This window comes from Nicotiana tabacum, chromosome 22, assembly GCF_000715075.1.
Source record: "Nicotiana tabacum cultivar K326 chromosome 22, ASM71507v2, whole genome shotgun sequence".
NCBI lineage: Eukaryota > Viridiplantae > Streptophyta > Magnoliopsida > Solanales > Solanaceae > Nicotiana > Nicotiana tabacum.
The window spans coordinates 164,002,168-164,074,256 of NC_134101.1; the positions used below are offsets into that span (position 1 = coordinate 164,002,168).

General features: G+C 36.8%; 3 protein-coding genes and 3 non-coding genes across 7 annotated transcripts; 2 read left to right on the top strand and 4 right to left on the bottom strand.

Moving 5' to 3' along the window:
* Nucleotides 1-9,036: 9,036 nt before the first annotated feature.
* On the top strand, nucleotides 9,037-21,684 carry LOC107774174 (homeobox protein LUMINIDEPENDENS). Its single transcript, XM_016593652.2, has 13 exons — nucleotides 9,037-9,570; nucleotides 10,214-10,241; nucleotides 10,719-10,849; nucleotides 11,479-11,834; nucleotides 11,925-12,018; nucleotides 12,102-12,195; nucleotides 13,153-13,282; nucleotides 13,352-13,403; nucleotides 13,492-13,535; nucleotides 13,606-13,694; nucleotides 13,987-14,409; nucleotides 19,434-19,963; nucleotides 20,432-21,684. The coding sequence occupies exons 1-13, from the start codon at nucleotides 9,406-9,408 to the stop codon at nucleotides 21,353-21,355; spliced, it is 3,060 nt and encodes a 1,019-aa protein (XP_016449138.2). The 5' UTR covers nucleotides 9,037-9,405; the 3' UTR covers nucleotides 21,356-21,684.
* A 418-nt stretch (nucleotides 21,685-22,102) lies between these two features.
* On the top strand, nucleotides 22,103-31,393 carry LOC107774175 (metal tolerance protein 2). 2 transcript variants are annotated; one of them, XM_016593654.2, is made up of 12 exons: nucleotides 22,103-22,591; nucleotides 23,253-23,322; nucleotides 23,874-23,971; nucleotides 24,054-24,208; nucleotides 24,949-25,064; nucleotides 28,192-28,231; nucleotides 29,076-29,160; nucleotides 29,672-29,734; nucleotides 29,874-29,979; nucleotides 30,419-30,561; nucleotides 30,876-30,967; nucleotides 31,071-31,393. In XM_016593654.2, exons 1-12 carry the CDS (start codon nucleotides 22,232-22,234, stop codon nucleotides 31,222-31,224), a joined length of 1,482 nt encoding a protein of 493 aa, XP_016449140.2. In that variant the 5' UTR covers nucleotides 22,103-22,231; the 3' UTR covers nucleotides 31,225-31,393. The 2 variants fall into 2 exon arrangements, with proteins under 2 accessions (XP_016449140.2, XP_016449139.2); XM_016593653.2 differs by having other exon boundaries at nucleotides 22,104-22,591; nucleotides 28,135-28,231.
* A 501-nt stretch (nucleotides 31,394-31,894) lies between these two features.
* On the bottom strand, nucleotides 31,895-31,975 carry LOC142176902 (small nucleolar RNA Z155). Its single transcript, XR_012705706.1, has one exon. It is a non-coding gene; the product is annotated as a small nucleolar RNA Z155 (small nucleolar RNA).
* A 351-nt stretch (nucleotides 31,976-32,326) lies between these two features.
* Nucleotides 32,327-32,407, bottom strand: LOC142176901 (small nucleolar RNA Z155). Its single transcript, XR_012705705.1, has one exon. It is a non-coding gene; the product is annotated as a small nucleolar RNA Z155 (small nucleolar RNA).
* Nucleotides 32,408-32,495: 88 nt separating this feature from the next.
* LOC142176895 (small nucleolar RNA R41) lies at nucleotides 32,496-32,591 on the bottom strand. Its single transcript, XR_012705699.1, has one exon. It is a non-coding gene; the product is annotated as a small nucleolar RNA R41 (small nucleolar RNA).
* A 21,717-nt stretch (nucleotides 32,592-54,308) lies between these two features.
* On the bottom strand, nucleotides 54,309-62,775 carry LOC107774176 (zinc finger protein GAI-ASSOCIATED FACTOR 1-like). The gene is made up of 4 exons (XM_075245041.1): nucleotides 62,294-62,775; nucleotides 61,182-61,578; nucleotides 55,351-55,628; nucleotides 54,309-55,062 (listed from the first exon to the last, which is right to left on the bottom strand). The coding sequence occupies exons 1-4, from the start codon at nucleotides 62,502-62,504 to the stop codon at nucleotides 54,431-54,433; spliced, it is 1,518 nt and encodes a 505-aa protein (XP_075101142.1). The 5' UTR covers nucleotides 62,505-62,775; the 3' UTR covers nucleotides 54,309-54,430.
* Nucleotides 62,776-72,089: the final 9,314 nt, after the last annotated feature.

The following is a 72,089-nucleotide window of genomic DNA, read 5'->3' on the forward strand; positions in this document are numbered from 1 at the left end:
TGACCAAATTGCGTACCTGCTCAAGCTCTCCCTGTAGCTCCAATATCTTTATGTTCTAACCTTAAGACTAGATCATTTGGTGTCAGAGTACTTCGACCATCTGAAGCTTCTGCGTTCTCAGCATTATCCTTTCGAATATCAGTTAAATCGTCCATTTTTGCTTTTTCTTTGCCTTTTGTGTTGCTTGGAGGAGGAGGTGGTGGAGAGCCTCTAGATCTGGTGTGATATGCTGACGATGCCAGTATGCACGAACCAACCTTAGGGGATGGTAATAAAGAATAAAGAAAAAACAAAAAGGTAGACAAGTCAGTGAGGATTCTGAAATATTTGCAGTATTTAAACACATATTGCGGGAATGTAAATTCGTGTCCTAATTTGGGAGCCTCGTTGTGCCCGAGGTAGGCCTAGCGACAAGTAGATTTGGAGAACTTTAGATGCCAAAATACTTCATTTCATAATGTAAAAATAGACGAATCCCAAAACGACACTAAGACAATAGAAAAGTAAATCACTACTGGCACTTGGCCTTATTACATTTAGGTAAGCAAATAAATCTAGCCTACTTGGTCCCAGAAGGAACTTCCCCAGATTCGATCTTCTTGACTCCATCATACAGGTTCCCCAGCTCGCGCAGACCCAGCAGCAGGTAGGCTCTGGCCAGATGTCCTCCTTCACTTCCTTCAGCATTCTGGCAATCCTCAATCCTCTTTATGACTTTACCCTCCAGCTCCACTAATCCTCGCTCCATATATTCCAACTTTCTATTGGAAATGATAGCCATCTCTTTCCACTTGTCGATTAATCTCATATTTTTCTTGTGTATCTCCCGGTGCTCATTCTCGGAGTCATGGACCCTCTTGCGCAGCCTGTTGTACTTGACTTGAGCTTCAGCTTCTTCGTCTATGATCTTATTCTCTCGACCAGCCCCTGACATCACCATCCCCTTTAGATTGTCCTCTAACCATGTTGGGAAGAGAGGTTCACACCCCGCATGATACCTGTCTGGCTCAATGATGTTCTTTTCCATAATGATCTTGTAGTGCCACATATGCTGAGCTTGGAACTTGTAAAGGACATCATCATCCTGAAAGCCTACTCTGAAATGGCTCATTTTGGCGATCCTGGGTACAACCTGTTTCTGTCCTGCTTGCCTCATGACTCGGATAGGGACATAAAGGTATATCCCTCTCAACCCAATCAGCATCAAGTGTGGAGCGTCCCTGGATCTGATGATGAATTCATTTGTTGGGAACCATTCAAACATCCATTGCACTTGTTCCTCGGTCAGATTGTCGAAGAACTCTACCCACCCTTTGGCACTTTCTAGCTGAGCAAACCTATCTGGAATGTAAGTCATCCGCTTGGGGTGATGGAAGTCAATATGGTCGTTCCAAGCCCTTCGCGGAAATTCTTGGCGATAGTGACCTTTTTGAAGATGTTCTAATAACCACAACTGCAGCAACATTACAACCCTCAAAATGTTTGAACCCTCTTTAACAGCGCTCTAGAGCTCTGTAGATGTCAGCTATGATCATGGGGACTATAGTGTATGTTTGTCTATTTATCCCTTCCATCAGAGTCTTGGCGACCATGGCCAACCTAGTGTGGATTCTTTCCTTTTCATCGAGGATACTATCAAGCCCAAGAAGCATACGATGAACACGAACACTCTGCGGTGGATGTGTCCCAGAGAAGTGATAGAGAGCTCATCGTGGAAGGTACGGTAGGACTTCCTATGGCCATATCTCTCATACAGGTATTCGAAGGGTATATAGGACTTCTCCAAGCATCCTAAGTCAGCATTTTTCTTCAACCCCTTCATCTTTAGAAACCCCTTACCAGTACGGTTCTCCGGTACTAACAGCCCAAGGCTATCCCGAGTCAATCCCGCGAGTCCCCCAATTTCCTCTAGGAACGGAGTCATTTTTATGTCGCCGAAATGGAACACAGACCTTTCACTGTCCCAGAACAAAGCGGCAGCCTCGATCAACCTGTTGTTTGGCTGAATGTCTAGCAGGAAAGGCAAGTTGCCCAAGTACTTTCTTACATATTTCTTGTCACTTGAGGAAAGGTCCTCCCACCAATCTAGCAGCAATAGTGGAATGTTGCTAACCATACCGAATTTGAGGACCTCGTGCCTCATTTTCTGCAAAACAAAAAGGTTAGGCTATTCTCCCCCACCAGACTCAACTATTTATACATTCATGATTAGCATATTGGCATTTAGTTCTCCAAATTAATGCACAGAATGTGGTTATGTCCGTTAGGATTATGGAAACCCCAGTGGACTTTGGGATAAGGCTCGTCTTAAAGGATCATTATGTGGACAACATATTAATCCGACTAGGTTTGACCATGATGCATGCACAATTTCAATCAAAGTAAGGTTACTATGGGGGTCTAGACTGGTACCCTCAAGCGGACAACTTGAGGGGGAAAGGCTCGGAACCGTCGACTGCACCGCTGATCGACTAGTTTTACCGCAAATAAGTCTTTCCGAATTTAAGGGTAATAAATAGGAAGAGCGCAACCACTCATCAAGCGTTGCTATAGGATTTAATATGCATGAGTGGAGTATGATGTGGAGCATGATATATGCGACAATAAATAGCATGTAGTTAAGTATTTGCAAGTAGGAAAAAAATACAATATTTAAATAATTGAAAGACAGTTACAGGAAAAAAAATAAGGAGACAAGTCAGTTTTAGGAGTAAGGAAATCACAAATGCTTGAAAATAGACAGTTAAATTCAAATAAGGGGAAAGGGTACGTGGGATAGAGCATGCTTGGACTAATTCACAAAAGATAAGTTCGTTATGGTAAGAGCCTAAAAAAATATCCCCAGCAGAGTCTCATGCTGTCGCGCTCCCTTTTTTCCCTTTTTGATGGGGAAGTTCGGGTTTCGACATTCATGGGGGGGATAACTCGTTTCCTTTTGAGAATTGAGTATTTGAAGAGTCGCCAACTAACGGATTATAGTGCGTTAGGGCACCTTAGAGTGATTAACTCATGGACTAGTTTGCATTACCAGAGACTTAGGGTAAGGGCTCGAAATAACCTTGAGGGGAAGGTGTTAGGCACCCCTTGCGGTCCACAATGGTGGGTCCCGATCGAACTTAAACTATGTAAATTAGTCATTTAGCAAATAAATAGTTTTAACACGTTCTTGCAAGTAAAGGCATGTTTTGACATTCTAAGCACATGTATGATTCAAGTAATGGAACAAGGAAAGGGTTTGAACAAGTTACATATATAAAGAAAAAGTAAATTTATTTAAACAATGGAAGTTGGGAAAGAGGGGTCCTAGGTTGATTAGCCTATAGGATCATACCCACACAATGTCCGGTAAACACTCCTCAACGAAGGGCTACACGTGACATTATCGCACAGTCATCATATTCCTTACTACCCAATTCCTCCCCTTGGTTATAGCCTAAAGCGTTCTAACAACCTCGAAATATACCCTATGTGTGCACTACCCGTCCCTTCCTTGTAGCCCTGGAGGTATTTAGGACCTCTAACTTTAGGTGGTTCTAGACCATCCTAAGGTTTTTAAAGGATAAAAGTCTAGGCGTCAGTCAAAAATAATTATGACTGCATTTAAAGTGGAACAATTAAATTCTCACATTTTACCTCCATAAGCAGAACAAATAAGTGCATATCTCAAACAACAGCTTCAAGTATTTAAGAGAAAATCCTAGAAAATGATATCTATGTGAGCAAAGATTACACGGTACTGAATTAGAACCAAAGTGTCCAAAGACATATTAAGCTTGCCTACTGGTTTTATACCTGTTGAATGTGAGCAATCTCAAATAACAAAGCGCAGTTTTATAGTTGCAGGATTTTTAATCGCCCTATAGACTTGCCTAGGCGTATAACAGTAATGTCCAATGAGCATGGTATCTATTACTGATTAAGAATGTAACTAAACAGTAAACAGTTTTAGACGGCAGTTTGGATCCTATAGGCATGCATTCTAGCAATATTATTTAAGGTAGCGTTGAAACTTATTAAGGAAGTGTACATATTAGTTAATTAAACCAATTCATAATAAATACACATGAATTAAACTGGTTTTAAGTCCTATAGGCATGATTTCTAATTGAGCATAAGGTGAAACAAACAGCATTCATTTGATCAAAGTAAAACCCCTATAAGCATGATTTCTATTAAAGTTGATTTTAACGACTATAGGCATGGTATCTAGTTATTAAAAGCTGATTTATATCCTACAGGCATGACTTCTAATTGTGTGAAAGTAAAACATGCAGATTTTATTTTAAACCAAAGCAGATCCTATAGGCATGTCATCTAACATATCATATTTGAATCAAAATAGACCCCATAGGCATGTTATCTATCCAATTTACACACAATATACAACTACCCACCCTTTTCCACCAATCACCCCGATGTTTATTTACAATAATTATTACAGACCAAGAATTAAATAAAAAATTACATGAATAGAGCAAAAATTAATCTATATGAGCCTAAAGCATGCCCAAAACAGTCATGGTGTACCAAGCCTTTACTGTCTCAAACACCCAAAGTTCTATAGCCCAATTCATGTCTAGGTATGTCAGAGTTCTCTAAGGACCTCAAGGGTCCCGGGCAGTGCTCACACCCAAACTTTCTTTAAACAAAGATTGATATGTAGTGTAGAAGTGTCAGCCCTAATATGCCAGAGTTCAAAGAGATCTCAAGGGTCTCAAAGCAGTACACATATTAGAGGGGCAGAACTTAGCAATCTAAGAGTAAGGTGAGAGTGCATAATGATTTGAAATAGTTTGGTAAATAATATAAAGAAGGTCTTAGGAATGAAAAGAGTTTTCTGAAAACCTGTACCGGTTTGAATGGAAAACAATTTGAGAAAACATGAAGAACATGTTGGGATTAGAGAACAAGTCACAGAACAACACAGTTTCATAACAGACTTCACACAAGGGAAAGGGTTAGGGGGACACCTAGAATGCACCTTAGTTATGGCAAACAAATACACAGATTCCTCAAGAAGGCAAATTAGTTACAAAGATATGTTGAGAATACACAGGTCTTAGACGCAAACAGGATCTCATTGGTGAAGTAGAGCAAGTTAGCCTCAGATGTACAAACTAGACAAACACTTCATGAAGCATTCAAGGTTCTAGAAATACTAATCATATACAAACAAGCAGAATCTAGACATGCTGGGTGAGATAGTAAACACACAATGCAGCTTAGACATACTAATGAACAAGTTATCTAAAGCAGTATTGACATGTTAAACAATATACTAGTTATATCTTTTAACAGAACAAATAAACTATAGAGCTTTTGAGAGCGTGAGAGTGTGGATAAACTATTGTTCGTATGTCAGAAGTAAGGAGTAAAGGAGAGCATATATAGTAGTTAAGAATAAGGAAAAATAAGGTAAAGGGAATCAACCCTTCTGCAATTAAGGAAACCACAAAATCAATTATACATCATTTACTATAATTTTCCCTTAATTAAGGGTAATCAACCAACGGGAAAAGCAGAACACATTTAAGGAAAGAAAATTAAACGAGCAATTAGGGGTAAATAGACAAAATTTTAATTAAGGAAATGATTGGTAAGGAATCAGTAAATCATAGTTAATTGAACAAGGTAGGAAAGCTACTCAGGATTATGAATAAAGGAAATAGTCAGGAATAGGACTTAACAAAACAAGCGGATAAATCAAGAATCCAAATCAATTACTGATTTAAGGAGAAAAGTATAGGTTTACCATGAATAGGCAAAAAATGAACATAGACATACAGAATCAGTAGAAGAGTCGAACCAAAAACATCAATAGAGGCACATTAGGATTAAAAGTCATCGAATTAGGCTAAGAAGAATCACAGAAACCAAGACATAGGACAAAGTCAGTACCCAAGTAACCTAGACAAACTTAGAATCCAAACAATAATGTCAAAAAATTAGGGCTTTTAGCATAAATAGGTTAGGGTTAAAGCAATCTTCATGAAATCGGTCAAAACACACAAGAAATAGAAGATTAAACACTCAAAATCATTAAACGTTTTTTAGAAAGAAAATTTTGGGAAACCCTAGGCATAGAAATCAAAACCTGGAGTATTCTAGTATTTAAAAATCAATCAGTAGTAGAGGGAATAAGAGAAACTTAAAGAAAAATCACAGAAACTCGCAAAACATTTCAAGTATGCAGAGATTCAAACAGCAGATAGCAAAGAAACCAAGATATAGTGCTAAAATCAGTTGACAGTAAAGAAACAAGAGGTCTTTAAAGAAAAGTCATTGACAAACTCATAACCCTTCCAGATCTACAAAGATGGGACGGATTCATGTCCAAAGATTAAGGTTTTGCAAAGAAAAGGGAGGGGTAAAGAGAACCTGGTTTTGAACCAGAGATTTGAACCATGGGATTTAAGTAGAAATCACTCGCAAACCATAGACGAACCCTTGAAGAGCTTTGAACGAGATCTGGACCAGATCTTAGAGTTACTTCCACAAGAACCACATAATCGAACAACCAAGGGGATAAGAGACAAGTAGAGGCTTCGTACAGCCATATGAGGGATTAATGGATTAGGGCTTGGTTTTGGTTGACGACGATTGGAGATTAGGGTTTAGGTTGAGAGCATTCGAGAGATGACAGGAACAAATAACGGCGGTGAAAGAAGGAAAATGATTAGGGTTTGGGGGGTATAGGTTAGTTTATTTTAGGTAAGGAGAGATCTGAACCGTTGATCAAAATGATCAACGACCAGGATCTAACAAGAGCCGGGTCTGGTAAATTTGTTAGGGTCAGACGAGTATTGGGCCTGGGGCTTTTAGGCTGGTTTAGGGGTTAAAATTAGGCTTAGTTGATAGGCTAAGTTTTAAATAAAAAAATGCTATTTGTTAAATACATAATTAATTGCTAAAATAATTTTAAAAAATGGTTAATAAATTATAAAAAATGATTTTAATGCATGAAAATATTTTAGAGTAATTACTTAATATTTAAAAAATATAAAAGGCTATTTTTCTAGTAAAATAATGTAATAATGCATGCATAGGCTATAATTGCAATTGTATCTTAAAAATACAGATATGGCTATTTGTGCAATAATTGAAACTTAATACGAAGCAAAGGATAAATTAAGCCACAAAATTATTAAAATCATTTTGTGATGCAGTTTAACGATTGTTTTATAAAATAAATGCTGGGAGAAATTAGTTAAAAATATTTAAAAATACAGAAATTGTATGAAATATACTAATTAATGCCCACACATAGTTTTGAAAATATTATAGGAAAAATTGGGTATCAACAACCCACTCAAAAATAATCAAATTACAACACAAATACCGAAATTTACCAAACCCGACCCCCGGGCCCACGTCTCGAAATCCAATAAAAATTAAATCAATAAACTCTTTATCCTCTCACGAGTTCATCCATTTCAAAAGTACCAAAATTCGACCACAAATGACCCCTCAAATCCTTAATCAAAGGTCTCCAATCTCAAGCCATAATTTCTTCAATATTTACCCACCAATTTCCACAAATATCAAACCTAATCAACGAAACAACACCATATGAACGAGTTTTATGTTCAAAAATCTTACCTCAATGAAGTTCCCTTGGATTCCCTCTTCAAAATCCCCCCAAAAGCTCCAAAATTGATTTAAAAATGGTGAAGAAAGGCTGAAATTCGCGAAGGATGAAATATATACTTTCTGACCCAGGCTTCTCGCACCTGCAGTCCCTACACCGTATCTGCGGCCAAAGCACCGCATCTGCGGTTTTCACTTAAAATCTCACTTTCGCATCTGCGACCAAACGCCCGAACCTACGTTATCGCAGGTGCGCTCCAGTAGCCGCTTCTGCGGTTCCAGCTGACCTCCCTCTTGGCCTTTTATGCGGCTTGCCTTCTGCTTCTGCGGGCATCGCACCTGCGGCCTCCCAACCGCAGGTGCGATTATGACAGCAACAATAGACTTCAGCTGCCAAACTCAACTCCAAAATCTCCCGTCAACCATCCGAACCCAAGGCCCCCGGGACCTCAACCAAAAGCATGGATAAGTCATATACCACTATCCAAACTTATACCAATCTTCAAAACACCTCAATCAACATCGAATCAACCAAATAACATCAGATTCAAACCTAAGGTTCTAAAAATTTTCCAAATTCCGCTTTTGATAAAAAAACTCTATCAAACCACGTCCGAATGACTTGAAATTTTGCAGACACATCCCAAATGACACAACGGACCTACTGCAACTCCCGGAATTCCATTCCGACCCCTATATAAAAATCTCACCTATCAACCAAAATGTCAAAATTCCAATTTCGCCAATTCAAGCCTAAATCTACTACGGACCTCCAAAACACATTTCGATCACGCTCCTAAGTCCTCAATCACCTCACGAAACTATCTGAACTATCAAAATTCACATACGAGTCCTTTTTCACATAATTCAACACTCGGTTGACTTTTCCAACTTAAGCTTACTCAAAAGAGACTAAGTGTCTCAAACCTTACTAAAACCTCTCCGCACCCGAGCCAACCAACCCGATAACACAGAATACAGCTAAACAAGACAATAAGAAGCAGAAATGGAGAAAACAGAGCGGTAACTCATGAAATGACCGGCCGGGTCGTTACAGTGTAACTGTGTATTAACAATACAAAGATACAAATATTTAAAGACAAATCGATCTTAAGATAGGGAATTATTATATATATTTTTATTTATTACATAACCATCCATACATAACTATTCATCAAATAATAATTCCTTTATTGTTGTTTAGCGCATAAGACTTTTAACATTATGATATATGCATAGCTAGCCTCTGAATAATGATTCCACTAACGTCTTTAAGAACAGAATATAAAATTGTGAAATAAACAAAAAACTGAACCAAACATAATCTTTCTGTAATTATACCCATTTGTTTATTTAAAAAAATAGTACTAACAATTTTGAGTATGAAAAAGAAGAAAATGAAAAAGTAAAAAAAATTATAAAAGAAGGTGACGAGAGGGAGAAAAAAAATAAGCCCCCAAAAATTGGACATCTGCTACCCAACTTGGCAAAGCCTTTAGGAGCCCCTGGGGTTTCTTCTTCAGTTCACTCCGTCTTTCATCTCTCAATTCTCAACTTTTGCCCGTCGCTTATTTTATCCTTCGGCGTCCTCTCTTGCCTTTCTTCAAACAGGTGGGGGACAAACCACAGCGTTCCTCTTTCATTCTTCTTCAGTATTATCCAAACAACTTCCCCCTTTACATTAGCTGCTGTGGAAACCCTAGAACTTATCCTGATTGAATTTTGCCCTAGTCCTCTTCTTCAATTGGCTGATTCTGATGCGTAAATTCATATGATCTGTTGCTTCGAGGTCAGAAGTTTCGATTTGCGGAATCTACAATGGAAAATCAATTACAACTAGCCTTGTTGTCCAGTCCGACGGCGTCGTTCATGACCTTGTTCGACTCGCAGAAGGAACTTCTCCGTAACCAGATTGATCAGCTCGAAAACATCGTTTTACGTCAATGCAACCTCACTGGCGTCAATCCCCTCTCTCAAGAGATGGTTAGTCTTCTTATCTTTATTGTTTTTACAAAATTATTTTATTACTTAATTCTGTTTATGGTAATGTAGGAACTGGCATTGGTTAAGTTGATAGTTCATTAAGTTGTATCTCAATTAGTTAACTTAGATTCGCCTTTACTGTACAAAAATGGTAATGATTTTGTGTTGGTCATAAGCAACATACTTTTTGTGGTTGTACAATTGAAGGATTAAAAATAGTTTGAGACTAGCAGTCTTTATTCAATCTTTTTCTTTTTTGTGTTGAGGACTAGCGTGTCTTTTAGCTTCTGTTTATCCAGAAGGATAGAAAAACACTAGCTACCTGTTGTATTACATTTGCGTTCAGAAAATTTAAGATCTCGGGTGCATGGTAGAAATTTATTTCACAGAAAATATTTTCCTTAGTAAAATTATATTCCTGTGTTTAGTTACCTTGAATTGCGGAAAATATTTTTGCTAAGGAGAAAACTTATAACTTCTGTCACTAATGGGCGAATGTCATTATCTATTATAATTAAATTTAACTATTACTCTATATTATTTGTTTCAATCAGTATGTAGACATTGTTGTCAACTTTTGACACTCAAAGTGCAAAATTTTCCCCTTGACTGATTGCTCATTCATTTTTCTTCCACTGTGCAGGCTGCTGGAGCTCTTTCAATAAAAATTGGTAAGCCCCCATGGCCGAAATTAAATGATGATGCTTTTGTGGTCAAGTTTTAAATTTGATAGACTTGGATCCTTTGAGAATGAAAAAACAGTTGGTCACAGTGACATGTTGATTGGTTACTGTATATTATCTTTTGCATATTGATTATACTACATAACTATGTTTGTTTACGTTTGAAGGTTCTATTTTATTTTATTTGCTTTAGTAATAGTTTACTTTCTTTTTGTTGCCAAGTACATCATTGCGTCATCTACCAGAATTACTTGTCTTGATGTTTAATGGGAACTAGCTTAGTGATCTAAGTGAATTCAGTTGCTACTGTCATAGTTTTCTCTTACAAGGTGATCTTTTTATCCAAATTGCATGTAATATGTCTTTTTGATTATTATCGTAAATGATGATCTTGACTTCTTAAACTTTTGTACGAGCTACTCTGATTCCATTTGCATTCTGATAGTTTAACATCTCCTGTTGCAGGCAAAAGGCCACGAGATCTTCTAAACCCCAAGGCAATAAAGTATATGCAGTCTGTTTTCTCTATCAAAGACTCAATCAACAAGAAGGAAACCCGCGAAATTAGTGCCCTTTTTGGTGTCACAGTCACACAGGTTTGTTCTTTTTCAATTTGAGTAATCCATTCCCCATTCCACCTGGCTATAATCTTGTTTAAACTTCTCTACGTTTCTGAATGTTTGACTATTTCACATTTGATTGGATTCCTTGGCTTAAATTGGGTTAGGATCATAGATCAATAAGAACAGTGGTTTGACTTGTAAATTTTAGTATCTCACATTTGTTTCATGCAATGGTGTGTTGTATTCCTATGCTCATGAGTCATGATTGTTCAAAAGATTATCTTTTTTCTTGGAATCACCCTTTAAACTTCGAAATGAGCACATGTTGGTATATTAGTTGCACCATCTTTCTTGTTTCAGTTTTTCTATTTTGGATATTAGGCACACTATTGCTTTTGAGAAATGAGAACAGCTTGTTATGGAATTATGCGTCTTATTATGTAAAGTATAGCTCCTTAGATATATGTTCCCCTTTTCTTCTTTGCCTTTCTGGCGATAATCGATATGTGTATGGACGGATTCCTTAATCCATTCTGCATAGTCATTCAGTGGCTTTCCTTGGTGCAATTTTAGTTAAACGATGATATAAAATTTGTGCATTCTTTAATTTCATCTTCTGACAACTTACACAGCTTGTTTGAATACCATATCTGCATTTGCAGGTGCGTGACTTTTTTACAGCTCAGCGTACAAGAGTTAGAAAGTTCCTGAGGTTGTCTAGAGAGAAAGCTAGCATATCAAATGCATCTATTGAAGGGCCTTGTCCGATCCCATTGAGTTCTGAATCTGATCCTAGCTCACAAACAGAGCCAGTTCCTCTAGACAGCGTGGCTCCAACCTGTACAGAGGAGGGGCCATCTTGTTCTACACAGGATGAGGTCCTAACTGGCATAGAGGAGACAGATAAACATTTTCTTGATAATATCCTTACTTTAATGAGAAAAGAAGAAACCTTCTCTGGGCAGGTTAAGTTGATGGACTGGATCTTGGAAGTACAAAACCCTTCCGTGCTATTTTGGTACTTGAGAGTTATGATCGTTGAATTTTAGTTATATACTAGTTTACTCCTTTCCCAATATAATTGGTTTTCTTAATAACATATTTGTAGGTTTTTAGCTAAAGGGGGTGTAATGATTTTGGCTACATGGTTGAGTCAAGCAGCTGTCGAAGAACAAACCAGTGTTCTTAATATCATCCTTAAGGTCTATATTCATCCCTTAATTTTAGATCTTTGGCCCATAATATCAACTTTTTCTGCAACAAATTGTTGTTCTAATGGTTGTAGGTACTATGCCATCTTCCGCTACACAAAGCATTTCCCGTACATATGTCGGCTATACTGCAGAGTGTTAATAGACTGCGATTTTATCGGACTCCAGGTGTGTTGTCATCACATACGACTGCGCCTTATTTTATCTTTGGGTATCTTTTTGCTACAAAAGACATTAAAAAATTTGAACTGTTGATCTCCATCTATGTTGCGCGGACTCTCCAAAATGTTGCCGCATCCGTGTCGGATTCTCCAAAAATACACTACTTTTGGAGTATCCGACACGCACCCGGCGACATTTTCGGAGAGTCCGAGCCATGGCTTATACCTATCTGGTAGCTTGGCTGGAAACTTCACATTATTGAGATATTACAGAAGTATCTGAAACTAAGTTGGATATATGGGAATACGTGTCAAATGAAGTCGGCACAACATTTTATACCAACACTGAAGCATCTCTATTGAGCTATTTACTCTGTGAATCATACATTACATAGTGCTGCTCTTAAGAAATATTCCTATAAGGCATGTGATATTAGGACATTACTTGGAAATCACTGTACTGGCACTGTAATCATTTTCATTAGATTATCTCAGATGATTTGTTGTGTTTTTTTGCTGTCAAATGAAGACATTGTTCTGGAAACTACTGCACTGTCTGTACACTCAATTATATATCTCATTGTCTCAGATGATTTTTGGAGTTTTGATGTGTAAAATATTTAAAGGGCCTGATTTGATACTTTAACTGATCATATTCTGAGAGACATTTGGAAAGACTCAGGGAAGAATGGTGTCATCTCTAGGCTACATCAGTAGTTTAAAATTTGCTAGATAAGAACTAAGAAGGCACTAGAATTGATGTGCTTGCAGTTCCTTTTATTTGTTTCAGCCACTCATAATAATTTAGTCTAATATTTAGGTGGAATTTCTACTGTATTTTCATGAGACTTTTGTACTGCACCATATATATACTTTTTTTGGGAAGAGGGGCTGGTTGAGTGTGATGAATCCTCCTTTAGCCCCATCAGTGTTTTGGATCTCATTCATCTGATTTGAAGATCAGATATCTCAAACAGGGCAAGAATTTTGCTTGCAAAATGGAGCAAAATGTTCGCAAAGAGCCAGGCTATGAAGAAACGTAATGGGATTAAATCGGCTAGTGATGTGCAGGATGAGTTGCTATTGCAGCAGAGGTAAACTTTGGTTTGGCCTCAAAGAACTGTTTAACGTTTCTCAGTTATCAACACTTTTATTGTTTGCAGTATTGGTGAAGTTATGGGCGACGAAATATGGAACTCAAAAGCTGAGGACGTCGTAAGTTCATTGATAACTTAAATGAATTTGGTTAAGAAGATTCTGGGTCTTTTATTGGTAATTGTTTTCCTTCCTTTTGGTCTTCTAGGGAGAATCTCACGCAAACCTCTGTGGACCTTCAGAGTATTCGAGGTCTGTGTGTTCTTACTGCCTTGCTCTTTGTAATTGTTGATGAATTTCTGAACACACACCTCTCTTTCAGGAAGTTGGATTCTTCACATCCAGTTAAATTGCTCACAGCATCTTCAGATGACTCTACCAAGAGGCTTAATAAAGGAGCTTTAGCGTCTAGTATCCTTAGATGCCTCTGTGGTTAATTCAGTTTATCAATATTTATGAAAGTATAAGGTCCTCATTTGTCTTGATTGAATGATGGCTCCTCCTTCCATGGACAGTAAACTGTCATCAGCAGAAACTTGGACTTCTCATCTATTTCCATGCTCTAAATAATGAGTATTCAGAAGTTTCAATATGACATATTCATCAAATAGATTCGACCATATTAGAAAATAGCTATGTTTCTTTTCTCTCTTTTTCTGTTTTCTTATCACTTGCACATTGTTGAATGCCTTAGCTACTTCAGAAACTCGAGAGCGAAGAAAAGTTCAGCTAATGGAACAACCAAGCCAAAGAACGACAGGAAGGAGCCTAGCAGTAGGAAGACCCGCAACTGCAACTCAAGGCCGCCCGCTTTCAGCAGATGATATCCAAAAAGCAAAAATGCGTGCTCAGTTTATGCAGAGTAAATATGGGAAAGCTAAAAATGATGAGAGTTCTCGGGTGAAAGCTGAAGCTCCAAATGGAGTTACCACTCCACAAGATGATATCTTGCAGGGAGATCCAAAATTGCTAGGTTGTCCTAAAGATGATGAACATGAAAAGCTTGATAGTGTTGCCTTGAAAGGGTTCAAACAACAGGAAAGTCATCGCAAGTTGAGTTTTGACGTAGAAGAACCTCCATGGAAAAGGTGCAGGAGAATGCAGATCCCTTGGTGCAAACCACCAGGTAAATTTTCTTTTGTTTTTACTGAAAGGCTGTTCTTGCTAACCTGTAGATCTCAGAAAAGGAGGAACATTAGTTTTGTTCTTGATCGGCCGAAAAGAGGAACATTAGTTAATCACTTAATATTCTTAGGCTCTAGGTTTGCTTCCAAATTCGATGAAATCAGATCATAACCAATTTCTATCTTGTCTAATATTACTCTTTACTCAATTTCTACTCCCTTTTTATGAGAAATGGTAAGTTTTATAAAGTCAGCCGCAACTAGAAAGTGCTGAAATATCAAAAAACCAAAAGAAAACCTCATTCTAATCTTACAGGGATTCTAATAGGCTAAATATCGATTCTGCATCATTTTCGAATTCCTCTTTACACCACAAAGAAAACAAAAGTATACGCTTGGTCTTGATTTGCTGGATCGAGCATGCTTTGTCTTCAAAACATCTAGCATTTCTTTCCTTCCATAGGGTCCACCAAATACATGCCAATATGGTATTCCGCCATAATTTTTGTCTTCTATTTCTTTTCCTTAGGGACCAGCATTGTAGCAATTGAGTTGTAGGCATCACCCTTCTAAGCTCCACCATCCGTGGCGGAGCCAAGATTTTTATTAAGGGGTGTCAAAATATAAAAAAGTAAACATTACGAAAAAATCAAGGGGATTCAACATATAATAAATATACATAATTTTTTTTAAACCTACCTACACGATGTATTTTTGTTGCGAAGGGGTGTGGACACCCCTTGCTATAAGGTGGCTCCGCCACTGCCCACCAAATTCAGGAAGATTTGCCAAAGTTGCCCGTCGCATCACAGTGAACAAAAAGGTTTCATTTCCGCAAAGAGCACCTGCTACAAATACGCAAGATGCGATTGCGACATGTCTCCATAGTAGTAGTTAGCAACTCAGCCTTGGTCTTTAACTTATCAAAAAAGGAAAGTTAGCATCGGTATCTAACTTACAAAAAAAAGGAGAAAGAAAAAGAAAAAGAAAAAGTTGGCTTTGGTCTCTAATTATATTTTTCACGGTAGTTGACCTAAAGATGCGCTGGTGTCTCTTGTGATCCATAGATCCGTTACTATAGGAACCATTAGCATGGAAATATGAATGCTTCTTGGTAAAACTAAACTATAGAAGCGTTTCTGAAGCAAACAATTGTTTTTCCATTGTTAAACTAGCAATTGGGAATCTTATGTGTGTGGTTTAGATTTTAATCTTACTAAGCAGCTTTTTCAATTTGGTTTTTGCGTCGTATTTCAAAAATCTCTTGGAAATTATGGGTTTTCTGTGGAGCAGTTGATTGATAAGCGTGCGTTTGCATTGTTAAGGAAATCCTACTTGCAGTTAAGGGCCGACCGGAGGAATATGTTCCTAATTATGCTTAAAATTAAGCAGAGAAGAATAATCAAAGAAAGAAGCAGTGGAGTAAAAGTTAATGGAACTTCGTGGGAGACCCGTCTCGGGAGGGTATCAATCTATTTTCTGATTTTTACAGGCAAAATACATAAGTTACCCCCTAAACTATGGACCAAATCCCTGTTACACACTTTCTGACCACGAAAATCATCTTATACACTCAACCTTTCCTGAGTGTGCCTAATACACCTTTTTTTTCTTGACTAATTTTTCAAAATATGTGTAAAGTCACGCACTAATAAGATTGTGACACATGTTATTATTCTTTTAAAAATTAAAATATGTAAAATTACAATTATACCCTTTACCATCTTTCCCCTTGCATCTCTTTCTCTTCGGCGGCGACAACAACCAGACCTCTGCCATCTAATTCAAACAAAAACTAGAAGCCCCAATCAAATGCTCCTAGCTTCTAATTTCTAAATATTTTCGAGATACAAAATTCGAGTACCAAATATTGGAATCTTTTGCAAAAAACTTATTAAGATGTGATCCAAACGCCAAAAACAATTAGTTGTACTAGAATATTGGTTCTTCTTAAGCAAGCCTACAACCCTCTCCAATGGTATATAATGGTAAGTGGGTTCCTTCATGGTTGCCCCCAACAGGTGTAAGGAGAAAAAGGAAGAGAAGAGAAAAAGGTGCTTCAATGGTGATGGTATGATGATTTTTCGACAGGTGCGTGTTGATTGATTTTAGGATGGTGGAGAAGTTATGGAGCATCAATGGTGGACGATGGAGAGGTCTGGATGGGCTCTCGACGGGCAGGTGGTGGATTAGTTTAGAAAAATAAAAAAGAAAGAAACTAAAAAAAAGGAAAGAAAAAAAGAAATTTTATTGTAATCGTTGGATAAATTTCACTAAATCTGAACCGTTTAAATAAAATATCAGACATATAATTTTTTAATGTTCAGATGCCTCATTTTGTTTGTAAAACACGCGCTAGCCACGTAGGCAAAGAGGTGTGTATTAGACACACTCTGGAGATGTTGAGTGTGTAAGATGATTTTCGTGGTCAGAAAGTGTGTAACAGAGATTTGGTCCAAAGTTCAGGGGGTAACTTATGTATTTTGCCATTTTTACATGATATTTACTTATAACTGCATATAGTGTGATTTCATAAATTATCAGATTGAGGCAAGAACACTATAAATTAAGGTAGGAGTATGCTGTATCACCTAATCTTTTATATTTTGACCTTTCGTTGGCATAAACTTTTTACAATAGGCTCGATCACTAGGTGCAGATTACACTATTTTTTTCCCTGTTTTTGGTTGTTTTAAAGTTGTGGAAAATGCTCTATACCAAAAAAATAAAAGCAAATCATTGTCCACATCAAAGGCTCATTTAAGGCGCGTTTAAGCCATGAAACTCAGAAAAGCTAAGGGAAAGCACTTCGCCTCACTTGAGCTGCCCTTCAATGTAGGCAAGGCACCAAGACGTGCCCCTTATTGCCCATAAGTTGTATCTTGAATGGAGCAATACTAGACTACAAATATAATTGCAAATAAGTGCATTAGTTGTTAAAGGAAAACAATATGAATGAATTTATTATTTTTTTCTTGAATTACATATATATTTTTATTTTTTCTTGCCTTGCGCCTTTTTTAACTAAAGCCCACACTTAAATTGTGCTTTGCGCTGAAAGCCTCAATTGACCTAGAGCGCTCTTTAGTGCTTTTCGCCTTTGACAACACTGATACCCTTTCCCAGTTAAAATTATTACTCGCGTCTAATTAGATCTACACATTATTATCAGCCCATATCATAACTAGCCATGGTTCTGAAAATTCTTATTACCACAGGGTGTTTTATCTATCAGAATTTTTGTTTTGGTCAAATGCTGAATTTAGTTTGACATGAAACATTGATGAAGCCAAATGTGTGTTACTATTTTTTCAAGTGTTCAATTTCGTATTTATTTTCTGACAAAAATGCCGTGTTTGGCATGATGATTTAATCAAGAAAAGCGTTTTCTACTGTTTAAGTACCTTTGGACAAAAGCTTATGCAAGATGGAGTCATTTTTCTTTACAAATATTCTAACGCTTACTCCTTATCGCTTACTCCTTATCGCTTCAATTAACAGTTCGACATTATTTTAATATCTAATTATCAAAAATATTATCAAAACACTATTCTCTTATCTTATCCTGCACATTGCATGATTACCATATGTCATTTTTATTTTGCACAAAACCTTGGAAATGATCGAGAAAATGATGACCAGTTGTAAAACATTTTCCGCAAAATATGTTTTTCATGGATTGTCTGTAAAAACTGCACCTTTGAAATGACTTCTTTTAAAGGCGTGAACAATAGTTGTCTGCTCTTCCAATAGCTGCCTAGATGTTGTCAAGTGACTGTTCACTTTCATCAGTTCCTGCTACCCAAAATATCAATTAGTGAGTGAAGATTTTGGGATGAGAAAATTCTATATGTAATTCATTGAGAAGCTTGACATTTTATTTTATCTTTTTAATACTTTCTATTGGTTGGTTTGATAGCAAAAGATCATATTAGAGGCTACAAAGGGTGGTGTCTCTATACAAAAAGAAAATTCGATAGCAGGATATGTGGGATTTGTTGAACTGCAGAGAATGACTAACCCCATCCACTTCTCTCCCTGGGAGGCAGTTTACGGGACTAAACAAGAGGGAAAAAAGGGTTGCCGCAGATATAAGATCTTTCTTATGGTTAAACAGAGTGCAGATTTGTAAGATATAATATTTGGACTGTCAGTTCCTTATCCTCCGTAACCCCAAAGAAAGCATAGCACATCTTAGCAAAATAAAAGGTGTTAGATAAGCTCATTAACGAAAGCAACATCCAGTGCTGCTTGTAGATGCACATTTCGGAAGGCCAAATGCAATCCATCTTTTGCATATATAAGCAGGAATGCCAACATTCAGCAAGGTTTTAAGTAGTACTTACTGCCGCATATGATTCCAAGAAGCCAAATCTAAGTTTGAAGCTTAACAAACTTAAATAAGTGCAGCTATATAACTTGTCGTTTTTACTTGAGCTCCAAATTTGTGGACAGGGAAAGTAATTAAGCGTTTCAAATGTTAATTAGTGGTGCGGACATGGCTTTCATTTTAATGTTGGATTGTAATATGATTTATATTTTGTCCCTTTTTTTTTCGGACACCAGGTAGTGTTGGAAAGTAGTGTCTCTTTTATTTATTTGGCTCAAGGTCGTTACCACTTCACCATGTGCCGTTGGGGTCCAATTATCCAACATTAAAAAGGAGATTGGCATTCAGTGTAATTCTGGCCCTTCTTCCCCCCTCCCTCCCTCATTTTACGGCTCAATATGTATAGGAAACCCAGGATGGATTCCAGGATGGAAGAGTGTCATGCTCGTCCTCTTCATGTTGAGGATCAAAACTAGCTCTGACTTTGATCGTCAGTTTTGTTACTTTTCTGTAGTCTTATGTGTCCTTGCAAATAACTATTAGAACAACATTTCCAAGTGATAGATTTGACTCGTCAACAGCTGCTAGTATCTTGTTTGGGAGATAATGTACCAACACAAAACTAGGATTTCTCATAAGTTAATGGCCTGCCTTATTCTGCAATTAGCCTTTTCCAACCTTTTTTGTTTGATGCAGAGGTGAAGATGAGTGATGCATGGAAGGTTTGTGATGGGGGTGAGAGCAAAGAAGTTGACATTCAGAATAACAGAATCCGTCGAGAGAGGGAAACCATTTACAGGACAGTCCAGGAAATTCCGTTGAACCCCAAGGAACCTTGGGACCGTGAAATGGACCCTGATGACACATTAACCACAGAAATTCCAATTGAGCAATTACCAGACGCTGAAGGTGCTGAAACAGTTGTTTTGCGGCCGGAGGACGAAGAAACTGAAGCTGCATCAGCCAGTACGTCAAATGGCATTGCAACTACAGCGGAACCAGATGTAGAGTTGCTTGCCGTACTGCTAAAAAATCCAGAGTTGGTTTATGCCTTGACGTCTGGCCAAGCTGGAAACTTGTCCAGTGAGGAAACTGTGAAGCTGCTTGATATGATCAAAGCAAATGGGATGAATTCACTGAGCAGTGTAACAGATTTAGGAAGAACTGCTGAGAAGAAAGTTGAAGTTTCTCTTCCATCCCCTACTCCTTCCAGTGATCCTGGAACGGTGCGTTAGTTAGTCACATTTTGTACCACTTCTACGTTTTATGGAATTTGGGCGGGCCTTCTTTTCTTGCATTGCCTCCTCTCTCTCTCTCTATTTTTACTTGCGGACATGCATAACGGCAAGAGTTTCTTCTTCATCTTCTTTGTTTCTTTTTCATCTTCTTTTCTGCTTCACTTTATCCAACCCATTTGAGGTTTATTGGTCGGTTTTCAACTAAACGATGTTATGCGAAATAAACTAAATTACTAAAACAATTATGCATTCAAATAAAGCCCTGCAGATTACGGTGATAAATCCGAAGCTGCCCTTTTTATCCGGACCAAAAAAGGATGTTCTGTTTATCATGATACTACAAAAAATAATGGAGGCTTTAATATCACCAATTAATGCTTTTCATCTTAGTGCTTTCTTGCCATCTTAGTGCTTTTCTGAAACAGTCTTCTAATTTTTTCTTCTTCTTTCGTGCAGAGCGGATCGATGCAGGGCTTTGCTAAAAATCCTTTCTCGCAGAGAAGTTTAATGGCGGTTCCGGAAGCAAATGGTGCAACCCAGCTTGCAGTTTTGGTCCGTTCACAAGAAAAGCTTCAAACTAGCAGCTCAATATATCCGCAGAGTACATCCAGCACAATGTTAGCACCACAGCAGTTGCCGATAGCCCCACAATTGGCCCAACAACTATCACTGCTTCAAGCAGCTGCAGGATCTTTTGGGAAAGATCATCGACTGTCTCCATTAAATCCTAATCTAAACCAGACTGTCCTAGCAAATCCTATGCATTCACAATTATCTGCCTCAGAACCAGCAGTAAATAGAAATAATTACTCTCCCTTTGGTTTGACGGAATACAATCTACACAGTGCCACTGCATCAGCAGCAACCACAAGAATCCAGGGCCAAACATCTGGTAATATTAGATCCTCGCCAATGCCTATAGCTAATGTACAAGAAAGAACTATAAGCCTACATATGCCTCAAATGGCAGTATCACATACACCACCAAGGCCACAGCTACAAACACAGCCACGACCTGGCTACGCACCTGAACATATGTGGGGAACTATGTCGGGTTCTACTCTAAATCGGGGTTATCAAGAAAATTCGATCCCAAACCATTATAATACACGTCTTGCCGGGCATGGAGAACCTGGACTACAACAGGCTGCATGGAGAGGAAACTATGTGGAGGAGGCTGGATTTGAGTCTTGGAGTCCTGATAATAGTCCTGTTAGGCGTCAAGAACAACTAGGAAGATGGAATCACTCAGAACCTAGGATGAATATGAGAGAAAACTACAGATCGGATTGGTCTACATTGCGAAATCCCAGTTATTATTCTGGTTACCATGGTCCTGACGATGGTGGAAATAGAAGGTGGGGTGACAGGAGAAGATAACCCTCAAACGGCTGACCATTTAATTCTTTTGACAAGAGTGATATTTGTTAGTGTTTAGAATAGAATAGGATGTTTTCAAGAGGGGATTTGCAACGTGAGATGGTTGTAAACCTGTTATGTCAGCATGTTACCTCACTTTATTCTGTTTCCCAATTGATACCTTTAGAGTGCCTGTCAACAGCAAAAAGAAGAAAAGAAATTTAGCTCACTTGTAGTCATCCTAGTACATTGGTTAGAAGTAAAAATTATTTGCTAATTGAATTTTTTTTTTCTTCATGAAAAGGATCTTTTGAAAAAGAAATTAATCCTGGCCAAGGGTTTATTGTGTCTTGATTGAGTGGACTACTTTTGATAGCTTGTTGTACAAAACCTTCATCTTTTCAACCAGTGGTTAGAAAAGTTAGTAATTGCTTTACACCTGATGCTATATATCGGACTATATGAAATTCAAAATAATCAGTAGTTATTATACTACTATTAGTACGTAGTTGTCATTGGCAAAAGAAAATGAAGCAATTTTTATTTGGGCTTTCCTTTTTATCGTTCATGGTCGGAGTTAGGCTTAATAACGTGTCAAAGGAACAACTTGAAAATTTTAGGACAATTTAAGTTACGCTTGTTAAATTTTAGCTGCAGCTTCGTGAATTTACTTTTACATTTCATAATCTATATACAAATTACAAAAACAAGAGGGTTTTTTATTGAATTTAAGACGAGAAGAATTTTTTTTGGTGATTACAAACGATTAACTTTTAACGGCGGAAGCCGGTAATTAACTAATTACAACTCCCTGGACAGTCAATCGCTATCTTTAATCACTCTTCATAGGCGACTCAAATCCGAGCAATTCTCCCAAATTTCATAGAACTTCTAAACATGGTAGCTAGATTGATTTCAAGCAATCTAAATCGAATACGAAAAACGTATATATCATCAACTATTAGATACAACAACAATTTCACTCCTCTATATCTATCTCCCAATTTCCAATTCGATAATGATGATTCAGCTACAAGTATGGGGAGTCGCAGCTTTATGCTTCAGAAAAGATGGCATACGGGACATTCACATTCACATCATGACCATGACGACCTCCGCTCCGGTAAAAACGGCGAGAGGATTTTCCGGCTTGGCCTCGCTGCTGATATTGGCCTCGCCGCCAGTAAAGCTTTCACAGGTTATATATGTGGTAGCACCGCCATTATCGCTGATGCCGCCCATTCTATCTCCGATGTGGTACTTATCTACTCATCTGTTAGCTAGCTTTGATCTATAAAATGAACTCCAATTTTGTTCCACTTGTATCTCTTTACCTTACCAAAATAGAAGCGAATCCAGGATTTTAAGTCAGGTGTCAAGAAAAAAAAAATCTGTTTCTTGGTTTATAGAAGAACTAAGGTGGCATAAATATATAGTATTGAAAAAGATTTTTAACTTTATTTATATAGAGAGATCAAATTGTGGTCATATCTATAAGTTAGCTAGTGTTAATCTGTAAAATAAACTACAATTTGTTCCACTGGTATCTCTTGACCACTTGAGAACAATTTGGTTTATGAAGAGGCGAATCCAGAATTTTAAGCTGGTGGCTAGAAAAAGAAAATGATGCTTGGTTTATGAAAGAGCTAACTTCGTGATAGTGGATATAATTTTAACATAAATATATAATTGAAAAAGTAAACTTTTATATAGAGAGAGATCAAGTTGTATGCAGCGGTCTGTCCGTATAAAAACATATTTTAAACAAAATATTAACTGTGTATTTAGAAGTCGAGTTGAATCTAGTGGGTTCGGATGGACCTGCTACCTAACGTTTGCATCTTCCCCTGGAGGTTAGAGTGATGTTGAATCAACTTTGTAAACATTATTGTCTAATGTTCGATTCTGGTCTTTGCAGGTTCTGAGTGGAGTGGCATTGCTGTCGTTTAAAGCTGCAAGGGTTCCCAAGGACAAAGAACATCCTTATGGTCACTCTTGATTTGTATCTACACTTTACTCTTTTGATCTTACATCACTTGGTCTTGCATGATTTTACCTTTTAATTTTCTGTTTACATAACATCAACCTAATTAGATTAAGTTAAGTAAGGGCAGGGTTTGTTCCCATGGGTGATTTGGTAAAATCTAGTCAATATAGAATATCATAGAGCTAACAAGGTATGAATCTAATTTACTTATCAATGAATATGAATGTAATCACTGTCGGCTCCTTGAACTTTGCAACTTAGTGAAAGGCAGAATGCCCTAGAAACATGCACCCCCTCCGTTCATATTTTGTTTGACACACGTTTGATTGGGCGCGGAGTTTAAATATGTACATCTGACTCATATATTATATTACTAGTAGTAGGAAAAAACGTTAAAGTGATGGTTGAAATGCTATTTTGATAGAGAACATAAGTTTATATCAATAGTTAATGAATTTGAATTCTTACTAGATTATTTATTAAAAGCTCAATGTTATCTGATCAAATCATGCTTCTGATTTTGCAACTGAGTTTTTTATTTTATATGAATAGGACATGGTAAATTTGAGACTCTTGGAGCTCTTGGAATTTCTGGTGTACTATTGGCTACTGCTGGAGGTATTGGATGGCATGCTTTAGATGTTTTGCTGGTATTGTACTACTGCTAGTATTTAATATCTCTAGGATTCTATGTTCTCTACTGTTTTAAAATTCTTGGGACATTTGTTGCAGGGATTATGGTCTACAGCGCCCGAAGTTGTTAACCAGTCATTGAGTCATCTGGACGTGCATGAGCAACATCATAGTGGACATCACCATGGAATAGATATGGATCACCCTATTCTTGCTTTGAATGTGACTATACTCTCTATAGCTGTTAAAGAAGGGTAAGAGTCATTTTCACCTTAATCAGAAAAAATAAAAGAACTTGTTCCCTTTTCTATCCTTTTCTGAGATTGTTAATGACCGTAGCAATCTTTATTATTTCCCTTGTTGAATGATGTGGTGGGTTAATCCTGTAAAAAAGGTATATATGTTTATGTTAGTTTACTTTAAAAAAAAGGGAAGATAAGAAGACTTCTGCCCAAATACTGACTGAGCATCACTTTCATTCTATACTAGCGCAAAAGAGTGGGGATTTACCCAACAATTGTGAGGTTTTCTCTCAAGCTTTCCGTCTGGTGATTGCTGCAAGATACTGTTGGGAGATCATCTCTGCCACCCTTTAGCATTAGAAAACTTACATTGGACTTTCCGATAGAACCCTAAAATGTGAAAAAAAGGATAATTGATTGGGTTCCCATTTGTTTTGAGCACATATTTCCCATCGTGCTCCTATGTTTAGAGAAGTTATGCACACACACATATATCTGCTGAGTTGTATTGTGTACAGGTGGGATCCCGAGTTTGTGAAGCAGTTTTATTACTAAGAAAAATAGTTGCTTTGTAGTGATTATAAAAGCGAACAATGAAGTCTCTATACTTCCTGTCAGATGCTCCGACAGTACTGACTACTGTAGAATATGCGTCTACAAATTTCTTTGATTTATCTTTCGTAGGAAAACTAGTTCTTTTTCTGTGAGTTTGTTCCTCTAGATGTGCTCAATCTATATAATTTTTCTTGTAGATTATACTGGATAACAAAGAGAGCGGGGGATAAGATTGGCAGTGGACTGATGAAAGCCAATGCTTGGCATCATCGTGCTGATGCAGTATCCTCCGTCGTTGCTCTCATAGGAGTTGGTAATGACCTTTATACTCAAATTTTACCTACTTATGGCTGGAGACATAAATCTGTTCTTTTAGAAAACAAGTTTCACTGTTTGATTTGTCTAATTGTATCATTGAGGATTAAACAAAGTGTGTGTATGGGATTGCCGTTAAGCATGAGATGCTAATATGTATTGTCATGTTACTGTTAGTTTGGCCTAGCATAGTAATGAGTTTTTACAGTTGTGCAATCGTTTAATATTTTGTGTGGATAATGTGCATTATATGTTTGTAATATCTATCTTTAATTATTAGGGCATAAGTAATTTTTCCCCTATCTTGCCCTTTGAAATACAATGATATATAATCCTGACTATGTAAGAGTTTATAATAATTACTATCGTTATGGTTTATCAAGAACAGTTTATACTTTCATAGCTAGTATGCTTGATAGATTTAACTTCATGCTGGTGGTGAAGTTTTCCCTTCGTTCTATACCAGTATGTTCATTTCTAAGAGGAATCTAGTTCATTTCTAGGAGGAATCTGGATCTAGAACTGGGGCTATTGATTCATCCCATTAACCTTGTCGGCATTTTTTTCCCTTCGTTAGTTCTTAATCTAAAAGCTTTGTTTCCTGGGGAGTGGTGCCTATACTATTTTAAACTCTAATATTAAACTTGTACGCCAATGTTGGGATACATTACTGAAAGACTAAATGATTCAGTGAATTAAAGGAAATAATGTAAAGAAATGTAGACCCACCTGCTAAGTCTGTGTAATCAAACATGGATGTTTCCTATCTTCCAAGATTTATGGTTTCTGTATAAGCAAATGCTTAGGCTCTTTGCATTTCGTTTATTCTGGTGGATTTAGGTTTTATATAATATATATGCTGAGATTTGATCTTTTTGGTAATTAGAAAGACTTCATTATTGTAAATAGACAAGATTATGGTGGTCACCAAGGGGATGGCTTAGTGGTTGAGGCATGAGGTAAATAACCTGGAGATCTCATCTGCTCCAGCTTTGGCAGGAAGGATTACCTTGTCAAGCTGTTTTTGTGGCTGGACATGCTGCCGGTTGATTAGTTGAGGTGTGCTCAAACTGGCCAGAGTACTACCAATATTAAAAGAATAAAAGAGATTATTGTTGGTAGGGTTTCCTCTGGTGTTTACAAGGGTCTAGTAGGGTTTCCTCTGGTGTTTCCTCTAGTATTTTCCAAGGATCCTCAGATCATGATTCCAATTTCCAACTGAGATAAGCTCTCACTTCATTAAAGTTTGGAATTGACCGCCATTTCATGCCAACATTTTGGACCATACATACAATATGAGCCATGAAATAGCCTGTGGTTTGTGATACACGACAAGTTTTAGAACATAAATGTAATCTTTCTCCCCACACTCTCTTGAAGAAAGGGTAATAAACAGAAGTTGGTCGAAAGATGCAGTAGTCATGTTGCTTAGTGTTAGTATATTGTATCAGTTTGACGCCTATTCCTTCGGTCTATCCAAAGTTGAGAGTTCCGTTTGGTATGTTAGCAACAAGACAAAGGCATAGCTGCACACTCTCATGTAGTCATGTTGAACCAGAGAATCCTCCACCATTACATCGTTACTTTTGGGGCATCAGTGCTTGATAATAGTGCTTTACGCTGAATCTTCCAGTAGGGAGGCTAGCCACTCAAAGTGTCCTCACAAACAGGGTAAGGGCTGAATTTAAGGCCTTTTTAAATCTGTCTCAAAAAATAGTCTATATCTTCTTTTGCATTTTCAGTTTGTTCCATCGGTGGAATCTTGAACCTGGAATTTAGTAATTAAGCCGAATGACTCAGGGGGTCACTAGTGAAGGAGGACCTAGTGGGTGCAGTGGTACGTAGGCCTACATATTGTACCAGTAGAAAAGATAGTTGCAGGATTTTAGTCCATTTCCAAGGGCAGTCATTTCACATTAGGGTACTAATTTCCCTAAGCTTCTAGCCTTTAATATCACATTGATGATCTTATCCAGAAAGTGCATTTTTGCAGAAGAAGACTGGATTTATCTCGGAATAACAGCTTTATCTGCAGTACTGAGTTGGTAGGGCCAAGTCCTCTCTCTTTGTGGGTAGAACATACCTCCTCCCATCTTTCTTTGGTTCCAGTGGTTTTAGGCTCATATCCAGTTGAAGGGGAAGTGTGAAATGTTTTCTTAATAGCTCTCAGACATTCTTAGGTAAGAGAAGCAGGTAGTACACATATTTGAGTATCAACAATTACGTTTTTTTGATAAGGTATCAACAATAATGTCTTTGATATGCTGCACCCAAGGGTGTGGCCTAGTGGTCAATGAAGTGGGTGAGAACCATGAGGTCTCAGGTTCAAATCCCAGCGGAGGCACACTAGGTGATTTCTCAAGCCTTGGTGGATAGAGTTACCTGGTACCTGTTGCTAGTGGGAGGTGGCAGGTATCCCATGGAATTAGTCGAGGTGCGCGCAAGCTGGCCCGGACACCACTGTTATAAAAAAAAATAATGTCTTTGATATGCTATAGTGTAGCTGCATATGAAGCCTTTTATTTTCCAAGCTCTTAACTCTTTTTATGATCTTCTTAGTAACCACATTACAATAACGGGAATCTAGAGCCACCCAGATATTTCACAGGGAGATAGTCAAGCTACAAACTGACAATGTTACATAATCTGTGGCATTCTTCCTCCTCATTTTCAGAGATATATGTTGAGACCTCTATAGGTTACATACTAATCCAGAGAGAGTGCTCTTTTATAAGATAAAGGATCTCTCAGATGCTTAAGCTAAAATGAAACTGCAGCAGGACATGAGGATGATAAAAGGTTTAGTTTAAAGTCTCTGTGTGAAAAGGGAAGAAAACCTCCATAACCAAAGAGCTCTAGGGTAAAGTCTATGATATTTTAATGGGAATGTATTCCTTAAAATTCAATCCAAACTATTCGAAGTCAATGTTTTATCTAAAAGCTTGTAGAAGTGAAACAAACCTTTGAATTGAAACTAAGTCAGTACTAGCTTAGTCAACTGAATGAGCTTTTAATGTGGTTGATTAGAAGATGTCTCACTTTTTAAATTGAACTCTTCATGAAATTAGGTGGTTCAATCCTTGGGGTGAGGATCCTTGATCCACTTGCTGGGCTTGTTGTTGCAGGCATGATCATGAAAGCTGGACTTGAAACCGGATATCAGAGGTATATCGTCCAATTACTGAGCTATTTAAATTTTGCGTTCCTGATCATCTCTTCTCTTGTTAAACCTGTGTAGATCTGAGATATGTTTGAAGATGGGAAGGGTATAAACTTAACCCTTCATATCTTCATTGTTGGTTGGGCACTTGAACAACAAGAAATAAAGCATGCATTCTTTACCCCTTTTGTTGGAGTAGTTTCTAAGGCAAAGGTTGGTTGTTGTGGGTCGGTGTGTGGTTTTTCAAGTCTCTGACTCTGCTCTCATTAGTAACTGAAAGACATGCTTTGTTGTCATAGAAAAGTAGGATTGATCTCTCCTTTGAGCTTCAGTGGGCACTAAATTGTGGAAGTGGTCGTCCTTGAGCCAAGGGTAAACTTGCATGCTTTGGACAAGTTGAAGGTTATAGTTGACCATATTAGGTTTATTTGAGGATTGGAAGTGTAATTTATGTTATTGTTGGAAGCTGGTCTAACTTAGTTAAGACTTTTCCATAGGATGTAACGTTGATATTAGATATGCTAATGGTTATCTTTTTACATCAGGTGGTATTAATGTAATATTGATATAGATGTGCTAGTGGCTATCTTCTAACATCATGTAGTCTTAATTTATTTTTGAAATATACACTCTAGAAAGACTTCAACTCGCCATTTGCAAGTTATGGATGTTCTTACTGATAAAAAGAAGTTAATGGATATTCTCCATACGGGGTCAATTCGTTTCCAAATAGTAAAATAGTGTTTAAAAGATTAATGTTATCTGATCCGCTTTCTTTGGAGGTTACCAGTGCTTTAACTTGACCATTGTACCAATCCATTTTCACATTTAGCTCATCTAAACTTATAGTGTCTTGGAATTGGTTGATGCTGCTATTCCTTCACATACCCTGAAGCCTTTCAAGCGCATGATTCTACAAGTTGATGGAGTTAAGGCAAGTCATTTTCTTGCTAGGAAGTTGATTTTATTTTTGTTCCTTGACTTTCATTCATATACTACTTTATCAACTTAGTTTTGTGTCTTTTTGATGTTGATCCTGTTGACAGCAATTCCTTTCTCCCACCTACTGGACGTTGATACTGTTGTCAGAAATTCCCTTCTCCCACCTACTTGTCAGCACTTAATTATGTATGCTTATGCGATATTTGAGAAACATGAGTTGATGGTTTAGAGTACTCCATTTTGATGACTTTACCTTGGGACTGTTCCAGATTGTTGTTCAATTGCTTGTAGACTAAATTTGTCATCTCCTCCATCACTATAGTCTTCCATGTGCTTTACTCTTATTTCTTATATTTTACTATGATGTTTGGGAAACTTAATGTTTAAACGATAGTTTTTATGCACTATGCACATTTTCCTCCCGCTTACTTTTGTTGGTGACGAAGTTTTCTGTATATCTGAGAATGACATCAATGAATAAACAGCTTTTTTGACCTGTACAGGGATGCAGTCACCTGAGGGGAAGGAGGGCTGGTTCATATCTCTATCTTGATGTTATTGTTGAGGTAGTTCGCATGTCACGTTAAATAGTTCATAGGGATATTCCCCTATCATAATTTATTTACCTTGTTGATGTCCTGTATGATTATCAGATGTGTTATACAGCTTCTTAGGCAGATTTAAAATGGCATTTGGTAAATGCAGGTTGACCCCTTTTCTAGTGTGAGTGCCGCACATGAAATCGGGGAAAACGTCCGCCGTGAAATCCAGCAGTTACATCCCGAAATTGCCGAAGTCTTCGTACACATAGGTACCAATGACTTTTCTCACATCTGCAGATGTTAATGGAGGCTTCAGAATTGTTTATAGTAGTAGTTGCGAAATGCTAAACAAATGAAAACCTAAAAAAAGAAAAAAGAATACGTTGTCAAAACCCGGAAAGCTGAACATTGTTGGTTAGAGTGTTTCAGCACGTTATTTTTTCGCTTTTTCTGTGTGTTTGGTGGGGGTAGTCGAGAGACCTCAAGCCATGGGCTAGGTATATATCAAGTTGTTGGCCCAGTTTAGCATTAGCTCATGATCTGCGGGTACATGCAACTTCTTCCGATCTGTCATCTCATTGCTTTACGCATCACTATATCATTTATTGTCACATGCAGTCTTGTCTACATGAAAAGATATTAACATTTGCAGGCTAACTTTTTATTTGATTGTTGTTGCTAGCTAATAATGTTGAATCCAACTTGTAGAGCCATCCACTATACACATTCCACCAACTGTTGTGTTTCAGCAGAGGGCTAACACAATGGGTGCCCCCCAAGACCATTCTTCAATGGAGCTCGCAGACATTGAAAATAAAGTTTACAACATTTTATCTACAAACTATTCTCAGGTATCTCTCCCTTTCTAGATTTTCTTCTCAGTTCTTTATCCCAAAGAGAGGTTGTTGGCATTTTGCCTGAGGCTTCGCAGTTGTTCTCTTTGACCCCTTTGTGCACTTTAGGTGTTCTAATTCAACTTCTTTTGTTACAACATATGCATTCTAGTGACAGACCAAATTTATTAGTTCATACATTTAGAAAGACAAAACAATCACCAAGATACGCCTAACATCTACCAACTTAATTTCCTTGCCCTTCTTTACTGCGATGGAATGACCACCACACTGCACATCTTGACATGGGATACTGTTTATTGATTTTACAGAAGATGATAATTGAGCGTGTAAATCCACATCTGTTGCAAGGACAGATTTTACTTCAAGTTGAAGTTTCTATGCCTCCTGATCTCTTGATTAGGTACACTACTCAAAGTGCTTCACCTGGGGGGCATCAGATCTTTGTGTGCTTTCTGTATAATTCTCTCATTAATTTTACTTGGAACTGCTTGTTAATTTTCCAGGGATGCGGAAAAAGTTGCAGAAGAAGCAGAGAAATTAATCATAGAGGCAGCACCAGATATTGTTCATGTGTGCATTCAGCTACGCCTAGGGCAACCTATGCCAGAGCCTTACAAGGAATGGGTGGACAGTAGAAGTGAGAGGAAAGATAACTGATTTTACATGTATACGCCCAGATTTTGTATACTGAATAAAAGAATTCCAACTCGAAAAACCAGAAAACTACACTCAGTAATTACAGGTAGCATATTTAAACTGATCTCATACACATTCCATTGAGGCTTATGTTAATATAAACAATCTGAGGCTATTCCGTTTAAAACAATTTGGAAAGGTGTTCTTTTGCCGTTGTCAACTTAAAAAGTTTTCTATTAGGTTTAACAGTGATTGTTTCGAGTTGGTTTAACTCAGAGGGGGTTCATTAATTGTTCTAAAGTTAATTGTAACAATGTCTAAAATAAACCTTTACTAATTAATTTTGAATAGAAGGGAGTGAAAGTTTGATCGTAATCAAATATCTGTCTTTTGGTGGTGCAACAACATTTATTGCCCTTGATTGGACAGTAAATTAAAATACTTCCTTTTAGGAATGTTTCCAGAAACATAAATATTTTGTACAAGGTAAAATCTTGTTCTGGTGTCTCACATTCCTTGAATTTGAAGTTTTGAACATCAGCGAATTGAAATAACGGAGTTCTACTGAATATTTAAAACAAATACAAACTGTAGTCCCACAAAGGGGTCCGAGAAGGGTAGAGTATAAAGGCTACTGAATATTTTAAAAAAAAAAATCAGGGTTAAACAAATAAAGAAAGAAGTGTTGAACCATTGATCAGATAATTGTAGTCTGGATGATTTTTGGGATCGACATATAAACTTTACTGAATCGGATATCATCACTTCAATGGTTCAAAAGGATAAACATAAAACTTTTTAACACCGTATTCTAAATTTTGTTCTTATCTTTTTTCTGGTACAACAAAAGGGTAATGCCACCTTTTAACTTTTACCTAATTTTGTTCTGATCTTTTCAAAATGTTCTCATAAGACTAAATTTTAGATGCAATCTGTATAATGCTAGCTTTTAGTTTTTAAATAATACATTGTTCTGGTTTCTCACATTACTGGAATTTGAATAATTGAAAAAAGTTTGAAAATTACTGAATATTTCCAAGTGTATAAATCAATGAAAAACTAAACAGCTAAAAAGGTAGCAATAAAAAAAGATAGTTTGAAAACAAAGAGAAAGGAGGTAAACCATTGATCAGATAATTGTAGTCTGGATGATTTTTGGAATCGACATATATACTTTCCTGAATCGGATATCATCACTTCAATGGTTCAGAACAATCCAACACAAAATGAATTTTGAAAAATCTATAAAAAAAAAAGCGAAACGAAAATTCAAAAGTTGGGAAGAAAATATGAGTAGGCTCAGAAGGATCCATTGGTTATGTTATTAATCACAGACGGAGAAAATCTCCTATCAGCAAATAGGTAGATTTGAGCATCATAGCCTACTCATCGATCTCTTTTATTTCACAAACAGAAAAATAAAAATCAGATTAGTAAAAGCAACTTAAAGAAAAAACCCCAAAAATCACTAGCGTGCCTATGCAGAAACATTATAGAAGATGGAGGTATTCACACAAGTGGAGAAGATAATGAAGCGGTGAATTAACGGAGTTTTAGAACGCTATATATAGGTGCTTGCCACAATAATTAGGGTTTTATGCCCTGTTCATATACGCTTTGGTCTGACTGGGCTTTCGGTAGATACGGCCCATCTTGGTTGGACAGCGGGCTAGATGATTTGGTCTGCCCGGGCTTTTTATAGACACGGCTCATTTTTATAGCCGCTCAACTCGTCTCTTAAATTAAAAATAGATGTTGATTGTGTAATATATGCATAATTTATATATAATATATGTATAATTATATATAATTAATGTATAATCAATATATGTCGGCCAGTGGCAGAGGCGGGATATTTGCGAAGGGGATTCAAAAATTTTAAAAATCAAAACACAATGAAGCCAACCAAAAAATAAATAAAAATAGATGATAACATATTTCATTAATAAAAAGAGAAGTTCTTAGCACAAAGATAGTGTTAAGATAAACAGATCATAGTAACAAGACTTTCAAAAGAGAAAAAATCAAAAAATAAGTCTTGTGTTAGTTACAAGGACCTAATGAGATAAACAAAAAAATAACTATGTACATTACTACAACTGCACTCGACAAGGTTTCATATTTGAAATGTTTTAATAATAGCATCATTAGAAATACTATCAAACATATTTTTTTCTACATAAGGCACCAAACAACCGCTAAAGAATTCATCATTCATTCGACTTCGTAAGTCATTGTTGATAAGCTTCATCGCCGAAGAAACTCTTTCGACGGATGCAGTAGCAACTGGCAGAAGCAAAACAAATTTCACTAAGCGAAATACAAGAGGATAATTTGAATGCTTCTTTGTTTGAACTAATCTTTTTGAAAGATCACAAAGCCTATGTAGGTCGGAGAATCTTTCATGAACATCAATAATATAACTTGCAAGTTGATTCTCAAGAACGCCCACACTAAATTCATCATGATATAACTCAGCCATTCTTATTATTTTTCTGGTGTTAAAACTTGAAAATGAGTTAAGGATTCAAGCAAGCAATTCCACGAAGCAAATAAGTCGTCACTTCGTCAAAACGTTCATTAAGTTCTTAAATTTTCCAATCAATAATTTTACAAAATACTTCAATCCGATAATGATGTGAGACTGTACAATCAACAGGTTTACGGCATGATCTTAAAGAACTAACATATGGCTCATCAAAGTGAGGTATCAAAATATCATATTTGATACAAAATGCAGATATCTTAACAATAAGAAATTCTCATTCTTCTTCCCTTAAATTTTGCAACCTTTTCCTTGCTGCTTCAACAAGTAGCATGGCGTTTGCAATGTCTTGCTCTTTTTTGTAAGTATTTATTGAGCTCGTTTGTGATTGCTAAAATATCTCATCAAACGCAACATGAATGCAACCTCAAATGTTTGACAAACCCTGAGATATCCCATTGCCTTGGCTCTTTCATCTGTGGAATGTGCATCAAGAACAAACGATTCAAGAATATCAAGAATAGAGCCAAACATCATAATAAAATTATTAAAAGATTTAAAGTGAGATCCCCAACGAGTATCACATGCTCACTACTAAAAACGCAACATTTTTCCACAAAAATTTCTTACAAAAAATTTATTAGTGGCAATTCCCACTGAAATTCAATGAGAAAATTAAAATTTCTTTTCGAGGAAAAGACAATAACGTTTCCCATTGACTATCCGTGGGAATGTTTAGGCACAAAAATATGTGTAATTTAGTTCCCTTTGATTCTGTTCTAAAAGTCATTAAAAAATAATTATATAAAACTGAAAAAAATTCTCAGGGAAAATAGTGAGAAAATAAAAAATAAATAAATAACGTTTTTAAATAGTTCCACGGATTCCGTGTGAATGAAATTTTTTGAATTTTTTATGTTTGTGTTTTATGGAAAAGTTTTCCCACGGAGATTTCTCAGGGAAGTAGTGAGAAAGTTTTATTACTATTCACATAACCTTTTAGTTTTCTCTCAATTTATTTTGTGTTTTCTCCTTCTGTCTCTCCACTCCAACGACGAATTCTTCACTTCACTCCATTCCCAGACAAGTCTCTCTCTCTCTCTCTCTCTCTCTCTCTCTCCCTTCCTCCCTCTCTCTCTCTCTCTCACACACACACACACACTCACTCAGCCTCTCTTTTTTCGATTTTGATTTTTTGAAACTTAGGGATTTTCTATTGTTTCAAATCCTATGTTTGAAAAAATTATTGTTGTTCTCTTGTGCATGTATAGTCTAATTAAACCTACGTCTTTATTTGTTTCATCTTAGAAATATTGAATTTGTTAAAAGACAATATTGGGTTGGTTTATTCTTGTTAGTTTGGTTTATTTTTTAGGTCTATTTTTAATATGGCTAGGTGCTAAGCCTTTACAGGCTTTCTTCACAAACATGGAGAATTAGAAAGATTTCTATGTTGTACATATCAAAATGAGGAATATTTTCTTCCTTGAGAACTGTAAAATAATGTAACTTTTATTTAGTGAGCTTGTAGTGAACGACACCGTTGATTTACTTCGTTTTTGAAGTTTAAGTGTACAAATTTAATGTTTCAATCCAAGTAATCCAAAAAAATTAATTGATGTTTATTTGCAACCTTTGATTGATGAGCTAAAGTTATTGTGGTATGAAGGTGTTGAAACATACGACATATCAACTAAATAAAATTTTATGGAATGTTATCTGGATGGTCGACTATCGGAAAGTTAGCCATCCTTGCTCTATGGAAGACACAAAATCATTCACTTTGAAACATGGAGGTAAGAACACATGGTTTGACTATCACCATCAATTTTTGCCGATGGATCATGAGTTCAGGAGAAATACTAGTACATTTATGAAGAATCGAACTGATTATGATGAGCCACCAACAACCTTGTCAGAGGAGAAAATTTGGAAAAGGGTTAAGAATTTTCCTAATTAACAGAGTCTCCATTGCTTAAACTACCTGGTTATGGTGTTGTGCATAATTGAACTAAACAAAGCATATTTAGGGAGTTACTGTATTGGAAGCATAATCTTCTTTGACATAACTTAGATGTCATGCATATTGGAAAGAACTTTCATAACCTGTTTCATACTGTAAAGGATGACAAGCATAGGACAAAAGATAATTGATACCAATACTACAAGTTCTCCCGCTTGAAGACATTTCTTAGAAACCGCAACAAGGGTAAGTTGAAGTGGATGACCAAAATAATGGATGGGATGAGCCGATCTACTCTTTCGCTTAATCAACCTTTTAAGACCATTAACTTACCTTGTATATTGATTTCCCCATCTTAACATTGCCCCTACACATATGATAGACGTAAAGAGTGTTGAGCAAGTAAATTAACAATTGCACTCTTCAGAGATGAAGCACTAGTGAGAGGTTACATGTACTTTGGTTATAAGTATTTTACTTTATGTTTTGTTGATCTAACAAACTTACTATCCAGAACTAGATAAGGAATCTGTTACACATTTACAAGACCTCAAGTTCACAAGATTCCAGTTGGGACTCAGCGTGGAATATGATTCAACTCCTTAGAGTGGAAGGAACAGTTGAGGGACCAGGTCCCTACTAGTTCCCGAAGAGACTATACGAAGTCAACTCCGCAGCTGGAAAGTTGCTGCCTGCACACACTACTGTGCAGAACAGTGCTGCAATCAATTTTTCAGAGAAGACTTCTTACCCACCTTACTTGCATCGTTGGAAGTGAGGTCACACATGTATATATGCATTCAAGGGAGGTAAAACAAAGCACTTGAACACTTAGAGATCTTACTCAAGCTCACTCACGTGACTATTCAACTAGCAAGTTTCAAGTGCCTCAAGAACAAAGAACAAAGCAACTACGGACCAGTTCCCACATCGAGTTATTGTGTGTTCTTAGTTGAGTTGTAACTTTGTAATAGTTCTTCAAATTGTAATTCCTATCCAGCTTATTTAGAAGCACTTTATAGGAACATCTTTGTAAACCTTAAACCTGCGTGTTTAAGTCTTGGCTAGAGTTAGTCAAGTTTTAAAGTCTTTATAATAGAGTTATTACAAAGTGTCTTGTATTAGGTATATTAAAAGTTAGTAAGGGATTAAGAGTTTAATTCCTAGGTTGCATAGGCTATAATCTAAAAGTTGCTCAGTAGTGAAGTTGAAATCCTACAAGGGTAGGTCTTGGTTTTTAATCCCGTTGAGCTGAGAATTTTCCACGTAAAATTCCTTCTGTCATTTAACTTCTGTTCTGTATGTGTGTAACTGTCGAACCTGATAGAGAACCTGGTTCTCTATAGAAGTTGGTGGACCCATATATTCTATCAATTGGTATCATAGCAGGTTCTTTATATCAGGTTAATACCTAGAAAGGATCCTCATGGCTGCTCCTCCAAACTTCGAAGAAGGCCAGTCCACGTACAAGCCTCCTAGGTTCAATGGTCAATATTATGGATGGTGGAAAACTAGGATGCATTACTTCATCATGGCTGAAAACTCTGAGTTATGGGATGTAATATGTGACGGACCTTTTGTCCCTACAAAGAACCTTGGTGATCCAGCTGTAGCCATTCCCTAGATGAGGAAAGAATTCAATGACGCTGATAGAAATGCCATAGAAAAGAATTTTCGAGCAAAGAAAATTCTTGTGTGTGGTACTGGTCCTAATGAATATAACAGGATATCAGCTTGTCAATCAGCAAAAGGGATCTGGGAGGCTCTTCAGACAGCTCACGAAGGAACAACTCAGGTGAAGCAATCCAATATTGATATGCTCACAACAGAATATGAGCTCTTCAAAATGAAAGATGGTGAATCTATCCAAGATATGCATACTCGATTCATCTCCATCATTAATGAGCTTCACTCTCTTAGTGAAAGTATTCCAAGAAACAAGCTTGTCAGAAAAATCCTTAGTGTACTGCCCGGTTCTTGGGAAAGCAAAGTTAATGCCATTACAGAGGCTAAGGACTTGCAGACACTGACCATGGATGAACTTGTTGGAAACTTGAAAACCTATGAAATGAAGAAGAAGAAGGAGAAGAAGGACAATGAAAGAAGAGAGCCCAAGAGAGAGAAGAACCTAGTCCTCAAGGCGGATAACAATGACTCAAGTGGTGAAGACGGGGACATGGCTTACTTGACAAAAAGGTTCCAGAAGATGGTTCACAAAAATGGAGGCAGTCCAAAAAGTGGTAACTCTAGCAAGCCCAGAAATTATGACCTCTGTCATAAATGTGGCACGCCAGGACACTTCATCAAGGATTGACCCTTCCTAAAGCAAGATCAGTATAATAACAACTTTGACAAAGCAGCAAAGAGGAACCAGGTTCCTGATAAACGCTTCAAGAGGAAGAATGATGCTAACAATGTTATAAAGCAAGCTCTTGCCGCATGGGGAGACTAAGAAGAAGACGACCATGGTGGCAGTTCAATGATGGCGTTGGAAAATGAAACAACTGAGTATGATTCAATCTTTGCTCTAATGGCTCAATCCGATAACGATAAAGATGACGACGGCGATGAGGTAAACTTTCTGGATGTTCAGAGAAATATGAAATCTTACTCTCCTAAAAAGCTCATGTCATTATTAAATGTGCTAATTGATGCATACCATAGTCTTATAAATGAAAAAGATGCTTTAACTATGGAGCTAGGGGAAGCTGAACAAACCAGAGATGACTTAGTAGTCGTTGTAGTTGATTTGAAAGAAATAATAGAGAACCAGAAAAGAGAAAAGAATGCCTTAGAAGAGAAAATTGCTAGTATAGAACATGAACGAGATGATTTAATGGTGGTTGTGGTAGACTTAAAAGAAACCATTGAGTGTGCAATTAAAGAAAAGGAAATCTTTACTGAGAGAGTTGCTATTATTGAGCAAGAAAAAGATGACTTAGTAGTGGTGGTAGTATACTTGAAAGAAACAATTGAGGATTTAAAAATGCAAATAGGCTTGGAAACTCTGAAAAGGGAAAGGAAGTTGCAAGTGAAGCACACATAGAGCTTGAAAATGAGTTAAACTTGGTAAAAACTAGTCTATGTGTTGAACTTGAGAAAAACAAACAGCTTTGGGAAGAACTAGGAAAAGTAAAGAGTGATCTTGAGAAATCTCTTAAGTGGACTTGGTCCTCAGATGCTATCACTACCATGTATACCAACTCCGGGGGAAACAGGCAGGGGATTGGGTTTCAAAGGGAAAAGATTCCCTACAACCCTCATAGCAAGTATGTTACTCTATCTGACAGTTGTCTATGTACCCACTGTGGCAACAATGGGCACCTCAAGGAAAATTGCATGGCCATGGTTTAGTCTAATCAGAGAAATGAAGCCTTTATTGAAAAAGCAACTACTGCAAGAGGACCTGGTCCGTCAAACAGGAAACTATTAAACAGGAAACACATTTTGAATGATTGGACTAAGAGAGCACGCATTCATCCTTTTTCTCTTAACAAGGGACCCAAACTTGTTTGGGTTCCTAAATCTACCCTTGATTGTGCAGGGAGCATTGAAGGAAAGAAACCAATAATGTCACATGAACAATGGTTGCTCAAAGGTCACGATTGGAAATACAATCAATCTTCCTTCACTAAAAAGCTCTGTAAGGAGAGAGAGCACCCTTTTTGAAAATGGTTAAAAAGGGGGTACGCTCTAGGAGTTGGAAAATTTGTGACAAAGGAAATAAGGTGGAATGCTTGTCTAGGATATTCACAATCTCAAATTTTGTGACTGGTGAGGTGTTGTTGTAGCCAAAATACACAAGAGTACGATGTTGTTGTGATTGAGCTTCTGCAGAGTGGAGACATAAGTTGGTTAGAAGCTGTTGAAAATAATACTGAATCATGGGACAAAAGTCTAGAGCATTGCACGTTGTCTATCTCTAAACAAACTGGATCTGAAGAACATGGTTCGTGGTTTGATCAAGTTGAGTAACAAGTATCATGAAGTGTGCATTGCTTGTGCAAAAGAAAAGCATGTCAGATCTTCATTCAAGCCCAAAAAAGGGCAGACATCACTTCAGAACCATGGATAAGATCTTTCAAGAAACTGTGGTGTTTGTCAAGAAGATCCAGGTGCCAATAGAAACAAATGTGGCTTACATCAGACTAAATCATGGAACAGGTTTCGATAATGCCAAAAGTGGATGAATGTTATGTTAAAAGAAGAACTACTCAACCACTTAGCTCAAAGAACACCACCTTAGATAGAGTTGTTGAAAATAAGAAAATGGACTCTTGAAAATTTGGGCATGATCAATATTATTGATGAAGGGTTTGCAAACAGCTTGACCAAAGCTACTGACTCGAGTAAGGATATTTGGGTATAACTGTCATGTTCTCAACAATAGGAAAGGTCAGCCTTGAAAATCTAATGGTAGAAGAGATGGAGGAATCCTCCTGACATACTCATCTCAAAATAGAACATAAATACTGATCAAGGTAGAGAATGCCCATTGATTCCAGCAAGGAACCAGGTACCGCGTCTACAACAACAAAAGCTGAAAAAAGCCATTGGAAAGAGGGCTTTTGCATAGAGACATCACTAAATCACCCCTGTATCTCACTGCAAGTAGACTAGACATTGTGGTTAGAGTTGAGTTCTGTTCAAGGCCTCAGTCAAATCCAAAGTATTCTCATCTGAAGGATAGTGTGAGTATCTTCAGGTATCCTAGAAGAACACAGAACCTGGTTCTCTACTGTCTTCCAAGTAAATGGATAGGAAAAGCTCGCCTAAATTGGGACAGTCTCTGAGTTCCCATCTTGTCTTATAAGGCTAAAAGAAGCAGAATTCAATGGCACTCTCAACAGCTGAAGCAGAATATGTATAATCATCATCCTGTCGTGGTCAAGTACTATGTTCCAAGCAACAAAGTACTATGGACCAAGCAACAAATTGGAAGAACCTGAGTCCAACTCAAGAGGGCCAAATACAGTGGTTGCTGAAGATCAAGCTGCAAACATCTTGACCAAAAGCCCTGGGAAGAAAACATTGTGAGAAAGATCGCCTTGCACTAGGGGATGATGAAACGCAACTAAGAACCTGGTTCCTCATTATTGGTTATGAAAGTCATAGTCAGGTAAAAGCTAGCTAAAGTGTTTTCTAGCTAAGTCTAAGTTACCTCTATACCGTTACAGGTAGACACGTATGATGACTACAGAAGTAGATGTTGCAGTGCATGATGAATAAGGGGATAAAACACACTTGCTAGGCCTATCAGGGAACCTAGTTCTCTAACGCAGGTTAGTGGTCTCTTTGTTCTTTCATACACAATTTAAAATGAACAAAAAATAATGCCACATCATCATCAGCGTGACAGTCTAAGTCGTGTCTCTTCATCCAATACGTCACAACCCAAACATCATACCTTTTTCTAAACGATACATCTCCCAAGCAAAAGGGTTGCTCCATTTCAGAATGGGTCCCTCATCATAATTAAAACAACATCACAACCCTTTCTCTTTCAAACTCAAAATTCCCTGTTTGTCTACTCTCTTCTCAAATCCACAGTCCCTCAAGAATAATCTCATCATGTCTGAAAATTAAGAAACTATTAGTATGCCTGATAACACTGTGATTGAGTCCTCACCAGTGAGAAGTTCAGCGGTGAACCTATCTCCAAACCCTAAAGAAGAGTCTCCTCCACACTCCACTCCTTTTCCTACCCTCTCTGAGTCCACTCCTCCTCTAAGCAAGTCTGAATATGTCTATCCTCCTCTAGTCTCACCAATCAAACAGAGTCAACAGGGTGAACAAGGGAACCTCGTTCATGAACCTTCTACTTTATCCATGGCTCAGCACTTGAGTGAAGAACTTGTGGCTAGTCATGAAGAGACTGAGATCTCCTGGACAAGTGATGACTCTGAAGGCATCACTCCTTCATCTGTTGAAATCGCCATGGAACCACAAGAAAAGGAGGAAATAGAGAATACGTTATCCACTGCGTCAGAAGGGGTCATTATAGAGGAATGTACAAGAGGGTTTGAGCCACAGGGGGAAGAAATAGAAGAAGAGGGAGCAATTGTGCCATTTGAATAGCCGACACAAGATGATGCTACTGGGGCCCCAAATAATGAATCTGATCCCTTCATGGAGAAACCAGGTCAGGAGTCATCTTCCTAGGTTAGTGTTGATCTTGCTGCCTTTCCCCACTTCGATGTTGAGCCTTTGAATATGGCGGTGCCTAAGATGAATCCTGACAGTGAAGAAGACGCAAATGATTTTGTGTATGTAAGTTTTATAAGGGCTAGGACTAAGCCAGTGGTAACTTCAGAGCCACCTCCTAAGTGATCCACTACACGGTTATAGCAAAAGGAGGCTCTAGAGTTTGCCCTCAAGAAGAGTAAAAAGAGTATAAGAAGGAGAAGGTTGGTCGAAAATGGAAAAGTTGTACAAAACAGAGGATGTTCCTATAGTGGATGTGGATGAGGAAACCAAAGAGGAACCTAGTTCCTTGACCCGCAAGTCTTCAAGGAAGAAGCATTCTCTTTCTCTATCTGAAAGACACACCTCTAAGGGTGCTGAGAGTTCTTCCAAGAGTGTTGTTATTGGTTCCAGTAAAAGTTGGCAAAAAGTTCTGGGGACAAGACAATAAAAGAGCGTGGTGACAAGTCTAATGAGGAAGAAGTGGAGAAATCTGGTGAACATAAACAGAGCAAGTCAAGTGGAGAAGGAAAAGTTTGTTGGCAAGTCAATGAAAAGAAAGAGGATAAGGAACCTGGTTCCATCAAGAAAGGAAAAGTGAGTGAAACTCTGAGGTCTGAGAAAAGAAAGCTGGGGAATCAGAAAGTGCTATGGGGCCACACATTTGCCTCTGACATTCTAGAGAGTGCTGGGATGAGACAATTAGTGGATATTTGTGATGCTCAACAGTGGACCAATTTGTTTACAAGTGATGCTCTTATAGTATATGAGGACGAGGTGTGGAGTTTCTACACCAGCCTCTTCACAGTAGATGGTGATCAAATCCGTGTGTTGGTAAATGGAGTGGACATAATGATGGAATCTGCCTTATTGGGGGTAATTTTGGGTGTTCATACCGAAGGAGTGTCATCTGTTTAGGGCGTTTGCACACCAAACTTCAGAAATGCCATTGTCAAGGACAAGGCGGTACACCATGGGGAACAGGTGTATAAGAAAGCACCCCTTCTAGTTTATCAGCTGCTCTTTGAGATAGTTAACAAAGTATTGCTTCCCCGCGCTAAAAGAAGATCTGTTGCATCCAAAGCTGACCTATTCCTTATGGAGACTTTGGACAATTTCTCCTCCATCAATTTGCCTGCCATAATGATTGAGCATATGCAAAAAGTAGAGAGCCTCAAAGACGGGAATCCTGGACTACCTTATGGGTTCCTTCTTACAAAGGTCTTTGAGTTTTTCAAAGTGTCTCTAGGTCAGGCCAAAAAAGTGGGCACCAAAAAGCAATTTTTATCAAAAACTATTCTGGAGGAGTGTGAGTGTATTGACAAAGTCGGAGGAGTTGGAAGCACTTCCACAATCTCTCAACTGATAAATGCTCAGAATAGTGCCACAGAGGAGATCCGGAAATTGAAAGCTAGGAACGTGATTCTTGAGAATTAGCTCAGTCAGTTGCAAGAGGTACCTGGTTCCAGTAGTTCTCATAGCGCAAAGGCTGCATGCCTATCAAAGGAGAATACTGATCTAAGGAAACAAGTGGATGACCTGAAAGAAAGACTGCTCATTGAGCAACTGTCCGCGAATGCTCGCATGGATCTTGTCCTCTAAACTCTTGCTTCCTCTTCCAAGCCCCTTCCTCTAGTGTCCCTTAAAGAATGTCCCCTTAGTGTCCAATTTCCAGTGTCTATCTTTTTAAGTTGTTGTTGGTGATGTTTTGTTATTTCTGGTATATGTTTTTGTTTGTTCTAGACTGTGGATGAAAAACAATGACTCTGCTCCCACCTGTAATAGTCCAATTCTGGTTAATGAAAGTGGTTTTCCTTTTGCTATCTATGCTATTGCTCTTTTACTTTTGTCTTTTATCATATTGTGAGCACATAAGTGGCATGAGTTAACTATGCTAGACTTCTTTTTGCTGCTAACCTGTTCTATCCTTTTTATGATGCCAAAAGGGGGAAGATGATTTAATTGAATAAACAAAATAAAGAGGGGGGAACCTCATTCAGGGGGAACTCACAAAAGTTCAGTACTGACAGAACTCACAAAAGTTTAGGTACTGACAAAGGGGGAATGCAAAAGTTCAGGGACTAACAAAGGGGGAATGCATAGTTTCAGAGGGAACTTAATGTCCTTCTGGTTCACAATCTGGTTCCTTTGTGGCTCCTCTTAGGATTTTCAATTATAAGTTTGTCATCATCAAAAAGGGAGAAATTGATAGGTTACATGTACTTTGGTTAAGTACTTTAATTTAAATTTTGATGATCTAACAAACTTATTATCCAGAACCAGATAAGGAACCTGTTACACATTTACAAGACCTCAAGTTCACAAGATTCCAGATTGGGACTCAGCGCGGAATATGATTCAACTCCTCAGAGTGGAAGGAACAACTGAGGGACTAGGTCCCTATCAGTTCCCGAGGAGACTGTACGAAGTCAACTCTGCAGCTGGAAAGTTGCTGCCTGCACACGCTACTGTGCAGAACGTTGCAACCAACTTTCCAGAGAAGACTTCTTACTCACCTTGCTTGCATCATTGGAAGTGAGGTCACACATATATATATGCATTTAAGGGAGGTAAAACAAAATACTTGAACACTTAGAGATCTTACTCAAGCTCATTCATGTGACTATTCAGCTAACAAGTTTCAAGTGCCTCAATAACAAAGAACAAAGCAACTACGGACCAATTACCACGTCGAGTTATTGTGTGTCCTTAATTGAGTTGTAACTTTTTAATAGTTCTTCAAATTGTAATTCCTATCCAGCTTATTTAGAAGCACTTTATAGGAACATCTTTGTAAACCTTAAACCTGCGTGTTTAAGTCTTGGCTAGAGTTAATCAAGTTTTAAAGTCTTCGTAATAGAGTTATTGCAAAGTGGCTTGTAATAGGTGTATTACAAGTTAATGAGGGATTAAGAGTTTAATTCCTAGATTGCATAAGTTATAATCTAAAAGTTGCTCAGTAGTGAAGTTGAAATCCTACAAAGGTAGGTCGTTATTTTTAATCCCGTTTGAGCTGGAAATTTTCCACGTAAATTTCTTCTGTCATTTAACTTCTATTCTCTGTGTGTATAATTGTCGAACCTGATAGAGAACCTGATTTTTTATAAAATTTGGTGGACCCATATATTCTATCAACTAGTATTTTGAACATGAGCAACATCAATAAGTCACTCCATCACAAGTCCCATTCTATCAACATATTGTAAGACACCAGTCATTTGCTCCTTGTGTGACGTATCAAAAGATTCATCAACTAGCAAGGCAAAATAATCACCATTTAGTTCCTCAATGATAGATTTAGTTTTTTCTATCTTACATGTAGTAACAATGTCTTTTTGAATCATTGGAGAAGTCATTTGATCATTTTGAGGAGCATGTTTCAGTACATAATCACGAATGTTATCACACACTTTGGCATATCATGAGAGAATTTGAAGAAAGTTACCCCTACTAAGTGATCACTTATATTAATCATGACCTCGAAATGCTAATCCGTGAGTTACATGAAGTCTTACTACATTAGCTGAAGCAGATAAGCCAACCTAATACTCATGCTTAAGTTGATTAAATTGCCTCTCAAATGAAAATTGAATAGACTGTTGTTGCCGCAAATCTTGACATTTCTTTTTTGAGTGATTGTGAATGTTACTCGACCTACCAATATGTTTATCAAAACATTTCTTTTATGCCAACTCTTAAACCCTTTACTTGAAAATACATCACCTCCACCTTGATGAATATTATTATCTTTAAATAGATAACAATACAAATACTATGTTGTATCTATACTTACACTGTACTCCAACCAATTATGATATTCATCATCAAACCATTTAGGATTAAATCGACACATTAATTCAGATAAATTTGTTTTAGAAAAGTTATGAAGACGGGGTTGGAAAGGACCAGTCAAAGGTATTCTCTTCTAATAATATCGCGATGATTTGGATGGAAGTCCAAAATTTGAGTTCTTTCCCCCGGGTCAAACTTTAAAGAATTTAAATCAAATTCATCAAAAGATGGTACTTCTTAATGGTTGATCTTTTTTAAGTATTAGAAGTCAAATTTGGTTTTGGTGCTTTGATAAAATATCTTTTCACTGAATTTTGAGACTGAATTATAAAGTAGGAATATAGTTAAAAAAGTCATTATATGAATTTTGTATTGAACTAAGCTTAAAGAAGGGTTAGCTTCAACATAAACTAATAAATCTGCAAATTTACAAAATGATTCAAATAGAAGTAAACATTGTTCCAAAACTCAATTTTCTTTAGTTTAGCATCATCTTAATTTTCTTTAGTCTAATGTCACCTTAATTTTCTTTAGTTTAGACCAATTTTCTTTAGTCTTTTCAGTAAAAGTAACACCTACTTTTCCAATACAATGTAAAGGTATTGATCCTATGGCTTATGATGAAGAAGCAAGGAGATTATATGGTCTTGATGCTTACCTTAATTTACTACACATGAGAGCTAATTTCAATCCATTAAACAAGTCACAAAAGTTCAAATGGTTTTCTTCAAACAACTTTGTTTCATCATTCCCTAATAATACTACTAGCTTGCTCAACTTAAGTGCTCAACCTAATATTCAAGTAATTCACAAAAAGATTTCAAGAACTCAAGAAAACCGAGGCATCATCTTCAAGTTCATCTCAGTGATCCCAAGAATGAGATACACAACTTTAGTAAACAACCCCATTTGGTGCAATAACAAGGAATTTGATGGCGTCAAAAGTTTAGGATTCATTCTCAATTACATCACGTATTTAATAAGAACAACAAATATATACAAAGGAGCTTTAAGCCTCCATGATCGAGTCAAAAGTATGTCAATTCTAAAAAAAAATCAGCAATTATTTTCCATAAGTCTATCAAAGCAAATGCACTAGAAAACTCAATAATTTACGGTACTAAAATCTACAGAATCAATAATCAAGAAAAAACAAACAAGTGTCATTAATCTAAATTAAGAATCAACATTCGTTAATAAAACACTAATAAAATTCTAAAAAAACTAGAAAGAGAAAAACACTTACTTGGGAAGCCATGACGGAAGAAACGCCGGCGATCAGCAAGGAAATAGAGAGAAGAATAGCGGCGAGGCAAACAAATAAGATCACTGGCATGAAGTAACGAAGAGAGAGAGAGAGAGAGAGATTTTAACCCAAATCTCAATTAGACACGGTTTTTGGGTGAATAACGTATTAGAATGGAAACAACGTCGTTTCATTTTGTTTAAAATTAAAAAAAGGAGCCTGAAGTGAAAAAAATAAGATTGTACTTAATAGGAATTGAACCTGCAACCTTCTACAAAATTTGAACCCCCTTGACCACTAAGCTAAGCTTTTGGCTTGTGTCAAAGGGGTTCAACATATTATACATATATACATAAAAATAATTATCCATATATAAATAGTGTAATTTTTTCGATGAAGGGGGTTTGGATAAATCCCCTTCCGTCCCCCCCCCTCCAAATCCTCCCCCTGATACCGGGTGAAAAAAATAAATCTTGAATCCGACCGACTGTTTGTATAACCGTCCCTCTTATAAAATATTAACCACTATTTTAAAAGCCATTAACATTTAACTACTTTTTGACACGAAAAAAAGTTGGACGAAAATCATTCCAATTAATACGAAAAAACTCCATGAACGACCATTGGTGTTCAAAATTCACAAAGGCAGACAGTGCTAAAACTTCTCAAACATATTATTTTATGTAGAAGTTGAAACTCCAGGATATTGTCCTTGAGTTTAATACCATAGGTAAAATAATCCTTTTCATATTATTTCATGCACCTATTTGATACCTATTTTAAAACTTACACTCCGTTCATTCCACTTTCTGTAACAATATTTGACTCAGCAAAAAGTTTAAGAAAGAATTTTTTTTGAAGCTTGTGGTCTAAAACAAACTATAGATATTTGTGTGGTCATAGATTAACTCATTAAGGGTAAAGTAGGCATTCTAAAGATAAATTATTTTAAATAAGAAAATGCAACATTCTTTTTGGGACTGACTAAAGAGGAAAGAGTGTCACGAAAATTGAAATGGAGGGAGTATATTTTATCATTGTTTCGCTCATGGTATTTTAAAATTTATCATTATTTACTCATCGTACATATAACTCCATGAGAAATCCTTTGCAATTTAAACCTTTTTAAGTTCAAACTCCATGAATCCTTCCTAATGTTTTGAACTTCAGAAACTTTTTGAACTCAGGCATATTATGCTGGAATTTCACTTGTCAATATTTCGAACTCCAACATCATGAGTTGAGTTGCTCTGTATATTTTTTTTGATTTTTCATCCGGTGTTCGGTATCCATATTGGAGCCTAACTATATTCGAATTCGCACTGCGTAGGACCCCATTCGAGGGGAAACACTGCCTACCAGGGATTTTTCCCTACCAAGGATTGCTCTGTATATTAGATGTGCTAGAGTTATTTCGTATTTTAGCTAGGAAGATTTTTGTCCTAGATATTCTTTTGGCATTAAAAAAAATCACTTTCAAATTATATTTGAAACGATGATTAAATTTTAATTACCGGCTCAAAAATTGGTCATTCCATCCAGTTTTTTCGTTAGAGACTTACAATAGAGTAGGTGATTTAGGCCTCATTTGTTTTCTTAAGATTAAGACGTTTGAATCTGAATATACGTATGATATCAAGATGTGTATTAAGATTAAGACATATGAATCTGAATACACATCTGAATGTTAAGATGTGTATAAAACTTGAATATTAAATGATTAAGACTATTTAATTTTTAACATCTGAATGTATAAACTTTACCTTTATTTGAAAATTAATAAACATAAAATTCAAATAAAATACTAATTAATTTAATATTCCATCAATAAAATATATAGTTTTTTAAAATATGATAGTTTCTGGTTGTGATGGCTAACAGTAGTGCTTATGAATGCCGACTAAAAACGATGGTTGATGGTGGTAGTTTAGGGTAGTAGCTAGTGGTGATTGGTAGTGGTAGCCATTATGATTGAGATGATGGTGGTGGGTGGTGATAGTTAATAATGGCGGGTGGTGGTAGTAGTTGTGATTGAGGAAGATGGTGGTGGGTGGTGGTAGTTTATAATGATGGGCAGTGCCAGCTATGGTTGTTGATGGTGATGAAGTAGTTAGTTGTGGTAGTTGAGGTGGATGAATATTGGTTCTCGTTGAGAATGATAGTGGTGGGAGCGGTGGGGATGGTGGGTGGTGGTAGTCGACAATGCTGACAACTATGATTGAGGATGATGGTGGTGGTGATTGAGTATGGTGGTGGTAGTTGATAATGGTAGGCGGTGGCGGCAGTTAATAATGAATATAGATGATAGCATCTTAATGAAATTAAGTCTCTGTTATAGATCTTAATCATACAGACCTATTCAGACCCATTAAGTGATTATGAAGGAAAAAAAAACAAACACACTTAACGATTAAGATCTGAATAATTAAGATTCAGACTTTAAAAACAAACACACTTAATGTCTGAGATCTGATTGATTAAGATTTAGACCTCCATTAAGTGCAAACAAATAAGACCTTAGTCTACATGGGATCTGGTAGACTAGAGGATATTTGCCCAAAATTTTATGATGTGATCCCACAATTATTTTGCCTCTGTTAAAGTAAGTTTTGCAAAAATTGCTTCGGCAATACCATATATGAAAGAATAAAAATTAGGTTTGTTCAATTGTTCACAAGTTTTGTTGGACGAAACATAAGTTTGGTACTATCTTCATTTTGCGTATTTTGTTATTGTATTTATAAGTTTTACTTAATGGGTAAATCTAGTCTTATTCACAAGTTTTGGGAGGGCATACATATTTTGATACTATCTTCATTCTCCATAGTTTATTAAAGAGTGAATACCCTGAAATCCCTTAAACTATTACGTTTTTGTCAGTTATATACTTAAACTATCCCGTGTCCCTAAAACTCCCCTTAACTATTGTGATGACCCGATAGGTCATCTTATGTTTTAGAACCTAACTCTGTGTTTCCAAGCCTTTAGAATCTTATTTTAGCCTTTCTCGATCTGCGTGCGTAGTCCGGGTATTGACCCGAAAGGCTTATATGCTAAAACTGATAAAAATAAGAATTTTTGCCTTAAAAGTTAATTTTAATTGACTTTGGTCAATAATTTTGGGTAAATGAATCCGGACCCGTATTTTGACGGTCCCGGTGGATCCATATTAAAATATGGGACCTGAGCGTATGCCCGGAGTCGAATTCGGAGGTCTCTAGCTCGAGTTATGTTTTTTTGTTAAAAATTAAAAGTTTGAAAGTTTAATGATTTTAAGAATTGATTTATGTTTAGCCTTGTTAATACGGGTTCGTATTTTAGTTTTGGAGTCCGGTACAGGTCCAATATAATATTTATGGCTTGTCTGTGCAATTTGGTGAGAAATAGAGTTTGTTTGACGTGATTCAGACGACCGGTTGAGAAATTAGAAGTTTCAAAGCTTTCTTGAAAATTTCATTTGATTTGGTGTTCAATTCGTAGTTTTAGGTGGTATTTTGGTGTTTTGATCGAGCGAACAAGTTTGTATGATATTTTTAGACTTGTGTGCATAGTTGGTTTGGAGCCTCGAGGACTCGGGTGAGTTTCAAATAGGCTACGGAGTGAATAGAACTTAGAAATCATAGCTAGTGTACATCAAACCTGCAGATTTCGCATTTGCAAGATCTGGCTCGCAAATGCAAGCCTCGCATGTGCAAGCAGTGGGATGGACCTTCGCATTTGCAAAGTTTAGGTCATATTTGCGATCCTCTCCTACTCGCATTTGCGAACACTCGTTCGCATTTGTGATGACTGTAGGCCTAGGACCCCTTTCGCATAATGTCGCATTTGCAAACCCCAGGTCACCAATGTGATACCTGCAGCTGAACAAAAGATGACTTAGACGATTTTTCTCCCATTCTTCAAAATTTCAAACCTAGAAACATAAGAGGCGATTTTTCAAAGACTCCTTCTTCCCCAAATCATTGGTAAGTGATTCTAACCTTTCTCTTTTCAATCTTTCACTATATTTCGCATGATTTCAACCTAAATCTAAGGTTTTCATGGTAGAATTGAGGATTTTTGGGTAGAAACTAGGGGTTTCGAAAATTGGGTATTTAGACCTCAAATTGAGACCGGATTCTAAAACCAATTGTATATCCGAGCTCGGGGTCAATGAATAATCAGGTTTTGGTCCGAATTTTGGGTTTGGACCAGGTGAGCCCGGATATTGACTTTTGTTGACTTTTTCAATAATGGCTTAAATTGAATCCTTTGCAATCGTGGGTAGTTTCTAAGGTTTAATTTGAATCATTTTGTTGGTAATATGCTAGATTCTACTGGTTCGGAGGCTCGTTAAGAGGAAAAGCCATGTCTGAGCTTTGAGTTTGGCTGTTGGAGCGAGGTAAGTGTCGTGGTTAACCTTGGCTTGAGGGATTAGGTCTTATTTGCCTATTTTCTACGTGTTTGAATGTTGGTTACAACGTATAGGTGATGTGACGAGTACCTATGCGTTGTTGTTAAGTCATAGCACGTGAGTGGGTCTTATTCATGTAATTATTGCTTTCCGTGATCATATTGTCCATGCTTAGACTAGTTAATCATTATGTTGATCGTTCTTATCATGTTTACGGACTTTGGTGATAATTGAGTATTGATTCAAAGTTGAGGTTGATATTGTGGAACCAAATGTTGAAGTAAGACTTGTTCTTATTGTTTCCATCTCCTTGTTGTCATTGTTCATTATTTTGGTGAGGGAGAGTGTTAATGCACGAAGGGTGATGTCGTGCCATGTTATGTAAGTGTTAATGCACGAAGGGTGATGTCGTGCCATATTGTGAGAGAATTAATGCACGAAGGGTGATGCCGTGTACTTCCCTTTACTGTGTTTATTTGTTCCTATCTGTTTAAGGTATATTGGATGACCAAGTTCTTATTACTGCTGTGATTCTTTATCTTGTGATCCCCTCAGCATGTCCCCCTCCCGATATTACCTGTCTAGCTTTTATTTACCGTTATCTTTGTACATATACTGTTAAATTGCACATGTTTATTTGTGAGTGTCTTGTCTTAGCCTCGTCATTACTTCGCCGAGGTTAGGCTCAACACTTACCAGTACATGGGGTCGGTTATATTGATACTGCACTTTGCACTACCTGTGCAGATTTTGGTACTGGCCTGAGCTGATCGTGAGATTAGCTGCTGGATTCATCCGATAGGAGACCCAAGGTAGATCTGCTAGCTTCCACATACCCTGAAGTCCCCTTCTAGACATTTCATTTAACTGTTTCTTTCATTTCGAAAGCAGTTATATTTCTTTAAGATATTTACTTGTAGTGAATCTTAGAAGTTCGTGAATTGTGATTCCAGATCCGGGTAGTTGTACATATTGAGGCTTTTATAAACTTTCGCATTTATTTTAACTCGGTGTAGCTTAGTTGTTGTTAATTGCTGAAATGTATAAGAATTGGCTTAATGATTCTCTAACGTTGGCTTGCCTAGCAAGTGAAATGTTAGGCGCCATCACAGTTCCGACAGCGGAAGTTCCGGGTCGTGACAACTATATACACCTATATATATTAAAATTTTCTTGTCAATTTTTAAGTGGTGAATGTGATACACCCTTCTATTTACTCACCTAATCTAATATATCCATTTAATTAAGAATTTTAACTAATAATAAAAAATAATTAAATGGGTAAATGTTTGAGGGGTTAAAAAACCAAAGAAAGAAGGTAAAGGGACAAACACATAGTCATTTGTAAAAAATAAAATAAAAAAATCTCTTCCATCTCCTCCAATACACCATGTCTCAATCGTGGTTTTCATCATTAAACTTCGATTAAACATTGAATTTTTTCATTAACCTTCATTTTCACTAGAAATTTTAGTTTAATACGAGATTTGGAATAAAAAAATTAGGGCTTGATAAAAGTTATGGGCTTTTGATGGACTAAATAATGTTGAAAGAAGAAAACCTAAATGAAGAAGAAAGATAAATTCAGAAGAAACAAGAGAAGAAATTTTTTCGAGATGAAACCCACAAGAATAAAGGAAAAAGAACTATATATATATATATATAAATGAAGAATAAGGCTAGAATACAAAGAAAATAGAGGAAAAATAGAAAAATTAAATTTTTTAAAGAGGGTAACCGTAATTAACCATTAAAGACAACCAATTTGGGCCATTTTTACGTACAATTTCATCTCCCACAAGCCTTTTGGCGAGTTACCTTATATATTTCATTAAAAAAACGATAAGGGTTTTTTAAATATATAAGGGGATATAGTTAATTAAGGGAGGTTTTAGGGACACGTGATAACATAATACAATAACATGTTAGTTTAGGAGGGTTTTAGGGTATTCACTCAATTATTGACAAGTTTTACCAAATGGACGAATCTTACCTTGTTTTCAAATTCTGTAAGGTAGGGGCATAACTTTGGGATTGTCTCATTCCATCTGTCTTGTTAAATTGTTCACAAGTCCTGCAGCATATCAAATATTGCATTAATTGATTTCCCATTCATGAACATATCGTACACTAAGTAGTTTAATTTTTCAAGCAATTCAAAGGTAAAATACCTATTAAAATGATTTTACCAAATTCAAAATTGTAAATATTCTTTAACTTTATCCTTTCAAGTGCACACGCTAATCAGATTCATTTTGGTGAGATGGATGGAGTATTAAAAGTCCATGTAAATGCGTGCAACTAGCTATATTAATTAAGATGCAATCATTATAGTGATGAATATTGAGAAATCATTATTGTCATACAATATATATACTAGTCAATGGAGTAGCAATCAAAATCAAGAGAGGAACCAATAAAGAAAATAAGGCAGATCGGCACCCACTATATATATGGTTATTACTAGAATAGGTAGGTCAATGTCCATTAAATTAATATCTACACCAACGAGGTCCATGCATTGACCGAAACTGAAAAAGGAATAATTAAAACTTAAATTCGAAAATATAATATTAGATTAATTTTAGAAAATATATATATATATAAAATATCTAGGTTGGCGAAGAGATCACATGTTCACGTATAAGCTACCCTATAAATCCGCCTCTCCCCCAGCCACCCGCTAAAACTATTTTGTCCCGTCGAATATTCTTAACGCTTCAGCTCAGAAGGTTGTGCGAGAAGTGACCAAGGAAAGGGTTCATCCCCTCACCCCTCCTTTTCTGCGTTTTTAGATTGTTTAAGGAGCAAGAGAGATATCCCTCATTATGGAAAACAACTACAAGGAAGGGAAATATATATATATCTAGCTTGTTTTCTTCAATGCATGCACGTCCTTAATTTATTTACGAAAAGTCATATCTTAACAATTAAAGTTGAGAAAAATGGTTATTCTCACTCGGTGTCTATACCAAATCAAATAATTTAATCTTAAAATTTAAATATTAAAGTGAAGAAATTCGTTGATTATTTAACCATTAAGAATATATAAAATTCATGTCTTGCAATTATTGATTTGGTATAACACCAAATTAAATGCCAATAAGATTTTTCCTTGTTGAGTACGTGCCATCCCTAGATGTAACATTTGATTCTTAATTATCCTCAAATATCCCATATGGGATTTTCCATAGCAGAATTATTTCCATGTGAAATATTCTGTTGATGGAAAGGATTTATAGCACTAGCCTGCATCCTTTGTTGATTTATAGCTGCTTCCAAACTTTGTTGCTCGTGCAAACTTGGTGGCCTTGAGGATCCTCCAACTCCTAAGAAATCAACTGTCAACATGTCATTATTTCCATTGTGTCCTAACACTGTACTTTGGTTCCTGACACTAGAGCTATCATTTGTATTGGTATTCTCTTGATCATGTTCTGTATTAATGTTTTGATGATCATTTCTCATTAGTATCCCACTGTACATTCCCATGTCATTCATAACTGCTGCTAAATTTAGCTGATGATTGTTAGTATTATTATCTGGTTGTGTTTGGAAATTCTCATAGAGTGAGGGGCTAACATAAGGACCAGCCATTGCACTTGTTACAAAGCTTTTTTGCATCATAGGGGAATTAATACTACTACTAGCAGTTGCCCCCATTTGGGCCGCTTTTTGCAAAAGCGCTGTCGCTGACATTGGAGCTCCATTTTTACTACTGTCTTGGAGATAGTTGAAATTTGATTGAAGTCCTGAAGATGATGACGCTACACTTCTTGGGCTACCAAAAAGGTTACCTGTGTTGTTAAATAAATAAATAGTAAATTCAGTCGGTTATTTGTCTATAATAATCAATATATAATTTATGTATACAAGTTAAGAAAAACAAAAGAATAGTGAAGAATTAACCTAAATATATAGCCGTCTGCGCAACCATTTAAACTAAAAATAACTGTCGTATATATAATATGTGTAAAGTCAATGTGTATCTATGTAAATAGTGACTTGTGTAAAGATTTCATAGATAAAAATACATTTTTCCCCTAAACTTTTAAATGAGATGGTCATATGTACGGTTTAACTACCTGAAGTGGTCGAGAACATGCCACCTGCAGCCATATTATTGTTCATGGACTTGAATGGAATGGGAAGAAGTTCCTGAGGGAGTGATTTTAGTGGGGTTTTGGGATCAAAGTTGTTGAAGTCGGATATCCCCAAGGAGGCATTTGATGACGTGAGGCCAAGCATTTGGCCACTTTGCAAATTGGGTTCCATATTATTGTGTATTAGACCTTGGTTCACTTTGTTGTTTTCTTCAGCCAATGCATCACAGAAAGCTCTATGTGTGATAAAGCTGTCCCTCCTGCACATCAATGAACCTCCGATATCATTAATTAAACAAGTGTCACCAAAACAACTACCTCAAATCTAATGTTCCGAAATGAATTTAAGTTATACGCCAATAGTATAATATTTTATGTATGATCAATGTAGCTTAACTTATTATAGCAGGTCATCAATTTTATTATACAAAAGTTATCTGTAATCTTATAATAACTTGATTTTCGAAACTTTTTATACCGTCAATAATAGAACTTAAATTCTTTCAAAAGTATTTTTCAAAATCTAAAGATCATTAATCGATTCTGTATATATAGGAATAAATACACCATATTTTCTTTGAACCAAAACCGTGTAGCTAGCTAGGTAGTAGGTAATTTGGACGTGACAGTCAGTTATAGTGGGTAATGTTGAAGTTTGGCAAATTTGTCCCACATCGGTGGGCTCTTGAATTTTGGGGGGATTTTCCCCCTATAAAAGAAGGCCTAATGTTTAGGATTTAAACACACCTCTCATTTGCCTTCTCATCTGTTTAAGGCATTTGTATCTTCTCTCTTTAGTATTATTTCACTTGTATTTTTGGAGTGGAATAAAATATTTGGTTGTCTCCGAGGAGTAGGCAAAATTAGCCGAACCTCGTAAATTCTGGTGTTCCCTTTATTGTTGCTTTATTGTCTTATTTATTATTTGGTGGCTGTCATAATTTTTGGTATAGTAGTTGTGACTTATTCACACTCTATACATTTGGCTTCCGCAACAATTGGTATCAGAGCCAAGGTACTGTCTAAGTATGCTCTGTGGTTGCAGCATAGTCTGATCTTCCACATCAGAAAAGATTTATCTTGGTAACTGAATCAAGGTTCTGTCTGAGTATGCTCTGTAGTTGCAGCTTAGTCTGATCTTCTACATCAGAAAGGAAATAATCTTGATTTGTGTCGTCAGCTATTAAATAATATTTGTGTCAAATATGGGAGACAATAAACAAGAAGAATCTACATCAAGTGTCAACAACACGTCATCATTGGCATCTTCGCTTATGACAAGAATTGTGTCAAATGCGAAATTTGCGGTCGAAATATTTGACGGGTCCGGACATTTTGGGATGTGGCAAGGCGAGGTTCTAGATGTCCTTTTTCAACAAGGGCTAGATCTGGCCATTGAAGAAAAGAAACCAGATGTTATTGGAGAAGAAGATTGGAGAATTATCAACCGTGTTGCTTGCGGTACTATTCGATCCTACCTTGCTAGAGAGCAGAAATATCCATACACAAAGGAAACTTCTGCAAGTAAATTATGGAAAGCACTGGAGGATAAATTTTTGAAGAAAAACAGTCAAAATAAATTGTACATGAAGAAGAGACTGTTTCACTTCACCTATGTTCCTGGTACCACGATGAATGAACATATCACCAGTTTCAATAAGTTGGTCACAGATTTGCAAAATATGGATACAACTTATGATGATGGTGACTTGGCCTTAATGTTGTTGGCGTCACTTCCTGATGAGTACGAGCACCTTGAAACTACTCTACTCCATGGAAATGACGAAGTTTCTCTCAGAGAAGTTTGTTCGGCTTTGTACAGCTATGAACAAAGAAAGCGAGAAAAACAGAAGGGCGGAGAAGGAGAAGCACTGTTTGTGAGGGGTCGTCCTCAAAATCAAACGAGGACAAAGAAGGGAAGATCCAAGTCAAGATCCAGACCCAGCAAAGATGAATGTGCCTTTTGTCGAGAAAAAGGGCACTGGAAGAAAGACTGTCCGAAGTTGAAGAATAAGGCCAAACATAACAATGGAAAGGCTATTATGGATTCAAATGTAGCTGATTGTGATGATTCAGACTTCTCATTAGTTACAACAGAGTCATCAACATCATCAGACATATGGTTGATGGACTCGGCTTGTAGCTATCATATGTGTCCCAACAAGGACTGGTTCGTGGAATTTCAAGAAGGAGAATATGGAGTCGTCCACACAGCGGATAACAACCCTCTTACCTCATATGGCATTGGTTCAATACGATTAAGGAACCATGATGGAATGATCAGAACATTGACAGATGTTCGATATATACCGGATTTGAAGAAGAATCTCATCTCTGTGGGAGCCCTAGAATCAAAAGGGTTCAAAATCATTGCAGAAAATGGAGTGATGAGAGTATGCTCCGGTGCACTAGTGGTAATGAAGGCTAATCGGAAGAATAATAATATGTACCGCTATCGTGGCAGTACAGTTATTGGGACAGCGACAGTGACATCCAGTGATGACAAAGAAGCAGAAGCAACCAAGCTATGGCACATGCGCTTGGGACATGCTGGAGGAAAATCCTTGAAAACTCTATCAGATCAAGGATTGTTAAAAGGAGTAAAGGCTTGCAACTTGGAGTTTTGTGAGCATTGTGTCAAAGGGAAACAGACAAGGGTTAAATTTGGTACAGCGATCCATAATACTAAAGGCATTTTGGATTATGTACACTCTGATGTTTGGGGTCCTTCCAAAACACCTTCATTGGATGGGAAGCACTATTTTGTAACCTTTGTTGATGATTTTTCCCGAAGAGTATGGGTGTATACAATGAAGAGCAAAGATGAAGTGTTGGGAATTTTTCTCAAATGGAAGACGATGGTGGAGAATCAAACAGGCAAGAGGATCAAGTGTATTCGCACAGACAATGGAGGTGAATACAAAAGTGATCATTTCAATAAGGTCTGTGAAAATGATGGCATCGTCCGACACTTCACTGTTAGACATACACCACAACAGAATGGAGTGGCAGAACGTATGAACCGGACCTTGCTGGAGAAGGTACGGTGTATGTTGTCCAATGCTGGCTTGGGCAAAGAATTTTGGGCTAAGGCAGTTACATATGCATGCCACCTCATTAATCGCTTACCATCTGCTGCTATTGATGGCAAGACACCATTTGAAAAATGGTATGGAAAACCTGCCATAGATTATAACTCTTTGCACGTGTTTGGCTCAACTGCATATTATCATGTGACGGAGTCAAAATTGGATCCAAGGGCAAAGAAGGCTATTTTTATGGGAATTACTTCTGGAGTCAAAGGATATCGCTTATGGTGTCCTATGACAAAGAAAGTAATATTCAGCAGGGATGTTACCTTTGATGAATCTGCTATGGTAAATAAGGTAACAGAAGATACCAAACAAAATAAAGGTGCTTCTAAGCAGGTGGAGCTTGAGGGAAAATTTATTTTTCCTACACAAGAAGCAGAGGAGGAAACAAATGAAGATTACCCTCTGGAAGGAGAGCCAGTAGAGGAGATTCCAACTCAGGAACCTCAACAACAACTTGAATCAATAGCAACCAGCAGGCCAAAAAGAACAATAACGAAACCTGTTCGTCTCATAGAGACAGTTGCTTGTGCAACCTCAATTGTAGCTGATGATGTTCCTACCACTTATAAAGATGCTGTCCAAAGTTCAGAAGAAGATAAGTGGAGGATTGCCATGAATGATGAAATACAGTCCCTTCATCAGAATCATACAGGGAGATTGACCAATCTCCCGAAGGGAAAGAAAGCAATTGGGTGCAAATGGGTATTTGCAAAGAAAGAAGGATTTCCTAACCAAGTAGATGTTCGCTACAAAGCAAGATTGGTGGCCAAAGGATATGCTCAAAAGGAGGGAATTGATTATAATGAAGTGTTTTCTCCAGTTGTAAAACATTCCTCCATTAGAATTATGTTGGCTTTGGTAGCACAATTGGATTTGGAACTAGTTCAGATGGATGTAAAAACTGCGTTTTTACATGGAAACTTGGAGGAGGAAATCTACATGACTCAGCCAGAAGGATTCAAAGTTGCTGGAAAAGAAAATATGGTGTGCAAACTTGAAAAATCGTTGTACGGATTGAAACAATCTTCTAGACAATGGTACAAGCGATTTGACGAGTTTATGTTGCGGCAAGGGTACAAGAGAAGCAAATACGATCATTGTGTGTATTTGCACAAGCTTAAAGATGGTTCCTTTGTATATCTTCTCCTATATGTTGATGATATGTTGATAGCTTCCAAGAATTTGGAAGAAATTGATAAGTTGAAGATTCAACTGAAGAAGGAGTTCGAGATGAAGGATTTGGGTGAGGCAAAGAAAATTCTTGGCATGGAGATAATTAGAGATAGACGTTCAAAGAAACTCTGTTTATCTCAAAAGGAATATTTGAAGAGAGTACTTCAACGTTTTGGCATAGATGACAAGACTAAGCCAGTTAGTACTCCACTTGCTTCCCATTTTAAGCTAAGTACTACTATGTCGCCAATGGATGAAGCTGAACGAAAGTATATGTCGAAGGTACCATACGCAAATGCTGTTGGTAGCTTGATGTATGCAATGGTTTGCACAAGGCCTGACATTTCACAAGCTGTTGGAGTTATTAGCAGATATATGCACAATCCAGGGAAGGAGCATTGGCAAGCTGTGAAGTGGATTCTACGGTATATTCATAATACTGTAGATGTCGGGTTAGTTTTTGAGCAGGAAGACAATCAGTCTGTCGTTGGATATTGTGACTCAGATTTTGCGGGTGATCTGGACAAACGAAGATCAACTACTGGTTATGTGTTTACTTTTGCAAAGGCACCAGTTAGTTGGAAGTCTACTTTGCAGTCAACAGTTGCTTTGTCTACAACAGAGGCAGAGTACATGGCTATTACAGAGGCTGTGAAAGAGGCAATTTGGCTTGAAGGATTGCTAAAGGAGCTTGGTGTTGAACAAAAAGGTATCACAATTTTTTGTGATAGTCAAAGTGCTATTCAATTAGCGAAGAACCAAGTGTATCATGCAAGGACGAAGCACATTGATGTTCGGTATCATTTCGTACGAGAAATCATAGAAGAAGGTGGAGTCACGGTGAAGAAAATTCATACTACAGAGAATCCTGCTGATATGCTGACAAAGGTGGTGACTGCGGTCAAGTTTCAACATTGTTTGGATTTGATCAACATTGTTGAAAACTGAAGATTAAAGATGAAGACACAATCAAAATTTGTTATTGAGAGAAAATTGAAGATGTGGAATTTTGCCAAGATGGAGATTTGTTGAAGTTTGGCAAATTTGTCCCACATCGGTGGGCTCTTGAATTTTGGGGGGATTTTCCCCCTATAAAAGAAGGCATAATGTTTAGGATTTAAACACACCTCTCATTTGCCTTCTCATCTGTTTAAGTCATTTGTATCTTCTCTCTTTAGTATTATTTCACTTGTATTTTTGGAGTGGAATAAAATATTTGGTTGTCTCCGAGGAGTAGGCAAAATTAGCCGAACCTCGTAAATTCTGGTGTTCCCTTTATTGTTGCTTTATTGTCTTATTTATTATTTGGTGGCTGTCATAATTTTTGGTATAGTAGTTGTGACTTATTCACACTCTATACATTTGGCTTCCGCAACAGGTAAACTGACAAAGGGAAGAATTTGATTTAATCACAGAATTGAATCGGATCTCATCCCTTTGATTCAGTCTTGGATATGCAGTCCGTTTTATTTCATAAGTATGTATGTGAATTTATTTTCTTCTCTAGAAGAAAGGACTGAAAATATTATGAGAACACAAACTAACCTGGAGAAAATGGTACCGCAGTCACATTTGTATTCTCTTGTCCCACAAGTCTTCTGATGAGCCTTCCAGTCAGATTGCACGGCATATTTTTTGGAACATTTATCACATTTCCATTTCTTTTCTCCATGTTTACGGCTATAATGTTTTTTAATTCCAGTAAGATCACCCAAAGCACGAGCCGGATCGTGGTGAACGCAAGTTGGCTCTGGACATATGTAAACGCGCTTCCTCACTTCAGTTGTAGTTCTTTGCCTAAGCTTCCAAGGGAGATTATGTCCCCTCCTATGCAACTGCAAGTTTTGGTCCCTCTGAAATCCCTTGTTGCAAATCTCACACACGAATCTGTTCGTCGCCATGAGAGTTGTTGGTGATAGGCCGATGACTTCTGCATTTGGATCTACAATAAGAGAATCCACAATTAGACACGTGGTGATTAATTATAGAATATTTATATCCTTGAACATCAAACAACCGATTTAAATATTCACGACCAAGAAGTACTGGATTCTAAAAATTCTGAACACCTAACCAGTTTAGATATTCATGACCAAATGGTAGTGAATTTTAGAATTCTTAAACAACAAACCAACAATTCAGATATTCACAGTCAACAAGTACTAGAGTCTAGGAGGAGCAAATTTCTTGAATGATTAGAAGTGTACTACTCTAGATATATATCTAACTTTCTAAGTGGTGCGTGGGTCACCAAAAAAGAAAAAATGGAAGAAGTGCATTTCATCACAGTTCCAATCAAGCAATTATTGACCCTTTTTGCAACTTGAGGATTTGTCCATTTAAAACAAGCTTAGAGTCAAAGGTTCCCCCATCATGGCACAGAAAAATTTCATTGTAGTAATACATGTTACTACGTTTCTACTTATACGTTCACATTAGATCAAAGAAACCAAATTAAGGATACAATTCAACATGCAGTTTCAATATTCTTAACATATATAATTTAACTAAAGCTCACTAGCTAGCTTAATTTCAAGAATCGAAACATTATTTGTTAAATATAGTAGTAATCTATGGAGAAAACTCGTTTGACTCTCCAAATTAAATTCGAAATACATCACATAATAATTAAATTGGGACAGCTAGCGCTGTTTTACCAGGAGTTCCCGGAAGGTTTCTCTTCTTCTTAGCAAGAGGTTGCTGCTTATTCTGCTGTTGCTGGGATTGTGAACTGGACCCATTAGTAATAGAGGAAATATTATTTGAAGTCTTCAAATGGGCTGCAGCTACTTGATTATGTTTCTGAACTTCTTCATCTCCAGTGTTCCCTGAAGAGAAACTGCCTTCTTCTCCTGATATATTTGACATCTAGAAACTACACGTACTATAATATAGTTAAAGGATTTTTGTTTATTTTTGCTTTGTTGTTTCCCACTTTTTTGTTTAGTTGTTGGTGCAAAAGGGGTTGAAGGAGATTTGTTTCTTTGGGAGAATAACTTAAATCTAGGAATGTGGTATGAGTAGAGGAAGACAAAAACCAGGGAACTCTCTCCTATATTTCTGCTGTTACAATAACTTAGGAGCCATTGTCTTCTTTGGCTTATACTAATATATATAGTGTGTGTGTGGATATAAAGACAATTGATGTGGAAAGGCCCCTAACTTTCTATAATTTGCTTTTTTACTATAATTCATTACCCTGCTTTCATATTTATCCCTCCATCTAATGGCTCCCTCCCCCTCTTTCCCACGGATATATACGTACACTAATAGTATAAATATATTTTTGCATAATCAGTATTGGATAATTTATGATAGCATGTCGTCATTATTTAATTTCTACGAACATTACAGATTTACTTGCAATGATCTTGTAGCTGAACTGATTGTGTGAATAGTTTGTACTTAGTCAATGCATAAAATTTAAACTCAAACAAGCTCAAAAGAGAAATCTAAGGGAAAGAATAAAAATTGACTAAAATACACCCAGAAAGGAAAACTTAAGAAAATGGAAAAAACTGAAAAATGCATTCATTTCCAAAGGGTGTCTCTGTGTGTATTTTTTCTTCTTCTTATATTTGTATAAAAAAAAGAGCAGTATACTAGTGATACTCAGTTCTACGTCACGCCTTGTTTTGATTGAATTTTCCCTTATGATTAACGTAGCATCATAATTCAAAAAGGAGTGTTCTAATTGTTGGTGCAAAAGAGAAATAAAAAAGAAAAACTTGATTATCACAAACCTAGGGAGAATAAATCCAAGAGGAAAAAAAGAGTAAGAAGAAAGCACCAAATTTAGTACATAAAAGTAAAACAAAAATTTGGATCAGTTCCTAGTGTGAAAGACAAACTACAACAAATATTCAAAAGAAATAATTTTATTAGTGGGCAGTGCTTACTTGATGTGATGCAGCAAATAATGTGACAAATATCACCCTACATATAACCCCTAAACTTAGCTAGGCGCTTGGTCATATATTTTTAATTTTTTTTTTATAAATTTGATTTGGGTGAAGTTTGGTTTGAAGATGAAAATCTATTTGGATATAATTTTTCAAAACATATTTCACTTTTTTTTTGAAAAAATATGAAATGTGACTTATACCCATAAGTTCTAAAAACTATCAAAAATACCCAACAATACCAAACAAACAAACTTGCTAATCTTGTATATGCAGAACTTTTATCGATGTCATTCATTATCATCATCACAAACCATAATTCTGATAATAGATAAGTTTGGCACAAAATTATCATTTTTATAATGAACTACATAATACACTATCCTAAAACCATAACCTGATATTTTAATATCAACTGCTAATAACACAATTACTAGCCACTATAATTCGTCAAATTACAATAATATTATAAGATCCATCAGTCCAAAAGAAAATGATAGTAATTAGCAGGTGGTTAGTTAGGTCATAATAGTTGGTGTTTTTTTTTTTTTATAAAATACAAAAGTTTGGGATAATTTTTGACGTTGTTAAAAAATCCAACAGTGACATTTTGGGCCAAAAACATGTCTAGAATTAGTTTTGGGACTGAGAATTTTGTTTTCAAAATCTGCTAAAACATGAATAAAATTTATAAAAAAACATGTTTTGCCAATTTTTTTTTTTTTTTGAAAAAGATTTGGCAAAATCTATGACCAAACGGGGCTTACCATTTTCCGACTTTTCCCCCCAAACAGGAAAGAAAGTGGAGTATATATTAAACCATTATGGGTAGTCAATAATTCCCTCTTTGCTCTCTTTTTTCAGAAATAAAACAATCAATCAACTACAACAATTTTAATTGGATTATATATATATAAAGTTTAAAATTTTGTATTCTACCATAGTCTTGCCTATTACACCAAGGTATTTATCATTTATTCGATGTTATAATTTAATATTTGTTAAAAAGTGTTATCAATAATAACCTAATTTTTACGGTTTTACAATACGTAAAAGGCGAATCCCATCCCAGTGACGAAGATCTAGTCACAGGTTTCTTGGTGGCATCATAAAAATGTGAAGTAGCTATATGAAACGAATATGATACCAAAAAAACATAACCATTGCATATACTAATAAATCAATATACCACAGAGAAATATTATAAGATCAATGTTCGAAAAGATAAAATTCCATGACTGTCCATAACCAATCATAAAATTCGGCAGTTGTACTTTTGTTATTTACTTCCGAGCTTTCTTCTTTGTCATAGCTATAGGGGTGTCAATGGTTCGGTTCTTCCAGTTATTTTGTAAATTTATGTCACATTAATTTTTCGGTTATTCTATTATGTATAACTAAAATTAGACTATTCGAAATTGTCCCAATTATATCGGTTTCTCTGAAGAGAATGAAATGAGAATAATTCTGGAAATTTCTATGTGTATATTTCTCTGCACAGTGTAACATATATATACAAAAGAACAAAATCTAGTCTAAACAAACTTTGCCAAGTGGCAGTATTTTACTAGCCTACTCCTAACAGTTATTGTAACAAACTAAGGAATATTTACAAAGGAATAATTCTATCTACTATGCAGATTATCTCTTTGTATCTTCTGGGTTCTTCTTAGAATGGGCCGATGGAATTAGTGAAGCTTTGAGGCCCATTTGTTGTAAAACTAAGTCCAAAATAAAAGAAACCCCGTTTAGAATTGAGTCCAAATGTCTGGCCCATTCTTGTCTCTCTTATTCCTTAAGATATACACCTTTCTCAGACATAAATTAAAACATAAGCAAACCTAGCCGACATTGTCTCTCTTATATCTCTTCATACTTTCATCGGAGAATTCGAGAAGAGCTTCATCTTCATTTCTAACACCAACACCCCCCCTCAAGTTGGAGGGGGATGAAAGGACACCCAACTTGTTCAAAAGATGGTGATGAATCGACCCTGTGAGAGACTTCGTGAACAGATATGCCAGCTGAGAAGAGGAGCGAACATAGGAGAGTGAAATTAGGCCGGCGGGGAACTGTTGTCTGATGAAGTGACAATCTAGTTCAACATGTTTAGTTCTTTCGGGAAAAATAAGGTTTTTCGCGATATGAATAGCTGCCTGACTGTCCGAATGAAGAAGATCATGAAGTGAAATTGGGATTGAAAAATCATCAAATAAATGAACCAACCAAGTGAGCTCAGCCACAACGCATCGCATTGAACGGTATTCAGCCTCTGCAGAGCTGAGAGAAATAGATGTCTGCTTGTTGAATTTCCATAAAATTTTGAACCAAGAGAAATGTAAAATCCACTGACGGATTTGCGCGAATTAGGACAAGTGGCCCAGTCGGAATCACAAAATGCAAGGAGCTGATATGAAGGAGAGGAAGACATGAAAAATCCAAGTCCAGGATCCTTCAATAAATAGCGGAGGACACGAAGTGCAGCATTGAGATGGGGCGGTCTAGGATCCTGCATGTACTAGCTACGGTGTTGTACAGTGAAGAATAAATCCGGTCTTGTATGTGTCAAGTAAATTCAGCTTGCCCAACAAATGGCGATACAAGGTCGGGTCAGGGTTAGAGTCACCAATCTGAGCAAGTAGACAAATAGAAGGGTCAAGAGGACAGGAAACATGCGTCTTGTGGAGAGAATCAAACTACTGCATTAAATCAAGGGTGAACTTCCGCTGAGATAGAATCAAACCATGAGGCTCTCGTAGAACTTCCATTCCCAAAAAATAATGTAAGCTTCCAAGGTCCTTGATTCTAAACTTCTGATGTAAAAAATCTTTCAATTCAGTCAATTCCTTTGTATCATTCCTTTATGGTAGTATATCATTGGCATACACTACCACAATAGAGATAGAGGAATCTGTCCATTTAAAAAATAAAGAAGAATCGTTCAAGGAATGTGTGTATCCCTTAAAATTAAGAGCAGTAGTAAGCTTAGAGTACTATTGCCTAGAAGCTTGATGAAGTCCATACATGGACTTCTTCAACTTACAAACATGGATAGGAGAAGGTGGTATAAAACCAACTGGGAATTTCATATAAACTTCCTTGTTTAAATCACCATGTAAGAACGCATTGTTCACATTCAATTGATAAAGGCCCCAAATTTCCTTAACTGCAACAACTAAAATACATTTGATGATGGTCATCTTGACCACCAGGGAAAAAGTCTCATTAAAATATATCCCCTCTCTCTGTATATCACCTCTTACCACCAACTTAGACTTTAACCTTTCTATACTACCATCTGAATGTTGCTTTACCTTGTAGACTCATCTGAAGGTAAATCCTTTCTACCTGGGGGTAATTCTATGACCTCCCAAGTTTTGTTGAGCTCAAGAGCAACAATTTCCTGTTCTATGGCTTCCTGCCACCCTGGGTGATGTGCAGCCTATGAATAACTAATAGGTTCATACATATTAGATAGAGAATTGAGCATATGTTGATTAGTGGTGGAGAGACTACTAAAAGATAAGGATAAAGGAGAGATTGGTGCAAGAAAACATATAGTAGTCACATCTGAGAGTTGAAGAGCATTACAAATGTAATCCTTGAGGTATGTAGGAGGATTGTGAGGTCTGGTAGATTTTCTAATGAGAGTATCTAGCATAAGTTGAGAAACAGATGAAGACAGTAAAGGAAAAAATATACTAGAAGAGGAGTAGCCTTATAATGATCCAACTGGTAATGGGCTATTAGAAAATAGTCTTGTACCAGGGTAAGAAGTAGGAGAAGAAAAAATAGGGGTAGGAGAAGAAGAAACAGTAGGGGTGGAGGAAGGAGTAGAAGTATAATGTTGGTTGTCTGATGAAACCAAATGTGAGAAGGAGTCTGAGTTTAAGGGAAATGAATTGTGCAATGTAGCTGCTGGCAGATAAGAAGCCCCTATAGAATCAGATTTGATAGAGGCAAATGGAAAGAATTCCTCATCAAATATTACATCTCTAGAAACAAAAACCTTTAATGTCTTTAGATCAACCACCTTATAATCCTTTTTACCATGTGGATAGCCTAGAAACACACAAGGAACAACCCTTGAGCCAAATTTGGATATATGTCTTGAAGGAATGGAGGCAAAGCATAGACAACCAAAACATCTCAAATTAGAATAACTAGGTTTAGTTTGAAAAAGGACTTCATAAGGAGTCTTGAAATTTAATACTCTAGAAGGGTATCTGTTGATCAAACATGGGGATGTGAGCAGGCAGTCCCCCCAAAATGATATAGGTAAATAAGATTGAAACAATAGAGCTCTAGATGTCTCTAGTAAGTGTCTATGTTTTCTCTCCACAACTCCATTCTGTTGTGGGGTGGAGACACAACTGGTTTGATGTATAATCCCTTGGGAAAAAATCTGTTTGAATAATTTCAGAACCCAATTCAGAAGCATTATCTGATATGATTATCTTAACTTTTGTATGAAATTGCCACTCTACCATTGCTAAATAAGATTTTAAAACAGTGAAAGCATTTGACTTGTTACTTAGTAAGTAGTTCCAAGTCCCTCTACTATAGTCATCAACTATGGTGAGGAAATATTTATAACCATCATAGGTAGGATCCTTGTAGGGTCCCCAAGTATCTACATAGATTAGTTCAAAGATCTTTTTGGTTGACATAGAGCTTGAAGGAAAAGGAAGTTTGGATTGTCTAGCCATAGGACAAATAAGATAATGAGTAGAATGATTAAAACATGAAGGAACAGAAACATCAGAAATTTTATTCATATTACTCAAAGGCATATGGCCTAACCTAAGCTTCTCTTTTACATCGAAATCAGAGAAATCAAAACAAGAACTAAAAACAGGAACAAAATGTAAACTCTGCTTAGGTACAGAAGTACTAGACTTAGGGAAACTTTTAAAAACTAGGACTGCAAGTCTTGACTTGAGAATGAAGAGGCCTTCTTTCTCCTTACCAATCTCTAGTGGGCTCTTCAGTAAAGGGCCCTGCAGTAGAAAACAAGAATCAAGAGTGAAAAGAACATACTGTTGGAGTTGTTTGCACAACTTGTGCATATACAACAGATTGAATCTAAAAGAAGGCACATACAGTACATTGTGCAAAACTAGATTTGGTAACAATGCAACGGAACCTGAATGTGTAACTTTTACTCTATGTGAATTAGGCATATTGACCATGACAGGTTTAGGCAAGACTTTATAGTTAATAAAGAAATTTATATTAAAACTCATATGCTCAGTTGCTCCACTATCTAATATCCATGATTCACTATAAATTTGAATGAAATGGGCAAAGGAATTGAATAACTTGGCTATATCAACACAACTCAGATTTGTAGAAGCTTCCGAGGTATCTGCACCCTGCTAGCCTATGTTGACATATTGTAGAAGCTGCAATAATTGTGTCACATTTTCCTGAGTAAGTGATTGCATTCTTGGCACATTAGTGTTTCCCTGGATTCCCTCTTCATTTGTGTTGAACACAGCCAAACATTTCCTTGAAACTTCTTCTGCTTTGTGAACTTAAAATCTGCAGGAAATCCATGAATCCTATAACATTTATCAATAGTATGTCCAGGTTTCTTGCAATAAACACATATTCCAGCATTCTTTCTAGGATCAAAAACTCACTTCTGTCCCTTATTCTCATTGAATCTTCTTCCATTTCCCTACAGGTTTGTAGCAAGAAAAGATCCAGAATCTCCTGGATATGCAAGGGGAGCATGAATCTCCTTTTGCTTCTCATCCTGTATCACAAGGGAATAAGCATGTCCAATAAAAGGTAAGGGTGAAGACAATAATATATTGCTCTTAACACTTATGAATATGTCATTCAAACCCATCAAAAACTGCAGCAACCTTTCATCTTGATGTGCCTTAGAATTTTTTACCTTAGCACAACATTCACATTCACAAACACATACAGAGAAAGTGTTCAAAGCATCAAACTTATCCCATAAGATTTTCATCTTAGTAAAATAGGTTGATACAATAGAATTAACTTGCACCACAACACTAAGTTCCTTTTGTAGCTGAAATAACTTAGCTCCATTTGTTTGTCCAAATCTGTCTTCCAAATCACTCCACAAGTCTTTGGCACTTTGAGAGTAAGGAACACTCTCAACTATCTCCTTAGATAGAGAATTGAGTAGTGATGTTTTAAACGTCAATACCATACAAGAAGGGGGGGATGATTTGTGTGGTACCCAATTTTTGCTTAACTGAACTATAGAAGGACTTGGTTCTTCTATGTGTTCCAACTACTACTGTTTGTGGAATAATAAATAAAGAAAATAAAGAATACAAAGATTTTTATGTGGAAAACACCTGGCTCAAAAGGTGAAAAAACCACGACCTACTACTTAGTAGGATTTTTTCAAACTTCCACTAAAATCACTGAGCCAAAACAGTATTTACAAAACTCTTTGTAAACCAAAGGATTAACTCTAATTCCGTTGTGGCACACAACCTCAACTGTTGCGACAACTTCAAGTTAACTCTAACTTGAACACTCTAGGTACCTAATACAATTGCTTCTATGAAAGCTAAAAGGTACAATGTAAAATCACTTACTACAATTGAACTAGAATAAAAGATAGACACATGGAACTGGTTCTTCTATCTCGTTCAAGTAGCTTCAGGATTGCACACTTGACTCACACATAAATTGCTTGCAAAATCGCCTTGCTCTTTTGCTCTCAATTTAAGTTTAACTTCTGCTTATGTGCATTACCTGTAAAAGAGAACAACACTGATATTTAATGGGTTAGTAATTAGAGATTGACTAGGATTCAAATGCTACTCTTCTATCACAGAAGAGTTCAAGGTGATCTCAAACTCTAACACTATCTTCTTCCTATAATGTGTTCTCTTCATGTAAGGAGTCTTTCTCTCCTTATCCAATATGCAACCTTTTCGATCAGATCAGGAGATATTTCTTCTCAATTAGTTAGATTTATCTCCTTCACGTGCATCTCACATGCACAGGTTGATCATGACTGTGCTTCACAAGATGGACATGGTCCATGTCTGAGTTCTTTTGTCAATCTTCAAAACTTCACCTGTTCTTGGGACAACAAATTCCCCCTTTTGATGTTTACAAACTCTGTGCTTTTTACTTACTTGGATCCTGTAAGAATTTAGCTTAACCATTAATACAAGGATGAGAAAATTGAGAAAATTCACTTATCATCAAGGACCAGGTTAATTAGGTTATAATATCACTTATTCAGAATATGTAAAACACAATATCTCTTCCCCCTTTTGGCATCATCGAAAAGTTGCATACAAAGTGTGAGTCCCAGATTTTAATAAGTACTCATGGCCACTGGGGCAACTGCAAGTGCAATCATGGTTTAATCATCAGTAATCAAGCAAATATATTTAAACTATCAAGGAAAGATTAACATTGAACAAGAGCAAAAACAGTAGATATCATTGATAGAGGAAATATTTCTACCACAATCCACCACTAGAAAGCAAAAAACATTTAAAACATGAGAAAAAAAAGATAGAAAAATCCCTAATCCGGGTCACTGAAGGTACTCAATAGGTTCAGTAGACAAAGGCTAGAATTCCTAAGGCTTAGGGGAGATAGAGGGTTGGTTTTGGGCTTGGAGAAGATTCAACATATTGTAAAGAATTCCATCATTCTTCTCCTTTTCCTTTGGAAGCTCAGTTCTGAGAGCATCCCTCTCAGATTCCACTTCTGCCACACGAGCCTTGAGCCTAGCTATCTCAGCATCCTTGGATTCACATTCCTGAACAAGAACCCTGACTTTAATGTTGATAGGAGTCTTCTTGGATGAACCAGGTTCATTTGGGATGGCACTGACTAAATAGTCATAAGCAATCAGAGTGTTAATGCCAAAATGATCCTTGCTTGAGGCCATTTCCCATTTCTTCAGAGGCATATTGCACCTATCTAGAATTGTAGTCAGAATAAAGCCATAGGGGGTAGCATGAGCCTTGGAGCCATTGATGACCCTGTCCAGCAGCTTGATAATGAATGCAGGCCAATTAATTTTCCTTCCAATTTCCAGGCACTCCATAAGAACTAGGTCCATATAGTTTGCAATATGCCTTCTCTCCTGCCTGGGCAATAGGCACTTGTTGACAAATTCAAACAAGACTTTGTGTTGTGGCCTCATTTCACTCTTCTGAACAGCCCTAGCCTCATTCACATCTTTAGCATCACAGGACCTCCTGGTAATTTCAAGGGCAGTAGGAAGGGAGTCCAGACAAGGCCACCTTTGCCTTGTATAGTCATCAAACCCTTCAGAGAGTATATCAAGGATCTCTCCCAGTTTTTCTACATCAAAGGACACTTGAACTCCTTTCATCAGGTTGCTAACCTTGCCATCCTTAACCTTTGTATTTGCCATGAACTCAATGATCTCATTCTTGGCTAGCCTACTATCCATCTGAAGGACCATGTCCTTCCACCCCTGAGCAGCTAAGGCATCCACCAGTCTCATCATTTCTGGTTCCACCAGGTCTTTCAGCAATCTACCCTTCAAAATCTTTCTTTTGCCAAA

Coding starts and splice junctions, on each gene's coding strand:
- LOC107774174 (XM_016593652.2), top strand. CDS start 9,406: ATGGAAAATCAATTACAACTAGCCTTGTTGTCCAGTCCGACGGCGTCG. Junction 12,196..13,152: donor GCGATTTTATCGGACTCCAG/GTGTGTTGTCAT, acceptor TTTGAAGATCAG/ATATCTCAAACAGGGCAAGA. Junction 13,283..13,351: donor GAGTTGCTATTGCAGCAGAG/GTAAACTTTGGT, acceptor TATTGTTTGCAG/TATTGGTGAAGTTATGGGCG.
- LOC107774175 (XM_016593653.2), top strand. CDS start 22,232: ATGGTAGCTAGATTGATTTCAAGCAATCTAAATCGAATACGAAAAACG. Junction 28,232..29,075: donor CTTGAAACCGGATATCAGAG/GTATATCGTCCA, acceptor CTAAACTTATAG/TGTCTTGGAATTGGTTGATG. Junction 30,562..30,875: donor TATCTACAAACTATTCTCAG/GTATCTCTCCCT, acceptor TTGATTTTACAG/AAGATGATAATTGAGCGTGT.
- LOC107774176 (XM_075245041.1), bottom strand. CDS start 62,504: ATGTCAAATATATCAGGAGAAGAAGGCAGTTTCTCTTCAGGGAACACT. Junction 55,629..61,181: donor TGCGGTACCATTTTCTCCAG/GTTAGTTTGTGT, acceptor ATTGATGTGCAG/GAGGGACAGCTTTATCACAC. Junction 55,063..55,350: donor CATGTTCTCGACCACTTCAG/GTAGTTAAACCG, acceptor TTAACAACACAG/GTAACCTTTTTGGTAGCCCA.